Source organism: Gorilla gorilla, chromosome 5 (genome assembly GCF_029281585.2).
Source record: "Gorilla gorilla gorilla isolate KB3781 chromosome 5, NHGRI_mGorGor1-v2.1_pri, whole genome shotgun sequence".
NCBI classification, from domain to species: Eukaryota; Metazoa; Chordata; class Mammalia; order Primates; family Hominidae; genus Gorilla; species Gorilla gorilla.
This window is the reverse complement of record NC_073229.2, coordinates 193,627,591-193,699,679: the sequence shown is the minus strand read 5'-3', so window position 1 is coordinate 193,699,679 and position 72,089 is coordinate 193,627,591. Positions and strand designations below refer to the sequence as shown.

The 72,089-nt window shown below is 43.2% G+C and overlaps 1 long non-coding RNA gene across 1 annotated transcript; it reads left to right on the top strand.

The window, feature by feature from the left end:
• Positions 1 to 30,746: 30,746 nt before the first annotated feature.
• On the top strand, positions 30,747 to 55,578 carry LOC134758690 (uncharacterized). Its single transcript, XR_010134137.1, has 4 exons — positions 30,747 to 31,153; positions 49,501 to 49,791; positions 51,371 to 51,681; positions 52,073 to 55,578. It is a non-coding gene; the product is annotated as an uncharacterized lncRNA (long non-coding RNA).
• The last annotated feature ends 16,511 nt before the right edge of the window (positions 55,579 to 72,089 follow it).

Sequence of the window (72,089 nt, the reverse complement as noted above, 5' to 3'; positions counted from 1 at the left end):
GAGAATTGATTTTAGCTCAGACCTTGGCAATATCATCTTTAGAAAAGAAAAGGTTTCTCTAATGCCTGGTCACTTCTTTGTTCCTAGGGAGATATAAGTGACAGCCACCTGGTGGTCAGGAGGACAAACTGCCGCCATGTCTCCACACCCTGTGTGTCCTGAACACCTCTGGGAAGCCCTCAGCAGATGCTCCGCAGGCCACCGGGGCGATCGGGGCACTAAAGGCCAAGCAGGCTTCACACACTGCGAAAGTCCAGGTGACCAGAGAGTACGACCGGACACAAAGGTGGGACAAGCCGTTTCTCGTTGTTACTGAGAAGCAACTGTGAGTGAACAAAGCTTACAGAGAGATCCGAGATCAGATGGGTACCCATGGCAGGAGGGGAGGCGTTTATGGGAGTCCCTGGTGGGCACATAAAAAAAAGGCTAAGTAGAAAAATCACTGAGAACTCATAACTGGTCAATGAGTTCAGGTAGACAATGAGGGAGGGTTTGGAGGATGGCGAAAGATCAAAGGGGCCCTGATGGAGTGGGAGGTTCAGAGGGAGGAGACGCTGCCATGTTCAGCCTCCAGGAGCCACCACAGGTCGTGCATAGGTGCTGTGTTGACTTCTGCTGAGGAAATTCACAAAATATACTTCCCCCAGAGAAGGAGGGGTGTGGAGCAGGTGTTAAGAAGCAGCCTGCACTCACCTTCGGAGGCCCTCGGTGGGATGTCCTCTTCCCAGCCCCTTCCTTTCTCTCCCTCGGGTGCCTTTTCCTGCCTGGTTTCCTTGGTTATTGTGTTTGGAATGCAACTTTCACTAGTTGTTGAATGGTGAAGTGGCAAATGGTAGCTGGATTCTGGCTTGCCGCACCCATCCCACAGGTGGAGGTCTTGTGAGAACGACTCCAGCAGCCTCCAGACAAATGACTGTTGACTAAAGTAAAATGTTATGCACATGAAATGCAAGAGATGACTAGACACGCACTGGGTGGAATTCCACAGCAGGTGGGAGACTTGGGAAAGATCCTTGTTTTCCTAAGAAAACACAATGTCAGCTGGGTGCGGTGGCTCACGCCTGTAGTCCTGGCACTTTGGGAGGTCGAGGTGGGCAGATCACCTGAGGCCAGGAGTTTGAGACCAGCCTGGCTAACATGGTGAAACCCCGTCTCTACTAAAAAATATGAAAATTAGCTGGGCCTGGTGGCACCTGTGGTCCCACTTACTCGGGAGTCTGAGGCAGGAGAATCGCTTGAGCCCGGGAGGCAGAGGCTGCAGTGAGCCAAGGTTGTGCCTGTGCACTCCAGCCTGGGTGACAGCGTGAGATCCTGTCTCAAAAAAAAAAAAAAGAAGAGAAAGAAAAAGAAAACACTGTCTTCAAATCCCATAACCTGAGCACAAAAGACTCTTGGCTCACTGATTCGTCTCCCACCTCCTCCTCCCCGCACAGGGACAGACACTGACTGGGTGTGAGAGTAAGGCCCTGTGAGGATGAACCTTGGGGACCTCACTGGAATCCCTACTTGGAATTTTAAAGCAAAACCATGTTGCTGGAAGTGAAATCCTCTTCAGATTTATGAATTATGAGGCTCCATTGGAGGAAACAATCCCTGTGGGCCAATGACCTCGTTTCATCCCAAATTATCCTCTGGTTTTACAACTGGTTAGTTTCTTGTATTTCCAGGATTTATAAATTGCAAGTTTGCTTGTGAAGTGGTAGAATCCATTTTTGAATTTTTCTTAACTATTGATAGGGCTAGTAAAATTCAAATGATTGCATAAACCTTAGAAACTAAGGTCAGTTCAGTGAACGTTCTTGGTGCTATTTCAACAATCCTTGAAGGTTTAACACGTCTGTGATATTACTGTGTGATTTCGTGTTATCACTGTCTTATGTGCATTCTAAGCATGAAACTGTGTCCAGTAGCTGTTTTTGAGGACCCTACTAATTATACAGCTGATGGTAGCATCAGCCATTTGTTCAATGTTAAATTATTTTGTATTTTGTAAACAACTGACATTTTCTCCTAGCAAACTACTGATAGGAAATTGTATGTGCCATGTTTTCTTCCAACCGTCCTGAATATGCCACTGCATTCCTGCCTGGGTAAAAGAGTGAGACCCTCTCTCAAAAAAAAAATAAAATGAAAAGGCCCAGGCTGAAATAGAATGTTTCAAAACCCACAGCTACTCCCCATCCTTTTTCTATCCCAAGAGCTGTGCCTCAGGGATGTAATAAAATAAACATCCAAACTTTCTAAAGGCTGATTTTACAATTTTTAATTAAATAAATACTACTCAGAACCTTTTCATGGGGTATAACTCAAGTTGTTTTTCAGTGTGTGAAGAAGATCAGGTTCACATGTAAGTCAGCTAATTATTAATTATCAGCAAAGGCATAAAATACACCTGGTGGTTATTTACTTATTTTCTTAGCTTTACTTACGTCTTTCACTTCACAAAGCCTTTCTGTATAAATTGGGCTAGTTTGTCCTCTTGGATTTTATCTTATACACTATATTCGGAAAGTAAAAGTTAGGGACTTGGGACATCAGTACTGGGTTTGTCCCCACCACCATGGAAATTCCTGTGTGAAGCATCTTGGCTCATTTCGTTCATGATGGGATACTCTGAGGACTCGAGACTTTCTCAAGAAACCCTTCCACCCCACGCCATGTTCCCATGGTGTCTGGTGAGGCAGCTAAGCTGTAGTCAGGCCTCCCCACTTCTGTCTGCCTCTGAACCTCACGCTTGTGCAGGGCAGGCCCTGTGGCTTGGGTCTTTGCATGCTCTTAGCATTTATCGTAGCACAGAGAGGCGGCTATAGGTCTCAAGTTTAGGGGGAAAACTCAGATTAATATAGTCTTGGTTAAAACATTTAATTTTTACTTCCTTACCATAGCCACCAAATTATTCACTCATGCATTCGTTCTTTCATTCAAAATATTTATTCAGCAGAATGTGCATTGCTCTCCCTACCAAGACACAGAAATTGGGAAAACAAACACGATTCCTGCACCAACAGAGCCTTCATCCTAGAGGGAGAAGAGACGAAAGTCTCTGTTGCAAACAAAGATCACTGGAAATTGGACTAGAGGACATATGAGAGTGAATCGGAATGGTTCATGCCTTCAACAAATACCCACATGTTCCTTCCATGTGGCAGGCACTAGCAGATGTTGGGCACCCAACAGTGAAGGTGCCAGAGGCCCTGCTGCCCTGGGGCCCTGACCAGTGAGGAACACAGCAGAAGGCCATTTAGACACAGTGGCCAGGGAAGGTCTTTGTGGTGAGATACCACTTGAGCTGAGACCCAGAGAGCAGAGTTGGGCACGTGAGACAAGCTGAGAAGAACATTTCAGAAAAAAGGAAAAGTGGGAATCCAGGGTTTGTGGTGGAGCAGACCTCAGGCTGGGGTGTGGTGAGGGAAGAGGGAGTGCGGTGTGAGATGAGCTTGGAGAATGACTCATGGACCAGGTGACCTAGGGCCTCGTCAGCTGACACAAACAATCTGAATTTTACCGTAAATTTTTAAAACAGAAGCTGTTAAATAGTTTTAAATGGGGGAGTGAAATGATCTGATATTTGTTTCATTTTGCTTTTTTAATTAAATAGTAAGATATACTAATATTTAGTGCACATTCTGTGGCTTGATAAAGTTTTGCAAATATAGTTACCATAGATCCAGCAGTTCAAGGTACAAAACATTACCAATTCCCCAGAAGCCTGCTTCCTGCCCTGTCTTAGTAATAATCTACCTATTCCCTATGAAAGAAAGCATTATTCTGATTCTTATGGTAATAGATTTGTTTTGCCCTCTTTTACTTATTATAAATGTAACAATACCATAGTTAGTATCTTGTGACTTATTTTATTCACCATTATGTCTGTGAGAGTCTTCTATGTTGTTAGATGAAGCAGGTCTTTCTTGTTTTTTATTGTGCAATACATTCTATTTACACACCGAACTGATTTGTCTAAGTATGTTGGATATTTGAGTGGTTTCCAGTCATAGGCTGTCATGAATAGTTTCTATGAACATGCTTGCATGTGTGTTGATGAACATGTATTTATATTATTTGGGGCACATATCTAGAAGTGAACTTTCTAAGTCATGGGTTATGATCTGTATAGTTTTAGTGGATACTGCAAAACATTTTCCTAGGATCAACTTACATTCCCAGGAGTAGAGTATGCAAATTTCAGCTGTCTCACATCCTTCTGAACAACTGATATTGTTAGTTTTCAGGTATTTTAAAAGAAATTTTAGCCACCTGGAATTGGTTTACAGCAGCATCACATTATGGGGCCTAACTGGTTGTTGCTAGTATGTAGAAACATACACTTTTGTGCCCTAGAATATAGAAATACATGATTTGTATACTTTGGTGGTGTTAATTCATCTCTATTACCTGCACATATATCGATGATTTTGTTGCTTATATTTTATTTTAGTTTAATTTTTTATTGGTTTAATTTTGTCTTGGTTTAATTTCTTAAGATGTAAGCTTAGATCCTTGATTTTTTAGCTTTCCACTTTTTTAATGCATTCATTTAAGGTTAGAAATTTTCCTCTAAGTGCAGTTCTAACTGCACACCACCTGTGTTGAGATGTCCTGTTTTCCTTAGCTATTCTAATTTTGATCTGGGTTATAAGAATCTACTATTATTACTTTATTATAAAATATGTGATAATTTTTCAGTTTTCTTTCTGTTTTCAATTTTGAGTTTAATTCCACTGCGTTCGGAGAACATTCTGTACTCCATGTGCATGTGAAAGGAATGTGTGCTCTGAAGTGTTTAGGGATAGGTCTCTACACATGCCAATTAGGTCAAGTTTGTTATGCAAATTGTTCAAATGGTTACTGACAGAGATATCTTAAAATCTCCTGCTGTGGTTTAAGGATTGTTTTTTACTTTGTTTATTTCTGATAATACTTGCTTCAAGTACTTTGAGTTACTGGGTGCATAAAAATTTAGGATTGATATATCTTTGTACTGAATTGAACCTTTTTAATATTTATGAAACATCTTTATCTCTAATGATATGTTTGCCTTAAAGTTTATTTTATCAAATGTTAATATAGGTGCCTAAGCTTTTTTTTAGCTAGTATCTGCATGGAATATCTTTTATCCATCTCTTCATTTTCAAATATTCTTTGTTCTGATTGTAAGCTGCATCTTTTGTAAACAGCATATATTAAGTTTTTCTTTCTTATAAATCTGAAAATTTTCACCTTGTAATCAGATGACTAGTTCTAATTGCATATAAAACAATTTGTTTTAATTATTCCTCCTTTCTCTCTTCCTTTCAAATTAATCAAGTATCTTTAATTATTCAACTTACCCTGTATTAACTGGATGATTATATATATTTTTGTTATTCTTTAGGTAGTTACTCTTGACATTGCAATATGCATCCTTAAGTACTGTTAAAATGCCCAGGACTATGCAAAATCTTAGCAAATTAACTTCATTCACTACTCCCACCATCTTTTGTGCAATTGTTTACATATATTTTAATTCTACATACATTTCAAACTCTGAATAATAATATTATTTTTGTTTTGAATATTAATTTAGAATTACCAACATGTTTAACTCTTCTAGTGCTTTTTATTTCTCTAATTTTTTTTCTCCTTTTCAGATGATTTTCTTTCATGCTAGGAAATCCCTTTGTATATTTCTCTTAATGTAGATCTGTTGGTGATAAATTCTATCAGCTTTTATTTTTCCTAAAGCATTTTTTAAGGACATTTTTATGGGATGTGGAATTCTAGATTGGCAGTTGTTTTCATTTCGCTTTTTCAACATTCTTTCCATTTTCTTCTGTCTGCCATGGTTTCCCTCAGAAACATCAGCTGTCAGTCTTATTATAGTTGCTTTGAAGAGAATATATCTTTTTTTCTGGCTGCCTGCTTTTAAGTTTTCTTTTCATCTTTGGGTTTCAGTGGCTTTCCTATGATGTAACTTGGTGAGGCTTTCCTCCTACCTGCCCTGCTTGAGATCATTTGAGCCTTAATCTGTGGTTTCATGCCTTTTGTTGTTATTGTTTTAGGGAAAATCTCAGTCAGTGTCTCTTGTCTAATTCTGCTTCTAATGCATTCATATTCATATTTTCTCTCTCTCTTCCCACTCCCCTATTTCACCCTCCCTCCCTTCCTCCTCTGTTTCTGGAATCAATTTATACAAATGTTTAATTTTTCATACTGCTGCAAATGTCCTTTTGCCTTTTAAAAATTTTATATTTTTTTCTTGATGCTAGATAGAATATTTTCCAATGATTGATCTTCCAGTACTCCACTTTTTTAACTATGTCTGACTGCTATTAAACCCACCTACTGATGTTAAATTTTAGCTACGTAATTTTTAATTAGAATAATTATCGATTGCAGTTCTTTAATCAAATTCTCTATATTTTCTTGGATATACTAATTAAACTTTTATTAAAGTCCCCAGCTAAGGTCACTTGTAGGTCTATTTGTATTATCTGGCTTTTCTTCTTGGTTTTCAGTTGTTTCAGTCCTGCTTTTTGGCATGGCTGGTAGTTTTTAATTGAATGCTTGACATTAGTGTGACTAGTATAGACATCCTGGCATTTTTCATCTTTATCTAGGAAAGATTTAATTTTATTCTTGCAAATAGTTAGAATATTGGCAAATCATTTTGATCCAGTTTTATCTAGTTTTAGGTTTTACAAACACTGGGCTATTTCCAAATTGTCCTTATTTCTGGGGCATAGTTCTTTTGGAAACTCAACTGAAACCCCAAGGTGTTTGGCAAGTCCTCTCCTCTTTGTCAAGCCTTGAACTCTAACTTCTGTTTCCCTAGCACTGCACAGCAGCTTCTACTTTATCCTTCCAGTTCCTGTTCCATGCTGGTTTCTAGAAGTCTTTCATGCACAGCGTAGAACCCAAGAAATGCCCTAGGGAAAAGGTAGACCCAGAATTTTGAGCATAAACCTCTGCATTTCTCTTTTCCCACTCAAGTCCTGACCCCCTTTTTATCCTTAAACTTTAACTTGGATCCTCCGAAACCAGCCAGAGTACCAAAGCGTCTGGCCACTACTTTCTGTTTGGCCTCTTTTCTCTAGGTTTCAATTTATAAATGTCCTGAGGGAAAAAGCAAAAGCAAAAGTGATGCTCACCTGAGTCTACTTCTCTTCTTTTGTGGCTTTTGGTCCCTCAGTTCCTACCTAACTCAACTGCCCTTGGGTGCCCTCAAAAGCTTGCTTTATATTGTCATTGTTTCTGTGTATGCATCCTCTTTGGCTTTTAGAGTTGTTCATGGCAGAAGGGTTGGAGAATTAAGCTGATGTTTCGATAAAAGCTATTACTTTGTGGCCAAAAGTAGAAGTGTCCTAATTGACATTTGTTAACATGCTCTAATTATGCTGTAGAAAATACAGGGTCTTGCTCTGTTACCCAGGCTGGAATGCATTAGTGCAATCAGGGTTCACTGCAACCTCTACCTCCCAGGCTCAAGTGGCCTTCCCATCTCAGCCACCCTGAGTAGCTGGGACTACAGGTACACACCACCATGTTTGGCTAATTTAAAAAAATTCTTTTGTAGAAACAGGGTCTTACTATGTTGCCCAGGCTGGTCATGAACCCCTGGGCTCAAGCCATCCTCCCACCTTGGCCTCTGAAAATGTTGGAATTAAAGGCATGAGCCATGGCTTCTTTGGCACAGTGGTCTCCTATAGGACTCTGGAATACTTATTTCCTTTCTTTGCATGGTTGTTGTGAAGCTCTAAATAGATAATCATAGGAAAGTGCTTTGTAAACCGCAACATGCCATATGTTTAATACATAACCTGGGGCTGGAAATCACCTTGGATTATGAAAAGCCAAAGCCCATCTTAAAACGTAGAACTCAAGTGCATAATGTTGTGTGGTCTATTTTTGACTTCATGATTTAACCTTGTCCAGTACCATTTATGTTTAGTTAGCAGCCTGGCCCACATTTGGAGAATTCAAAATTCCTAAAAGGAAGATTCTTACAGTTGTTAGTGGGGTGGAGCTTTGCCGCTTTCTCCCTTGTCTGAAATGTGATTGCAGTGCTTCTCTCCATGGTCAGCCAGTGCACCTGCTCAGCTGCTCAGCATGAGAAATGCAAGCCCAGGAAATCATGTGAGCCAGCAGAGACGCTGTGAAAATTTGCCCCCAGGCTGCATTCCACACTGGGGTGATGGCTCACCCTGCTTGCATCACTCACCTTTGCATCTGGCTCTTTGCCCCATTTGACTCCATCTCACAGCTTCTGCTCCCCCAGACCCAGGACCATGCAGTCTGTGCTGTTTGCCTGGTCCCAGCTTTACTCTCCTTAGGAACATTGACGTTCAACATTTGCCAAAAGACTTTGTGCCTACCTTTCTGAGTAGGCTGGTGGGTGCTGCATGTGTCGGCTCTCACCTTTGAGAGGCTCTCCCTGGTCATCTGTGTAACAGGAGATGAGCCCCAGCAATGGCAGTGTGCTTTGCATTTTAGGTTAGGCCAATGTGTTCCTAGAGACATCTTTGTGGGAGTCTTATAAAATCTGTCCTAGGTTATGATCTGGTTGGAGGTGAGATCCACGTCTGACAGCGAGTGAGAAGGAATCTCATCATCAGGGGTTCTGCACCGTGGACACTCCTCTCCCAAAGCACGGCCTCCGTGCACCTGATGGAGAGTAACCCGGCAACCACAAAGGGACAAGACCAGGCTATTTCAGAGAAGCCCTCTTGCACCAGGTGGGGGAAAGAGTAGACCGAATGTATGGGGGACTGGGGCTCTGTGTGCCCCAGGACACCAGTCCCTTAAGAGGTGCCAATAGAAGGAGCATGTTCAGTGCAGAGTATCATGGTAAAACACTGAGAAATCTCAGAGCAAACAGACTCATACATTTTTATGGTGGTTACTGAACCAGCGTCTTCTGCACATGTTGGCCATAGGTCAGTTGTTTTCATGGAATGTCTTAATAACACTCAGAACCAGCCTACATGAAACATGATTGGACAGTCGCTACCCCTACCTAAGCCCTGGTTCTGATCCAAATGTTAAGCCTTTGACAACCTAGTCTGTGCCCATTTATCCTAAGGCTGGCTGTGGTTTCAGACCCTGTCATACAGAAAAAGTTCTATTTTCCCCACTTGTGTAGAAAGCCTGTCTTATATAATCATGTAAGGGTTCCCCTGTCCTTTTAGGTTCTGAGACTCCCCATCCGACTGCACAACAGTCCTCGTGGATGCTGCATGGCAACTGGCCGTGAGCTCACACTGGGGACTCCAGGGGGTTCCTCATCTCTGGGAAGAGCTCATACCAGGGACTCCAGGTGGTTCCTCATCTATGGGAAGAGCTCGCACCAGGGACTCCAGGGGTTCCTCATCTCTGGGAAGAACACATGTCAAGGACTCCAGGTGGTTCCTCTGTGGGAAGAGCTCACACTGGGGACTCCTGGGGGTTCCTCCTCTGTGGGAAGGGCACGTGCTAGAGACTTCAGGTGGTTCCTTCTCTATAGAAGAGCACACAGTGGGGACTTCAAGCAGTTCCTCATCTATGAGAAGAGCTCACGCCAGAACAACTTTCCAACGTGAGACTAACTTCCCTGTTGTATCTAACAATGTGGAGGCTCCTGGGAAGTGGGATCACCACATAAGGCAGGGACTGGGGCAGGGAGGATCAGCAAAGCTCTCCTTGGCTCTGCCATGGCTGTCAGGGCAGCACCGCTGGTATGGACAGGCCACATGAGGTGGGGTCCTCAAGCCCCGGGAGAATGCATTTCTGTGTTCCGTGAGGGTCACCTCCCCACTCTGATGAACCCGCCACAGCCTTCAGGGGCTTCCATGCATGGGAACATTGCTGGCACCAGCTTTCCTGCTCCTGAGCCCAACCAGCATTCGCAAAGCTGGGTCTTCACTGGGACCAGGAATCAGAGCCAGAGCCACAGGGCAGCTGAGTAGACATCTGCTTCCAGGTTCCCAGTAGTTCAGAAAGGCACTTTTCAGACTTCTCTTATCTGGGTCTGTTAGGTCCAAGGATCATAATAACAAGTCTCATTCTTGGAAATCCACATCCGAAGCTTGGTCATGTATCCAGCAACTTTGTCATTTATTATGTTTTCTGTAACTGGGCATTCATCCTTTGATTTATTTGACCATGGAGTATTTCTCCAGCACACTTTCTACTGCTTGCCCCTCTTAAGCCCAGGAATTCAGGCCTTTTCACAAACTGCTTTTAATTAGGGGTAATCATTTGTTTCTCTCAAGTCATTTGGGGCTTCTACGAGATAATCCTTTCATCAGCATCTCCAGACTTCTTTGAATGTCTCCCACAACCCTAACTGAAAAAAAGAAAACAACAACAGAACTTTCATGATCATCTTGCATTCTCTTGCACAAAATTTAGAATCAGCCCCTTTTCAAGGGGCCCTTTTTGATAATTTGAGAATAACTGGGGAGACTGAATCCTGGGCACTGGGGAGGCACAGCATGTAATGAAGATGAGCAGAGCAATTGAGACATTTACAGACACCTCCAGAAAAAGCAGAAAACCTCCCTTTTTTAAAGAGTCATACTTTTTTGGCCAACATTTGTGATTTTACTTAAGATACATTTACCCTGTTCTAAAGACAGGGTTTACTAATCCAGTCTTTCCTCTTCTTGATTTTGAGCTACCACATTCTATTTACTGACTTTGGTGTACCATGACTTACCAGGTCATTAAAACATTTGATTTAATTGTAAGTTTGCCCAATCTCTAGAATCCTGCATTTATTTTCTTTATTGGACTTCAGCTTAAACATCCGGAAACTAGTGACTAAGTCTGTGAGTCCAGATAATGTTCCTTGCTGGGGTGGTAAAAGCATCGTCAGTCTGAAAAGAAGCAGCGCCAGCCTCTATCCATGGGACATGCAGGCCCAGGAGGCCTCTCAGGTCAGACAGACCCTCATGTAGTTAATAGATAGCAGGCCAGTGCAGACACTAAATACCTTTCATAGTGCATTTGCTAGAGAGGGTGGACACGCAGAGAGGGAAGGGCAGGACCAGGGCCCCAGGGAATGTCTAGCCAGGCAACTGTCATAGCAATTGTCAGGCAGCTTCTTCAAGAATGATAGGTGGTCATGGCTGGTGCCAGGGAGTGAAATATTTCCCAACAAACAGGAAACATCTTGAGCTTGTGGGCAACAGCTTACCAATGAGAACTTAAAATATGTCCAGGCATGCGCAGAAAGGGGTGAAATGGCGAAGTCTGAGCAGTATATGACCTTCCTCTGGGGGAGCTAGACCAGGAAGGGAAAATTTCCCTAAGACAACATGCACATAACTTCAACCATCAAAGGACACATGTGGCCCCTCCCAAATGCTGGCAAGTCACTGCGCATGTGGGGATTAGCCAACAGCCCACCCAAGGGAAAAGACAAGGGGAAGAGACCAGAAAAAAACAGGAAATAGCAAATCTACCAGAGCCCCAAGCCAAAGGTCCTGTGGGACCCTCAATCTTTCGAGTGCCTGCTTGGTCCTGCCGAATGTACTTTCCTTTACTTCCATAAACCTTCACTTCCGCCTTAAATCTACTTCTGTCTCTTGGCTGAATTCTTTCTTCCAAGAAGACAAGAATCGAGGACCATGGACCCCACCTGGGCTCGCTGCTGATAACATAGTGACTTCTGCTCTTTATTTAATGATTGTCTCTTTTTTCCCAGTTTAATTTGTTGTTTCTTTTTTAGCTTCTTGATGTAGAAGGGTAGATAATCATTTTTCAACTTTTTCTACCTCCTGTGTGTGTGTGTGTATACATCTATAGGTATTGTAAAAAACATATAAATTTCTGTCTTGGCACTGTTTAGCTACAACCCACAAGTTTCGATTATTTTTTTCAACAACTTTATTTACATAAAAGTGATATACAGTGAACTGCAATCATTCTGATACAAACACTTAGCAAAGTAAGAATAGAAGACAACAACTATTAAAGTCTTCAGCCCATTATTTTACCAGGTTATTAGTTTGTATCAAAGGACAAATACTATGTAATTCCACTTTTATGAGGTCCCTAGAGTAGTTAAAATGATAGAGACAGAGAGTGTAATGGTGGGTGCCAGGGGCTGGGTCTGGGGGTTAGGGAGTTAACGTTTAATGGGGACAGGGTATCAGTTTTACAAGATGAAAAGAGTTCTGGATATAAATGGTGGTGATGGTTGCACAGCAGTATGAATGTACTTAATGCCACTGAACTGGACACTCAAAAATGGTTAAGATGGCAGATTTTACTTTATGTGTATTTTACCATAATCAATAATTGGAAAACAATAGAGAGGTGAAGTACTGATGCATGACACAACATGGAAGCACCTCAGAAGCGATGTGGGAAGTGAAAGAAGCCAGACACACAGAAACACATCTGATCTGACCACATTTCTATGAAATATCCCATACAGGCAAATCCATAGAGACAGGAAGCAGATTTGTGTCTGCCACGGGCGAGGAATGAGGAGTTAGTACTTAATGACCATGGAGTTTCCTTCAGGGTGACAAAAATGTTTGAGAACAAGTGAGTGTTGAGGTCGCACCACACTGTGAGTGTCCTAAACGCACTGAGTTGTATACTTTAAATGATTATCGTGGTGAATTTTAAGTTATGTATATTTAACCTCAATTTTCAAAATCTAAAAAAAAATTTAAAAGAATAGAAGAATAAAAACCAACTACATTGTTACGCTTAGAGGTGAATTATTAAAAGCCCATTTCTCCATGTGGGAGAAGAAAAGACAAGCCCTGCCCAGAGTCCTTGAATAAAATCCCAGCTCCTTGCGAAAGCCAGAGTCACTTGGAGCTTAAACAGTGTGGGGCGTGAGCGGCAGGAGGCTCTAGACTTGTTACTTCAGTCAGAACGCTCACGTTAGGGCCCGAGTTATCACCCGTGTTGTCTGCCTGCTTTTCTTAGCAAATTGCTCATGCACCTTGGATGTATAGACCTGGACCTAATGCACCTACCAGAGAGTATTTGGGGATATAAAAATAAATACTCCTAGAGCAAAATGTCATAAAATTGGTTGGATGGAAATATAAATTTTTAAGTTCTTTACTACTCATTATTTCAACCTAGTTCAAAAGTTCCTTAGAAAATATATTCTGGTTCTGAAGCTTGTCTCTTGCAAAATTATATTTAGCAGAATTTTCCTTCTCACCCACCTTAATCCATCCCAGCCCTACGTCAGTTTGCTGTCGTCTGGCAAAGCAATTGCAAAGAACCATTTATCAAATAAAACCTCTTGAAAAATTAATGTACTCCTCAAAGTAAAATAATATTAGTAAAAAAAAAGAAATCGAAACCTGAATTACTGTGCCTAGCCTTTATTCTCTTTCATTTCCAGCTTTACCATTGCAAACGTTCATGTTGGATGGGCTCAGCCAATATGGGAGTAGCCCCTGAAAAAACAAAATGATTCTTTTAATGGCCAAAGGGAAAATTAAAGAAAACAAAACCTAACATGCTGAAATAAAGACTTTTAGGACAGTTTTAGCCATTCTACCAAGTTTTATTTTGTTTGGAAAGCAATGAAAAATGATGAAAATCTCCTTTCAAGCCCGAATTTCAATAGGCCATTAGTCAGAATCATCTAATCCAACATCTTATTAATAATTTTTGGACGTGTTATGGAACTACTTGAGATAGCAATTAAAAGCATCAACGTTCAGACAGTCCTGGCTGTAAGAGGTTTTTTATTTTTTCGTGTGCTGTAAAGGAGTGTGCAGAAGTGAGCCCTGGCTGCAACTGAAAATCTGGAAGTGGCAGCTATTCCTTGTTTTAGTTCCTTAGCTATTTTCAGTTCTCCTTTCTCAGGAGGGAGAAAAATTAACTTAATTTTTTTCTACCTCTTATTTGAAACTAAAAACGTGTAACATTTTGGGAAAGATACTGAAATGCAGAGAAATGTGTATGATTATAATAAAGTTGAACAGACCCTTTACTCAAAATATTAATTAAAAAACACACACACATTTTTATTATGATATTGTTAAATGGAGAACCTGAAACTCTTTAAATTCACACTGATTTAAGAGATTACCATTTGCAGAAAAATAAATGTGCTGCACCCAAATGTAAGAGCAACATCTTTCACTCTCTATAGCTTGCACAGTCCAAGGAAGCAAAATATTTTCCACTTTATAAAAGCTTTAAAGCCGCCAGGGGAGATGTGCTGGCCTTCTCGATGCTGGAGCAGAGAAGCCTTCAGCCCACAACATGGCAAAAACTTGAGGAGAGTGGATTTTTCCGGCCGTAATTCAGCAGGAGCTCGGGCCTTGCTCCCAGCACCAGAAGTCTTAGGAGGTGACTGGGAACACTACACACAGCTGAGGTTTTGGACTTGGATAAAGGATGAGGGTAAAGAGAAATACTCTGCACACATAAAAGTCATTTGCAGTAGTGATGATGCCTTTTCTCAACTTTTACCCTTAAAATGGCACTACCATGATTTTGCGTGTGTGAAAAATAATACAAAGAAGGTTTTTTTTTCTGCAGGCAACATTTATGTGGGTAAGAATCTTCCAAAGAAAAGATAGTATCTCTAAGTTGATTTAGATTTTGTTTAAAACAATATCTGGTTTATCCACTCATTCAAACATTCGTGATCTGTTAATGAAGTCAGCAAATTCTGATCAGGCCCCTCTCCCCAGCTTTGGATGGAGGGGGCACGTCAGAGCGGATTAGGAGCGCGAGTCCGGGGTCACAGCGGATTAGGAGCGAGAGTCTGGGGTCAGAGCGGATTAAGAGCGAGCGGGAGGGTCAGGCTTCCGGGTTCAAATCTGAGCTCCAGCATTCCGTCTCTTCATCTGTGCGGAAAGAATGTTACTGGTGATCGTGTTGTGAATTTGTTGTTTCCTGCACTGTTAGGTAGGAAACACAGGGATAAACATTTCTGCCTGTCAGCAACCACACTTGTTGCTTCCTTTTGTGCCTTTGTCAGCAGTTACACCCTAACTACGTGCTAATGGGTCGGATCCAGTGGAGTCACCACTGCGTCAAACAATTTTCTTCTCTCTCTGTTTCATAATATTAGTGTAATTTTATGATATTCATAACAACTGTAGCATATATTCTGGCTAAATAAGACTCGAAACATATGTGCCTTATGTTTTTAATTTAGCAAAACATCTGGGGGTACTTAAGTTGCCACATTTGCCCTCATACCTAAGTCAAATATGACTTTATCCTGTTTGGGATTTGGGATCACATTTTGTGATTACATACAAACAAATAAAAGTCAAACTTACCTCTAAAATTATGTAGATACTTTTTAGCATTGCTTTGAGTCCTTCCTAGACCATACACATACCATGATTTACATATCTAATCCTAATTCTAATTATTCATTAGAAAGCACATTTAGTTCAAAAATGAACTAGAGAAAAAAATAAGAATGCAAGATGCTTAAAGTAATGTCTGGCTAGCAAGATCCATGCAATGCTTTACATCCAACATTACAACAAGTGTAATTAAAGACAGAAATTCTTGACATTAAAAATTCAGACCAACAGACGATCTAATACCAAAACTTTGCAGTTATAAATACTAGTGGTGATGAAGATAAATTAAGAAGAGCCAACCAAGGCTTTAGTCTTCTTCATGGAAGGCCCCAGTTTTAGTTCTTGGCAGTTGTACCTGAAAAAAGCACTGGGAAGTTGCTTCATAGCTTCATAGCTCTTCTCCGATACGTTCCTGGCCAGAGCACAGAAGCAACCAGAAAGAGGCGCAGATCACTGTCCAGGCTTGACAGCTTTGAAGACGGCCCTCTCCATCTCAGGGGTGCTCAACTCTAGGTAATATTCACCCCTGACCGATGGTTTCACCCACTACTTCTAATGAAGAGAGTATGGCCAAAGTAAGAAAAACAGGGACATAACTTTGCACATTAGATTTTAAAATGCATGTGACTACCATCTGAGGCCTTCCATTGCTACTGCTCTCTTTTGCGCTCTCAGATCTTATGCTGGGGAAGCACATATACCTGTTGTGAGCAGCACTGTGAAGACCTCCTTGCAGCGTGGGCAAGGACTGAAGGCCTCCTTCCAGTAGCCATGAAGGAGCTGAGGTTCATCCCATCAGCCATCTTCTTTGTGAACTCTACACAAGACCTTTTCCCTGCTCAATCCTCAAAAGAGAACAGGGCCCTTGCTGGCAGCAGCTGCAATCTGAGGAGGGGCCTGACCACAGTTCCAGCGGAGAAGACTGGTGGAGAAGCCTTACGGTTTCTTGGCCTACATGAACTATAAGATGACACCTGTTGGTTGCTCTAAGCCACAAAGTTTCTGATACTCCATCATGCAGCAATCCATAATAATGCACACTCGAAACTCCTTTGAAACTGTGCAAGGTAGAATTCTGAAGGACAGATGACTTTCCAACTTCTCTTTCTCCTGTAATTTTCTGAAGGTGACACAGTACTGCAAACATTAGAAAATGTGTTGACGCGAATTACAGGAAAACCAACTGTGACCCAGTATATTCTAAGTGGTGAAGTTATAGGAGTGAATTTTTGGAAGACATCTAAGTATTTAATCTGGATAATGTCATTTTCTATGTACAAGGTAAGCTGAAAATTATAATCAGCCATTAAATCTGCCTTCCTCACTTTCTCTCCAGTTATGTTTGAGAAAAGATTTTAACCATTTTACTAATGGACAGAGAATGAGACTAAGGAAAATGCACTTATTCTTGCTATAACCACATGAAATGTACACAAAATGACCTTGTTTATGAATAAATAAAAAGGGAAAACAGTATTATTTGAGCCTGTTACAAAGATATCTAAATAAAAATGTAGAAATGTAAAAATTTTTACAGCTAAAATATTTAGGTGCAAAGGGAAAGAATGTGTTAGATATTCTCTAAAATGCAGAAAATTATTTCCAGAAACCATTGGCCAGGCATGATGGCTAATGCATGTAATCCTAGCAATTTGGGAGGCCAAGGCGGATGGATCACCTGAGGTCAGGAATTCGAGACCAGCCTGGTCAACATAGCAAAACCCCGTTTCTACTAAAAATACAAAAATTAGCCAGGCTTGGTGGCTTATGCCTGTAATCCCAGCTACTTGGTAGGTTGAGGCAGGAGAATTGCTTGAACTCAGAAGGCTGAGGTTGCAGTGAGCCAAGATCACGCCATTGCACCCCAGCCTGGAAGACAGATCAAGACTCTGTCTCAGGAAAAAAAAATTGCTAATAAAATATAAGAAGACATGTCAGCTAAAAATAGAGAAACCTACTGAAGTGGAAACGGAGTGAAATGACAAAAGGAAGTTTTGGACAGAGCTACCATTCCACTCAACAATCTCATTATTTGGTATTATACCCATAGGAAAATAAATTGTTTTACCAAGAAGACATATGCACCCATATGTTCACTGCTGCACTATTCACAATAGCAAAAACATGGAATCAACCGAGATGCCTGTCAGCAATGAACTGGATAAAGAAAATGTGGTACATAGACACCATGGAACACTATGCAGCCATAAAGAAGAAGGAGATCATGTCCTTTGCAACAACATAGACACTGCTGGAGGCCATGATCCTGAGCAAATTAAGGCAGGAACAGAAAACCAAATACTGCATGTGCTCACCCTCAAGTGGGAGCTGAACACTGAGTACATGTGGATATGAGGATGGGAACAACAGACGCTGGGGACCACTGGCAGGAGGGAGGGAGACAAGGGTTCAAAGAACCTCTGCTGGGTACTATGCTCATTACTTGGGTGATGAGATCATTCACACCCTGAACCTCGGCATCTTTCAGTGTACCCGTGTAACAAACCTCCACATGCACCCCTTGAATTTAAAATAAAAGTGGAAATTATTAAAGAAAGGAAACTCTCTAATAAAACTGATACTGGCTATCTGAAAGATATTATCTATTGGAGGCAGTGTGAGCATGATTAACAATGCTGCAAGCCCAGCTCGTCAGTGACTGTGACAGACTAAAAGAAGGACACGGCAGTGAGGGTTGTGCCTGAGGAGATAGGAAACTCAGATGAAAATGTGTGGGGGCCAAGACTCACAGAGCCAGGCATGGCGAGATGTGTCATGTAGGAGATGTGTTCTGTGTGTGTGTGTACGCATGTGCACATTTCTGGACAGAGAAAGAACTTCATGGGCCAAATTAATAGAATAGTTACAGAAAAACATATTCCAGCAGAAGTTGTATTCAACATTCTGATAAAAAACAAAATAATTAAAAACAGATAATAACAGATTACCTAGCAGGCATCTCTGCAACAATAAATTCCAGGAGATAAGGAGAAAGATGATCAGATAATGAGAGAAAAATATTCTGTAGAACTGCCTACTAGCCAAGATGTTCAGGTGCAAAGATGAGAGGAAGTTCTCATAAGTCATGTTGACTCAGAAAACAAATTGATAAAATACTCTCCTTGAGTAAGAGTTCCTTGTAGAGATAATTTGACATTGTCAGTGATAGAACTGAAAGTGAAGGTATTTGAACCAGTAATAATTTTAGAAAATTATTTGACAGAATCTACGGAGGATGAACACATGCCTACCTTCTAACAGTTGCACTCCCAACATTCACTCAGTAGCAACCCATCCATTTGGTCGCCTAAAAATATGTATAAGAGATTTTTATTCATGGCCGTGATGGGGTAACTAGCAATTTTACCCTCCTGTTTTAAACAATGGTAAAACTAGATCAATGCGTGAGTTAACATTGAATATAAAAATCCTACATAGTTAAACCAAGAACCTTGAAGAATTTGAAAGAGTTGGCAAAAACAAAACAATAACAGCAAGAAAAAAACCCACAATTATCATGATAAAGTTCTCCACAAAACAACCTTAGTCTTTCAGGTGGCTTTGTGGTAGAGCCTATAATGCTTTTAGAAGCTGGTAAACATCCATTCTGTTTGAAAACACCTACAGCCTTAGGGATATCAAAAACAATAAATGCTTGAGGTGATGAATTACCTCGATTTGGTCATTATACATTGTATACATCTATCAAAATATCACTCTCTACCACATAAATATGTATAATTTTTATGTCAATTAAAAATAATAATAATTTAAAAATATAACAACTGATTACCCTGGCAATAGCAACTGCATTTAAGACTACAAAGACAATATATTTGCAATGGAATATTAATAAATCAGCTCATTTAAAAAATATGCATATATTATGACAAATCTGTTTTTATTCCAGGAACAAAAGGTGTCCAGTATTAGGAAGTATATTAATATAACTCACAACTTATGATCATCTTGACAGTTTCCAAGAAAGCATTTAGAAAGATTCAAAATCTTACTTCATGAATATTACGGAGTACTTTTCCATCTTAATAGGCAATATTTACCTGAATCTATCAGACAATATCATAGTCACCATTGAGACTCTAGAGGCACTGGCACTAAACTTAGAGCAAAGGCCAGAGCAGCTTGATGTGTTTTACAGAATTCGATAAGTAAGCAAAGAGAAACAAATCGCATGTACCACAAGAACTAAGAAAACAGGCTTTTGGCATTTGAAAATGGTACAGCAAGCTACGTGGAAAGCTGAAGAGAGCTAAATGAAGAATTATTAGCGCAAATAAGGGAGCTAAATAAAAATCTTTACATACTTGTAATAAGCATAAACTCTAATAAAACTATTCACGATAACAATTTAAAAGTATTAGGAATAACCATAACAAGAAAGTTAAAAATATTTTATCATGAACATATAAAAATTGAGTGAAAAATGTTAAAATAAATGTAGAAGACATATCATAAGGATTTTCATTCTCTTTAAGTTAACCTGTAAGCATTTTTATGATTCAAATAAATTTTTAGGAGATAATGACAAAAATAATCTGCAGTTCTTCTGGAAAAATAAAATAATATTCATACTATCAAACAATTTTTAAAGTGTCTAATTAATACATTAAAGAATGCCACAGAGGGCTGGGTGAGATGGCTCATGTCTATAGTGCCAGCTACTCAGGAGGATGAGGTGGGAGGATCACTTGAGCCCGGTAGTTCTTGGCTGCAGTAAGCTATGATGGCTCCACTGTACTCCAGCCTGGGTGACACAGAGAGATCTCATCTCTAACAGTAAAGTAAAATAAAAATTAAAAAATTTTAAAAAGCCACAGCAATAGAAATATTCCTATTTCTAGAAATATCTAGAAATATATTCAAGAATAAATGGAAACTGTGTGAAATTAAGATGGTATCTCACACCAATGTGAAAAGGAGAGCTTATTTTATAAACAGTATTGCATAAAATGACTATAGTTAATAATAATAATAATTAATAAAATGAAATTAGAATCTGCTACATACCTTATATCCAAACTAAATTCCATGGGGACTAAAAATGTAAATGTTAGAAAATAAAATATAAAAGTGGTAGAAGAAAATATGGATTAATCTTTATATAATCTTAAGTGGGAAAGGCTTTTTCTATGTCTGACTCAACTAATTACATGATAAAGGGAAAGATTTAGGCTTGAATATGTACAATTCTAAAGTTTTCACGTGAAAAAAAGTGAAAAATCAAGAGCAGCCTGGTAAAAGTATTTGTAAGAGAAACTAACAAGGAAGAAAGCAATGGACATCATGATAAAAACTTAAAATGTGACACAGAATGAGGTAATTTACTATAGAATAAATGCATATGAAATAACATATGAAAACAGGTTTAACTTTACCATTAAAAACAATGCATAGCCCAAATGTGGTACTGATTGTAATCCTGAAAGACAAATAAACACCCTAATCCCATATGTTGAAATCCTGAAAGATCAAAATTCCTAAAGTCTAAGTCCCAAAAATAAATCCTGAAAGATCAAAATCCCAAATGCTGAAATCCTGAAAGCTGAATTCTGGGGAAGGGGTTAGTGTGGTTTGGCTGTAGTCAGGACAGTTGTGTCCTGTTAGTTGCATGATGTTAGTTGCATCATGCTAGGCAGAGCTATTACCTTGTTATTGTCTTAATTTGCATTTGGTGGAAAATTCAGCTGAGTAGATTGGCCACGTGATACGGCAACGATGAAACTTCACTTTAAAAATGCGTCATTTGCCTGCATTGGTGTTCCTTCCAGCCAGCGACACTCCAAGAACTCTTCATGAATTAAAGCCACATTTACCTGCAGAAGCCAGTGAAGTTACCAACTGGCTCAAAAATAATCATGGTCAGGGTAGGATAAGAAGATGCTTACACAACGGTGCTGCTGTTCTGTCACCAGTATTGTTTCCACCAAATCTGCGGCCTGTAGATGAGAGTGCAGGCATCATGGATGTCCAGGTATCCAAAGCAACGTAAAAGCATATGGGACAGAAGATGGGAAAATTTAATAGGAAATGTATATGTCAGCACACGTCAAATCATAGGATTTCAAAAAGAGCAGTGCCACATAGAAAGTGAATGTGAACATATTCTCCAAGGAGAGCTATGTCCTAAAAGCAAAAAGCAGCCACTCATCACAATGCAAGACTTCAAAATACAGTTCATGACTGTGAAAGTCAGGCAGATCGAATGGGCTGTCTCCATGCAACTGCCCATTGCCCACTCCTGTAATATGCTTCTTCATATGTCAATTTACTTTTAGTTTTTCTGCTTTTTTTCTAGTTTTTTTTCCCCCACTATCTTAAGTTGTCAGCATTACTTATTAGAATTCACTATGTATTTCGTCTTCACATCATTTCCAGTCCTGGATGTATACGTTGTGTAAAGACTTCAAGAGAGTTCTAATTTGTTTTATGCATTTTTTTTTTTTTGCAGATTTCATTCCATGAAAGTATATTATCACAATGCTGACTTGGATTGTAAGCACTGTGCAGATACATAAAAACATTGAAACTTCCTCTGTAAATGAGGAGATGCCCTTTTTGTACATCTGCATTTGTGAGAGAGAAACTTTCTGGGGAAATAATAACAACCACTGCAAAAAAATCTTTAGAAATCTCCCATAGACTATTAACGTGACATCAAATAGCAACATTTATTTTAACACTAACATTTAAGAGAGCTCTAATCTGAGAACAAAGGTCATTTACAGTGAATCTCTTTTGACTTGTGGAAAGCCCACCCTGACTGTCTCAAGGCTGATATTTTGCAGTGACTGGTCTGGGCAGTGTCTTAGTCGAGGAAATAAAGAGTTGAGTTATTTCTAGATTGAAAGTTTCAAAGGGGGTGAAGCCAGAGAGAAGTTGTTGCAGGAATCAGAATAAGATGAGAGTCAAGAGCTCAAAAGACGGGAATGAAGACGTGAGGCCAGGAAGCAGTGAGGTTCTGGGAGAGGAAAGAGAGATTCCAAGAGAGCGTGGAGATGAGACCTGGCATGTGACGTGAGTGGGAACGTGGACTGTTATAACCAGAGAGAAGCTGAGGTTCTGAGTTCGGGATTTGAGAGTGGGGAACCCGGACTGTTATAACCAGAGAGAAGCTGAGGTTCTGAGTTCGGGATTTGGAAGCAAAGTGGCCTGGGTAGCGTGCCTGCCTTGAGTCGGAGCTGCAGCCATTGGCTGGTCCAGCTTCATGGGGTCCTGAGCCTGGCTGTCTCTGGATCAGGAAACAAATGACCCTGGCTTCTTACTGGAGTGTTTTCTTCAGGAGCCCAACTTTGATTGCCTGCAGGGTGTGGTCATTTTCTCCTTGACCTCATGATAAATCTGTTTCTCATCCAGTTTCCTTGCGGTTTGCTTAGACTCTGGGCCAAGGCAAGGCTTGCCTCTGTCCCTGGATACAGAAGCAGGCGTGTCATCTGACCCCACGTGCACCGTCAGTGTGGCCATCCTGGGCCTCCTCCTGCAGGGTCCCTGGGCTGTGAGTCTCCCCACATTCTGTCTTGCAGAACCATTCCTCCTGTCCAGATGGCATGCTTTAATCAGCGCCTTTCACTCCAAATCGAGTGATTCTCTTGTCTCTTTTCATTTACTGCCTGTTATTCACCATTTAATTACCAAAACAGAGACACACAACCCTCCCCAAGCAGGGGACGGGGTCTCCACATAAAACAGGATTCTTTCTCCTCTCGTTCTCACCTGGAAGTTATTAATCCTGTAGTGTTTAGCATGGAGAGAAAATTCACAAGACATCCAGCCAAGGTAAAATAAAATACACTGAAAAGTACCTTCAACGAGGCTCTACCACAGCCCTGGCTCACAAGGGTGTGTCCTTTACGAGATTGTTTCAAGGGGCTGTTTCATGGAATTCCCGGTAACAACCTTGTACAGGAAGAAGACTCAGGTTCCAGGGCACGCGTGTTGTGCTCAGGGTCACAGGCTGAGGGAGAATGCGTGCCCACCCAGCCCATGGCCGGTCTGCCTGAGTGCAGGCTCTGTTTTCTGCATTGCAGGTTCTGCTGATCACTGGCCTCAGGCACGACTCAGCAGATGTGGTCCAGCGGCCATGCAGTCAGTGAGCAATTGATGCTGTTTTCATCTGGCTGCCCGTTTATGTGCTCATCAGATACTAAAGGAAGGGAACCCACCTAATTTGCAATGGCGTTATTTAAATGCTGGCACTACATCTTTGCCTATATAAATTATCGTGATGGCATTTTCTTATATAAATTATCATGACGGTATTTTCTACGTCTAGGCATCAGGCAAAAGTTGAACTGGAATCTGTCAAGAGTTTCCATTAAATATTAGTCATCCTTATCAAAAGGAAAGATTGGGGCTTTCCCCATTCCTCCTCCCACCACCCCCACAAAAGAAAAAGATAATGTGACTTAAAAAAATCATTATCAAAGAGAAAAAACACCCTTGCCGACAAGATTTTGTCAGTTTTTTGGAATGGCATTGGAAAAAGGGACAGGAAAAAAGGAGAATATGGAGGCATGTCAGATTGTCTGAGGTAGTTTGGTGTCTGATCTCCAGGACTATGTGAGCAATGTAATTACAGAGACAAGGTAGGGCTTATAATTGTATGATATGATAATCTAAACAAAATTTATTTGCCACATAGAAAGGCAGCATGTAACACACTCACAATACCCAGCATCCAGACCGGGCGTCTGATGTAGACTTTCAGGAACTTCACTGGGTCGTAGAGAAATTAGGAAAGGTTTTTAGGATGAACATGTCTCTCCCATCAGAAGGCAGAACCCGACGGGGAGAAGAACAATGGACAGGGCATTGGCTGTTTCTGGTGTATCGCATGGGTTTCCTACAGTGCTGGGCGTGAGTCCCTCGGATTAGTACCCACCTGTTATACTCGGTCAAGCCAAAGACAGTTTAAAGCCTGAAAACCAAGCTACAAGTTAAATCCTTGGACCAGATTGAGGACTTGTCTTGCCGTTCAGCTTTCCCCTGATTGGTCCCCACCCTTCACCTATTTTCTACATACCCACCCTTTCCTAATTGGTTTCTCTACACTATTGTGCCCACCATTGAGTGGCGTCTTCACTTTAAACTTTTCTGCATACTCACAAACCAGTCAGCACACACTCCCCATTCTGAGTCCATAAAAGACCCCAGACCAGCCACACGGGGGGACTTTCTGTCTTCGGGTAGGGGACCAACCCCCTGTTCCCTCTCTGCTGAAGACAATTTTCAGTGCTCAATAAAATTATTCTCTGTTGTCATCATCCTTCAATGTTCAGCATATTCCCATTCTTCCTGGGTGCAATGCAAGAGTTTGGGAACTGCCAATGTGGGTATAAGCTGTAAGACAGGTGAGCTGGGACACACCAGTGTGGCTGAGCAAGGCCTGTGTGTGGAGTTGCTGCCTGGGGGTTCCTGGCTTGCAAAGTGACTGAGAACAAAAATCCTGCATCATTTTGGAGGCTCTCCCTGAAGGGTGAGTAAATGAAGACTTAAACTCTTCACCTTTTTCTGAGACCTCTTGTCATCAAACTTTTTTCTGAAGGCAGATGAGGCACCGAAGCTCTGGTGAGTCAATTAGGAAGGAATGGCACCTTAGAGAGGACAAGATGCGACCCTCCCGCCTCTCTCTCCCTTTTGGGTGAAAGGAGTGTTGGCTTTGTTTCCCTTCACAGAGTTCTAGCTGTCACATGGGATTGGAATAAGGTCCTGGGGCAACTGAAGGCATCTGGCCAAGGCCACTCCTGGTGTTGCCAGAAGGCCCCTAGAGTAGCTCTGTCCCTGACTGCCCATCAGTGTGTTGGCCAAGACCCCCAGACTTTTCTATGGTATTTTTCCTTCCTTCTTTCATGGTTTGAAATGGCTCCTGTCTCTTTGTTTAAAATGTTAAGAGTATTGCTGCAAACTGCAGAGTTATTACCAGGTATAATGAGCATTTGGCCCAGCCATCAGATACGCAATTCAGAACAATGTGATTTCTGTCTCTTCTTAGTGGCACGTTCTCCACCCCCGTCCTAATGGCCGCAGGCACACATGACGGATGGACAGGTACACAGTGGCTCCCTGCCTCCTTCCCCTCCCAGCTGCGGTGCGTGCCCATGTCCACCGCATGCACATGCTGTGTCCAATGGCCACAGGATGGGAGTGAGCCGCAGCTGCCACCCAGGCCCCAGGGTGATCTTAGGGGCTAGGAGCCCTGTGGGGCCAACTGGCCAGTGTTTCCCACCCTCTAACCCCTCCCAGCATGTGCCCACAGAGTCTTTTCCTTGCCTGGCTGAGCGGTCCAGCTTAGTCTGAACCAGAAGGAGCAAACAACAACTTAACGTTTTCTCATGTTGAAGGAGCCCATTTGCATAGAGCAAGGGTTTTTTTTTTTCCTCCAGGCACCTTCCTGCCCCTTTATTTAAGCTCTTTTTTCTTTTCTCCACCATGTCAGGAGTTAACACAACCCTGCGAATACAGGGAGATTTCCCATGTGAGAGGTGTTTTTGGAAAGGTGTCCTACTAGGCCAGGACCCCAATTCATGGGACCCCCTTTTCTCTCCCTTGTTTGAGGAGGACACCCAGCTCCACAGCTTCACCTTAGGCTTCGACGTGTGGTGAGGCAGCAGCAGAGGAGCGACCCCACCGGCTGCTGGCTGCAGCCTGGTGAGGGCCACCTGGGTCTTAGTGAGTCCACGAGCCCTCCCAAGACGCATTTTTGCCCCAGACTCAATTCCATGCTTCTGGTTGAAGTCCTAGTAAGGAAAACTGGATCTAAGGAATCCAGAGGCAGATCACAAAGGAAGTCAAGGGGCACAGCACAGGTAAGCATGACTAATTCCTGCCAATTAGGCACCCCCATTTCATGGATAGAGGTCATATTAGTATCCATGGCATATATGAGGTCTGGGGAACTCAAAGGTTACCTACAGCAGCAGGGACAGGCAGTGTGTGGGTGAGCATAGATAATTCCCACCCCATAGGCCCCCTGTTAACCTGGATGAAAGCTGCATTGGCACCCATGGGCAGCATCCTGCCAAGGTCGTTGGGACTCAGGGATATAAGGATGGAAGAAGGAAGGGGGATGCCTCTTTTTTCTGTCTCTCATGTGCCCTGGGCATTCACTGGGAAGTGAAAAGAACGAGGGACACCTTGTTCCCCTCTTTCTGGTTGGATCACTAATCATCTTCAGTCTTTACTTCTCTCAAATGCCTCCTGAATCACTGGGATTCCTTTGAAAAATTCCTTATTTTTCTTTTTTCCTCCTCTGTCCTCCCTTTGTGGGTGGGTGATTTTGTTCCTGTACCATAGGACACTCCCCATGGATGCATCCCCAAACCTTAAACTGCTTAGCTTAAAATAGAGGTTGGGGGAAGGGAACCCAGAAGCCTGACATGCCAGCAAAGGGTTAAAAGTTTTTTTTTTTGACTAGTCAGACTTCTGGACTCTCTCTCCCTGTGCAAACCAGTTAAATGAATGATAAAATCACTGTTTATATTCTCTGTAAATGGAAAAAAGGATTTGTGAGGCTAGTCTTAAGCTGTAGCCAATCTGGTGTGCTTTGTGTCTCTTTCTGTGTGGTTCTGTCATAAAGAAGGGTACTTCAGGATAGAATGGGGGCCTACAACCATATAATCCTGCTGTTCAGGCCAGCCCAGCAAACTGGTCAGTAACAAACTTTGCTGTAGTTCTCCATCTTGTTTTACATCCTTGGGAGCTTGACCTCATAACCACGTGGCAGTACTTTCTTTTGGTCTCTGCCGTTTTACAATGGTGGCCCAGGTTCAATCCTGGCTTATGGAATGAGTACTTTCTGGTTAATATATGTGTGGTTTTTACCATTTGCTGATTCTCTTCCCCTCTATGAACAACTTGTAGCTTCCTCTCTTAAATCTTCCTTCTCTGAGCTACCTTCAAAGATGCTAGATTTTGTGAAAACTGCTTACCACCTCTTTGAAAATACCTCATACACTTGTGGTTAACTCATAACTGTAGTTGAGGCTTGTTGGTTTCACCTGTGAGGTTACTTCTGGTAAAGTTCAAAAGCCAGAAATATTGGCCACTTGGCAAGATTAAAGTTGGGTAACAAGAGATTTTTTCTAAAGATGGTTTATAATCAGTTATAGGACTTTGACAGGTGCTCCCAAATGCAGGTTTCTGATAACGTTGGAGATTGTGACATTGGAATAGAAGAAAACACACATAACTCGTAAAGAGCTGAAATGTTCATGAATATCAAGCAGAACAAGAATTAATGGAATGGACTGAACTAATAGAAAACTGAAGTAATGTTTCTAACTTTTTGCTTAAAATGTTGGTGATTCTTGTTTTGTTTTTCAGAGTCAAGGAAACTTATTTTGAGCTATTTACAGCCTTTAATAATTGAGTAAGTTATACTCCTATGAACAAAATTTGGAGCATGTTTGTTTCTCTTCGCCTGGTTTCTCTAGAATTTGGAAACTATTTGTGAGTAATCTTAACTTATGGCAATATAGTTGTTTTGCATCAGTGCAATAACAATCCATTTTCTTTTGTAACAGGATGCAATTGTAGAAACTGGTTGGTTGTTTTACCAAGGCTTTGACTGGAAAGTTGTGCTTCCCTTTAAAGAATCAAGCTTGGTATGCAGACCCAATAAAAGCCCCTTGAGAAAACTGGCCTTCATACCTTGTCAACACAGTCCTGTATAGGGTTCTTAACCTGTGGTGAGTAAAGAATGTCACTTTCTAATAGGCCCAGGAGCCCCATGTTATCTTGAAACCTCCATAAGAGGAAGTTACCCAACTCATAGGTATTTGAGGGTAAAAACCCATGGCTGGGCTCGACTTTAAAAAGTCCTATCTGAGATTCTTTGTGGAACAGAGCTCCATCAAAGCCAATTTTAAAAGCTTATGTGAAAAATAATTATTCTTGCTGCACTTTATGCAAATAATCAGTCCAAGTGGAAGACTAAAGTTTATTTTGCAAACAACTCAGTCCTATCATGATTTGTTTTTGACAAAAATAAGACTAAAGAGAGAGAAATTATGTTTCAAAACTCACCATATAGTAGTCATTAAATTCCAATGTCATCAGTTGTTTTTAAGTTTTTGCTTACATTTTAGACTAACCCTGCTTATTCCTGTGAAGCAAACAGTGATCTCTGGCTGCAGTTCAGAAGAAAGAGAAGGGATGGGTAATGTAAAAATCTGGACCAATATTCTAGTTCTAATTATTGTGCAAATCCTGCCAGGTGATGGGAGTAAATAGGGTGCCTATAACCCACAGGTTTCCTTTTTTGGGAAGATAAGACCAAGGGAGCTAACCAAAGCTGAGTCCCATGCACTTATATCTTAGCAGGCTTAACTATAACCACTAGTTATCCATGCATGCCAGCAGCCTTGGTATTTTTGAGCTGTCCTTTACCCCTTGTTTCATTTTGATTCATGTCCTCTAATAACTCAGTTTGTCTCTTTTCACCTTCAAGCCATCAAACTCCAAATGCTCATATAACCGGAACCTCGGACAATGGTCCCTTCTTCCGGGGACCCTTAGATAGGCCTCGGAGGAAGCTCTGACTACTGTTTCCCAAAACAGTGCCCTCCTGTCAGCAGGAAGCAGTGAAGACTGGTCTTTGTCCTTATCCTCATCCTTATCTGAATGGCACTTAGATGTACTTCTTTAGAAATTGGGCATGACAGCAGCAGGAGGCAGCCAATGCCCAGGCAGATGGGGTGGGTCCCCAGTGAAACCCCACCTCCAAGAAAAAGACAGTTTAAAGCCTGAAAGCCAAGCTACAGGTTAAATCTTTGGATCAGATTGAGAACTTGTCTTCCTGTTTGGCACGCTTTCCTCTGATTGGTCCCCACCCTTCACCTATTTTACATTTACCTACCCTTTCCTAATTGGTTTTTCTACGCTGTCATGCCCACCTTTGAGTGGTGTCTTCCTTTAACCTTTTTTGGATTCTCACAAACCAATCAGCATTCACTCCCCATTCTGAGTCCATAAAAGGCCCTGGACCCAGCCATATGGAGGAACTTACCCACCTTGGGTAGGAAGACCAACCCCACATCCCGCCTCTGCTGAGAGTTACTTTCAGCACTCAATAATATTCTTTTCTGCCCTTCTCATCCTTCAATGTGCAGAGTATCCTCATTCTTCTTGGGCATGTTACAAGAACTCAGGAACCACAGAACATGGTACAAGCTATAACACAGGCCAGTTGGGGCATGCCAGCATGGCCGAGTGGGACCCAGGTGGAGCATTGCCAGCTGGGGCTCCCTGCTCTGCAACGTGACTGGGAATAAAAATCCTACATTGGTTTTACATAACAGAAGGTGAACATCTGATGAGAAAGGGTGACGAAAGGAAAAGTCAACCATGCAGATATCTCTGGGTATGTGGGGGAGTGACTGGTCTCACCTTGACTTTATTCTGCACCTGGGCAGGTGGGTTTGTAATTGACACGACCAGTGTGCAACTGAACAGACTTTAGTTTTAGGAGCTGGACTTAGACTGCAGTCCTAAAGTTTCAATCGGCCTGTCCTCATTCATGGGAGGCCAGCAGAGAATTCACGCAGGGATGATCTGTGTGGGCAGCTTTTCCAGATGCCTGAGGCCTTTCCCATTCTCTTTGGGTCTGGCTGATACATGATGTTAGTGACAGTTAATTCATTTGGAAGAGGGAGTGCAATGACTTTCCCTTTTGCATAAGAAGTTTTGGGGGTACTGAGATTTTTATTTTCCTTTACAAGACCTTCCCACAAATAAGTACAAGAAGACCCAGAGTGCGGGGTGTCTGGCTGTCTGAGCAGTTGGGCCACTGACGCTGAGGACAGTGTGAGAAAGCCTGTCCTGGTGGAAGGGAGAGCAAAGGTGGAGAGAAAGGAAGCTCCATGTTAGTTTTTGAAACACACCACAGCTGAAGGTCAGTCCCCAAAGCTGGTTACGGTTGAAAGGGAGGAAAAGCTGCTCCCACGTGGCTCTGGCTGAGGCTTCCGAGACTCTGCAGGTGGGGGCCGTCTGTCTTCCCCAGGTGGGAGCTACTTCTTTTTAGAAGCAGGCTCCATGGCGGTTTTCAGGTGCGGCCTTGCCCAGCATCCCGACGTGTTGCTTCCTGCCTGGCCTCGGCGCTCTGGGATGACCTCGTCTTGCCACACACTGTGGTCTCCGTAGGCTGCCCGCTGCTGATCCGAGGCTGGTGGCCCCCAGCACACGTGGGTTTCTGAGGAACACGCTGAGACTCTCGGGCCATGCCATGACACCGGGGAGGCAGCGTCTGCTCTTTTTCCATTTTTGTTCGTTTTCAGTGCTCTGACCCTCAGGAAGCCCACTTAAGCATCCCAGAATCCAGACGGCCGTGAACAAAGCTGCTGTGGTTTGGGGCTGCAAAACTGGCCCACAGCCCACCTGGATAACTGAATCGAACATGCCTCAGCCGCCCTCACCACAGGCACCATCCCCCTCACAGAAGTTTGATGTCCGATCATTCGGCACTGGCTGAGCCTCAAAGCTAAAATGGAAAATGCATTTTATGAGCAGATAACACATTTTTGGAATGGCTACTTTAAACATTTTGGATACAGATTCACAGAGAAGACTATTTTTAGATGAATTATTTCTTCTATTTACCATACTGATTTGTTGGAAGAAAGAAAAACAATATTTTAAAAAGGGAAAACATTCTTTAAAAGGAGTGACTCTAAATTTCCCCTGAAGAGCAAAATGCTGTCTGTGTCTCACTCAATGTGGTGGCTGCTACAGGAGGATCTTCCCAGGCCTTCTCAGGGAATTCCCATCAGGATCACAGGAATGGTCCCTGGCAGACACAACCCAGTCTGCACCTTCCATGGGCCACAGCTGATGGTACGAGGAGAGGTGTGACATCTGCCTGACCTCAGGTAAGTGGTCAGGTTATTCCCCCTGAGAACTTGGAGCTGAGACCAAGGACTGAGAAGCTGTCGTGGGAGTGGGGAACCGGCTACAGGGTGCCACAGGGACAAGAGGAGGGAACAGCAGCAGCAAAGCACGCAGCGTGGAGAGGCAAAGACAACATAGAGATGAAAGGGCCCAGGTGTGCTCCTCATTTGGGTGGCATCAGTTGCCCTCACATCCTTAGAATAAATGTCCCATTTTTTAATTCCAGTGTAAGTGGGTTGCTGACATCAAAAACTGAAATGAGTGACTGAGGCAGGTCTCATCACCGAGGTTTGTTATGCCAGCTTTAGGGCACTTCCAGGACAGGAGCCACACACACATCTGTGCGTTTTTTGAGGGGTTTTTGGGGGGTTAGTGCCGATCTATTTCCTAATGAGAGGAGCCCTGTAGGCAGAGAGGCAGGTAGGTGGTGAGGGGAAGGGTTGCATTCCTGTGAGACCTTAGTTCATGCCCAGCAAATCCATGTTTTACATAAGAGAAGGTGATGAGGAAGGAGGACTCCAGGAAGATGTGTCTGGGTAGGTGGGGGAGTGACTGATCTCACCTTGACTTTGTTCTGCACCTGGGTAGGTGGGCTTAAAATCGACATGGCTGGTGTGGAATTGAACAAACTTGAGTTTCAGGAACTGGACTGAGATTACAGTCCTGAAGTCACAATTGGCCTGTCTGTGTTCATGGGGGGCCAGCAGAGCATTTGCTCAGGGATGACCTGTGAGGGCAGTGATTTGGAGACAACTGAGGCCTTTCCCCCATTCGTGGGGTCTGGCTGCTGCATGAGCCTGGTGACAGCTGTTCCTTTGGAGGCCGGAGTTGTGTGCCTCGGCCGCCAGGCTTAACTTTCCGTTTCTCACAAGGAGTTCAGGGGTCCTGTGATTTTTTATTTTTCTTTACTCTATTTCTTACAACCAAATAAACTTCCTTATATGCCTACATCATAAATATTAGATGTTAGAAATTCACAGGTAATTTCCCTTGGACTGGAATTTGGGCTCATGGTTGGAAAACCCGGAGTCCTCTTTCCAGGTCCGTTCTCAGCCCCTGGCTCCTTCCTGTGCCTGTCTCTGTTCTGTGCTGGGGCTGAACGGGTTTCTAGCCTCGCAGGCTAACACAGGGGGCTTGAACTGCTTGATCCCGCATTCTGGGGTGTTGAGGTTCCTGTTGTCTCTCCTTGTCTAACTTTCTGTCTCTCAGAGATTAAAAAGCTGGGATCATCTCTCTCTGCACTTCAGAACGCCACAGGATTTGGGCGGAGAGGCCGCACAGGGAGTTTCTAGAAGGGAGCAGGGCTCAGCTCACTCAGCACCCTCTGCACCAGTTCTCACTGTGACTCTTAACCCGGATGAGCCACGTGTCTTTGCTATGGGGGCTTAGAGCTGGGAGAGGTCCTAGAATTCGATGGCTTCTGCATGTTTGGTGAGCAAACCAAAGCTTTGAGAGGATACGTTAATTCCCAAAGTTACAGAACTAATTAAGAGCAGATTCTGGGACTAAAACTCAGTTTGCCTGAGTCCTAGCCCCAGGGCCCTTCGCGGTCTTCACTATCTTCAGCCGCGTTTGGAATGTACGTCCTGTCCTGGGCTTCACGGATGCTGCTTCTCACTCATCCTGAGCCTTTGCCTGGAGTCTGTCCCGAGCTGCTCGGCATCGTTAGGACAGCAGGGGATCCATGCCTTTTCTGGCGATGGAAGTCAGTCAGCAGTTTCTGCAAGTTTTTCTCTAACTCAGCCACAGGCCATTTCTTTCTTCTGGACTGTAGAAAATAATTACAGTTGCTCTATTTTTTGTGTCCTTTCTTTCTCCTCTCTGATTTAAAGAAAAACACACAAGATGTTACATCTAACCATGACTCAAAGGCAGGACATGGCTGTGTTAGCAACCTGAGTCCCCAAATTTGTTCAATCAGAAGAAACTGCTGAATCTGTATTATTGATTTATTATTCATTTGCTTATTTTTGTTTGGCAAAGCTTGTGCTTGTTATGACAATTGAGAAAGTACTAAATTTGGGCTTGAGGTGTTTGTTCAAATAAGCCATGCTGTTTCAAATGCTTCCGACCTCCAAAAGACTGAGAGAATTTCCACAAATAATGGAGCCAAATGAGTAGCCAAATGAGCCAAATGTGAGAACAACCGCTTGGTGGTCTACTCAGACTTTGCTTCCTAAAAACGCAGCAACTTACCAACCTGAAAGAAGAAACCTGCTCTCAGGGGCTTGGAGGAGCCTCCAGAGGATGGACTGGCAGCCATGCACACGCCGGTGCTGCTTTTGAGAGTCTTCTGTCATCCACTCAGAGACAGCTATGCCAGGAAGATGAAACCAGGAGATGTGTATGAGAGTGTGTGCGTGCACACACTGTGTGTGTGAGTGCAAGTGTGCATGTGAGAGTGTGTGCATGGGCAGACGATGTGTGTGCATGTGTGAATGTTAGAGTGCGTAGATCTGCTGTGTGTAAGCGCAGATGTACATGCTGTGTGTAAGCGCATGTGCACATGTGCATGTTTTGTGTGAGTGTGTGTATGTGTGTGCATGTCATGTGTGTGAGTGCATGTGTTGCCGTGTGTGTGTGCATGTTGTGCATGTGAGAGTGTATACATGTGCATATCATGTGTGTGAGTGCATATGTGCATGTATATGCCTTGTGTGTGCATGTTGTGTGAGAGCATGTGCATGTGCATACCGTGTGTGAGTGCATTTGTGCATATGTATGCCATTTGTATGTGTATGTGAGAGTGTGTGTGCATGCAGTGTGTGGGTGCATGTGTGCATGTGCATGATGTGTGTGCGTGAGTGTTATATGTTGAGTTATATGTAAATGTATGTGAGAGCATGTGTATGTGCATGCCATGTGTGAGAGCATGTGTGCATGTGTATGCTGTGTGTGTGTGAGTGTGTGCATGCCACGTGTGCAAGTGCATGTGTGCATGTGTATGGCATGTGTGTGTCCATGTTGTATATGTGAGAGTATGTGCCTGCCATGTGTGTGAGAGTGCATGTGTGTGAGAAAGTGTGTGACAGTGAGAGCATGAGTGAGGGTGAGGTGCACTGGGCAGTACTGGGATGGAAACTGACTTACAGATCAATGGGAGGACACAGATGATCTTAAAACAGGTGAACAGATTTAAGGACTTAATTTGTAATAACAGCAGCATCGTATTCTAGTGTAGCAAAGGATTAATTATTCAAAAAATAGTGTTTAAAAAAGTTTTGTTTGAATAAATTTAGACTATTATCTCTACCATACGCCAAGGTAATTTCAAATATATTGAATTATATGTAAAACTGAATTGGAAAGACAACTATAAATCAAAGATGATAGGCTGAAAACAGACATCTCGCATATCTTTCTATTTTGAAAACGCACCTAATCTAACATAAAGGCATTTTGTTTGAAAAAAGCCACAGGGATGGTATGCCCTGGAGGGTATGTGTGGCAATGAAATTCTGGGAGAGGGTGAGCAGTTGGACTAGTGGTAACTGATTTAGTGGATGCAGCAGAGTCCTGAGGCAGCAGCAGGAAAAGCTGAGTCCAGCAGAAACGGTGCCACAAAGTCTTCAAAAACCTCAGGCATTGCCAGCATCCGTCTCTAGAACTGGGGATGAAGGGTGGAACTAAAAGAGAAATTTGGGGAAGGCTGTTTGAAAAGACATTCAAAAAGATCTCTAGGTCCGTTTCTACAGCCCAGGCCTCTGGCACACACCTGCCCTCTTCTTGGCAGAAGCCTGGGGCATTTGAGCAACACCTGGTTTTATTGAGGGTGCAGCAGCTACTCCCACACTGTCCCTTGTGTGCTCATGTGCACATTGCATCTTTCGCCACAGATTCTTCCTCCCTCCCAAGGTGCTGCCCGGGGTCAGCAGGAGGGATCAGGCCTTCTGCTGAAGAGACCCTAGAGAGGTGAAGACACAGGCACCCGTGTCCCAGCATGTGCCCTGACCAGACCGCTGTGGCCACGTTCACATAGTACAAGCACTGTTCATCTCCTTGGAGTCGCCAACTAGCTTTTTGGTCCCTGGGTGTTAATCGTGACCAGACAGCCAGGACAGAATGAGCACCCAGGAGAATCGAGACGAAAACTGAAAACACAAGTAGAGAAAAACAGCTTGAAAGGAGCAGAAGCTGCGCTGGTGGAACAGAAGGAGAACTGCCATGATGTCCCTGGAGAGATGAGAAGATGCCACACTCATGAGCTGAGAACAGGGCACCACAGCAAAGGAGCATTTGGAAGAAATAATCGATCAGAGAAAATAATGTGTATATACACAGTAGATATTTTTTATTGCTATCATTATATAAAAACTCACTGGAAGTTGTGAAAGATTAAAAAAATCACAAAAAGATTGAATGTGGGAAATAAAATATTAAAATATTGCAAGATCAGTCCAGAAGTTTTAATAACCAAAATAAAAGGATTTGTAGAAGAAGAAAATCAAGAAAATTGAAAAATTAACAACAAATGTATTAGTCTGTTCTCACACTGCTATAAAGATTGTCCGAGACTGGGAAATTTATAAAGGAATGAGGTTTAATTCACTCACAGTTATGCATGCCTGGAAAGGCCTCGGGAAACTTACAATCATGGCAGAAGGGGAAGCAAACACGTCCTTCTTCACGTGGCAGCAGGAGAGAGAAGTGAGAGTGCAGGAAAAACTGTCATTTACAAAACCATCAGATCTTTTGAGAACTCACTCACTATGACGAGAACAGCATGGGGAAAACACCCCCAAGATCCAATCACTTCCCTCCCTTGACATGTAGGGATTACAATTGGACATAAGATTTGGGTGGAGACACAGAGCAAAACCATATCAACAAAGTACAGTCATTCAAGAATATTCCCCAGGCTGGTGAGACATGAGTTGCCAGATCAAAAGATCTCACACATGAATGGAAACACTAGCGTGAAGGCGTGCACCATGGCATTCAGAACTCTTGGGAGCAACAGGAAGAGGCCTGAAGCTGTCAAAGCAAAAGACCGGCACACAGGAAGACTTTGTGCTTCTCAAAGAAACACTTGGACATAGGACGAGGTGGATAAATGCCTTTGTGGTTCTGAAGGAAATTAATTTCTGACATGAAATTCTACACCTGGGAAAATTGTCAATCAAGTGTCAGGAGAGAATAAAGATGTCTGTTGATATACAAGCTCTTACAGGCTTTACTGCCCAGGCACCATTTCTCAGGAAGCCAGTGGACAATGCACCCCAACAGGACAGCAGTGCATCCGGAAAGGACTCTGCCTTGACCTCTGGCTAGAGGAAGGACCTTGACCTTGAGTGGGGGGAAGCTCAGCCCATTTTTTCTGCCCACTCCCTGAGATCAGCCTCCACATGCTGCACAGCTGTGAGGCCTTGGACACCCTCTTCCTCCAGAAGGCCCCTGTCTGTCTCAGGAAGCCAAGGCTATCACAGCCCAGAGACCCTTGTCTTTCCCGGAGCCTTCCTGGGGAGGCGTTCTGTGGTCCCAGCAGCATACAGCTACTGCGTGCCTGAGTACATGTATGTAATTTAGGTGTGCATGTAAACTTTAGGATATGTATGTATATTTTAGGTTACATACACACCTGTTTCATATTGCATACTAATATATAGATGTATACATACATACGTACACACTGGTCAATTCATAAAGAAGAGTAATGATTAAGACAGGTGAGTAGATAGCAATGATCTCTGGGAATGAGGTAGAAAGTTTTATTTCAGGAAGACCTTTTTCCTATCAATTTGAGTAATTTTAAATTTATGACTAATTATAAAATAATATTTGAAAATCCTGCTTAAAAATTAGAACCCTGCAAATAAATCCCAATGACAGATTCCTACTCTACCCCCCCTCACTCCCACCACATCTGGTCTGTTTTCTTCAAGTCCATTTCTAAAGCACATTGACACGGAGTGAACGTTTGCGTCCCTCCCTCCCCTCATTCTGATGCCGAGGCCCTGAACCCCACGGTGTTGATGTTGGGAGGTGGGGCCTTGGGAGCTTACGATGGGATCAGTGGCTGCATAAAAAGACACGCCGGAGCTTCCTCTTTCCACCAAGTGAGGACACAGGGAGGAGGCGCTGTCTACAGACCAGAAAGAACGGCCATTGCCAAGATCCAAAATGGCTGGCACCTTAACTAACCTTGGACTTCCAGCCTCCAGAACTGTGAGAAGTAACTGCCTGCTGTTAAAGTCAGTGAGTCTGGGGTATTTTGTTACAATAGTCTGAGCTGAATAAGATGTACACACACACACACACACACACACACACACACACACACCACACATATGCACACACAGATATACACACACACACATGCACACACATACACATACACACACATACACACACATACTACACACACACGAACACACACATACACACATACTACACACATACACACATACAAGCACACAATGCACACACACATACACATACACACATGCACACATACACATACACGCTCACACACACATGCACACACGCATATTTGGGCATTATTTTGATCAAAAATAAAATGACTGTGGAGTAAGGCTGATTTCTTTGTTATAAGCTGACTGTCCTCAAAATTTAAAATACAAGTTTATTTCCCAGAAAGGAGTAGCCCGTGAGGTGAATGCACTGGCAGCCAACCCTCACTGAGATCTTGCATAGGGGTTAAAATTCTGCATTACGGTTAATTAATGCTGGTGGTATTAATAGTTATATCTACCATATAACTATTCATCATCATTCTGACCATAAGTATATAATTAACTGGATGGAAAAATTAGAAAGCTAGTTTTGACTTTTTTTTTTTTTAAATTACTTTAAGTTCTGGGATACCTGCGCAGACCGTGCGGATTTGCTCCATATACATGTGCCATGGTGGCTTGCTGCACATATCAACCCGTCATCTAGGTTTTAAGCCCCGCATGCGTTAGGTATTTATCCTAATGCTCTTCCTCCCCTCGCCCCCTACACCCTGACAGGTGTTGTCTCTGGAGTTAATTGCAAAAGAAAATGTGACGGAAAAGGAAAAAGATCCACAAAGGCACATGTGAAATTCTTAAACTCCGTAGAATTCTGGTCACTAACCAGCACTCAGGTTTGCATGTGGCTAATTTCCATTTCTCTTTAGTGGAGACGGGTGAGCAGCAATGTTTTTGGATTCAGTAAACTTTTCTAATTAAACACAAATCATTTGAAAAAAATAATTTTAGTAGTATTGCCAGGCATTTTTCTGCTTAGTTTTCAAAGCATGGAAATTTTAAGGAAAATTTCATCCATGTGCGTGGTTAATTTAAATTGGAGGCACTGATGATGATTTTAAACATGATTTAATGAGTAAGTGGCTTTAGTGCCTAAAAACAAGCAGTCACACTGCTGCCGTCTGCACACTTGCCGTGTGAATCTGCGTACCTGAAATTCTCGTCTCTGTTGTTGTACAAGACTACGGCGGTGGCCTGGCCGGAGACCCCATTTCCAGCCTGGAGCTCCCCTCACTGTGTGCAATTTCTCCACGTGGGCAGGAGGCTTTGGGTGGGCCATGTGACTGTGGTCCTGGGACGTCCCCACCAGCTGGGGTCCATCATGACCCGGCCGTGGTGTTTCCGTGCTGCCCAGCCTCTGCTCCTGGACCTCCCTTCTCAGCCCCTCTGTGTCATTTCAAGAAGGTCCCAAGTGTCGTGGCCACTTTTGGTTGTTAAAACAGTGCAGACGAAGGCTCCAGGTTTCTCTCGCTCTTCTCAGGCCAGGCTGGCCTGGGGCCCCACTGTTGGGCTAAGGCCTGACTCTTCTCTTCCTTCAGAGAGTGTCTCTGGCAGAAAGTTTTCCCTGTGAATGTCTGCTCAGTTACAACGTGATTTAGGGACATCCCTTCCCTTGCTGATGAAATGTTTATAATGAAGCGTTCCTGGCTTTTTGCAGTGAGGATGCTGCACAGACCCCAGCCTTTTAGGCCAGGCAGGTTCACAGTCATAAACCACACTGCTTCAGGGTCCTCATTAGATCTGACCTAGGGGCTATGTGTCACCATTAGGTGTACAAGGTTCTGGAATCACATGCTGGGAAAAAAATCTATATGTACACACACACACATACACACACATGCATACCCATACACACATACATACACATGCACACATACACCTACCTACATATGCATACACACATACACCCCCCCACACACACACCCAATGAAATGCACCAAGTCATGATGGGGACATGAGTCAGGATGTGTGTGTTGCCTCACACTTCCACAGGCGGTAGGTGCAGCTTTGTGGCCGGTGCCAACTGGACACAGCTCCGCACGCGTGGGAACGTTTCTGAGCCGTGTGGATGAATGTTCCCGCACCTGCTGTGCAAACGCAGCCTCCTCTTTCCGAGGTAACTGCAGCTTGAAACCGCACAGTGCCAGGGCTTTGAGGGCTGGGCAGCCCCACTCTTCTGACCTCCAAGTTCTTTTCCTGGTCATTTGCAATCGTAAGAAGTGCAGAAAGACCCGGGAATTTCCTCCAGAGAGGGCACCGCTGAGTGAACAGCGCTTCCTCAAGTTCAAGTCAGTGAGACCTGCGTGAAGCCCGATGGCTTTGGCCGTGTGTGAGATCCCAGAACCTACGGTGATGGAGAGAGGCAGCTGGGCTCAGGAGCACATGGGCTGTTGCCTGTGGGATGAGGCCATGTGGGCTCCCCGGGGTCCTGTCCCCGGGATGCTGCTGGATTTCCTGGCAGCCCCATGGCCAGTCCCCTGGCGTGGCTCCTTTCCGCAGCGTTGAAGACGCTGCTCGCTGCTTTGCACTGAAAGGGAGCTTCTCCCTGAAAACATCATTGTATCATCCTGAGTCTTTTTTCCATGACAGCCCAGAGACTGATCTGTTCAGCAGAGGTCTTGCCAATGCTTCCTCCTAACTTAGAGGAAAATCCAGGCAGCTCTGGTGCTCGGGGAAGATTTGGGAGGGAATATATTTACTCATTAGCATGTGGATGGGGGTTGGACTCATAGAACCAAATAAGGTCACCTGCAGGGATGCAGAGAGACACGGGTGGAGGCTCATGGTCCGGCTCCAGGGAATGCGGACAGTTGAAGGTCTTGGAAAAGCCAAAGAAGAAGAAGGAGAAGAGAAGCCATGATGGCGCAGCAAAGCCAAAGGGACGGCGAGTTCTGGACACCAGCAGAGGCCGCGCGTGGAAGCCCGCGGGGACCTGGGCCTGCTGGGAGAATCCCGCACATCAGGAGAGGCCGCGCGTGGAAACCCGCGGGGACCTGGGCCTGCTGGGCCTCCTGTGCGTGTGAAAATATGGAAGACGGTTGGTATTAACCAAAGTTTTTTCATCAGGTTGTTACGGAGAGAAGGCAGACAGGGGACTGGTGAGTGTGTAAGAGGCAGAGAGAGGGAAAGCGGTGCAAGTCACGTTTTTGACAGTGTCTGTGTGCAGAAGAGAGAACCAGGCTGGCCATCAGAAAGCAATTCAGGGTTTGGAGGGATGTCGTTGGCAGGAGAGGCTGGAACATGTACACACGTCAATAGGACAGATTCCGGGTCAGGACATGTGCTGGTACAGATGGATTCTGAGATGGAACATTTGCTCATACAGTTCCTGGGAGGCCAGAAGGGATGGGGACCCGGCACAGACACAAGAGAGGAGCGTGATGCCCCCGCCTCCCTCCTACACCAGCAGGAGAGGAGAGGAGGATGCTATAGTTTCTTGGCACATCTGGGAGGACTGTATGGGGCCCTGGGGGAGTGATATCTTGTCAGGAAGATTCCGGAGCTCACTGGAGTTAGTGGTCACCATCTGTAGCGGACCTGTTCTCAGTGTGGGGATTTTTCTCTAGAAGTGGTGAGTTGCTGTGGGCAGGCAGAGACAGGCTGAGTAGTTCACTTTGTTTAGAGTTCATGTGGAGTTGAGTTTTTTCCAAATGGATGAGGTGAAAATTTAGCAAAAACCTAACGAGGGCATTGGAAAATTAAATTAAAATTTTAATTTTAAGCTGGATGATGGTTGGTTAGACCATAACCAGGGCTGAGTGATGGAACCAAGAGTGGCTTTTCTAAGTGCACACGGCTGGGCCATGGCCCCCTTCGTTTGCTCAAACACCAGCTGGATAATGCTGTGAAGATATTTTGTAGATGTGATTAACATCTAAACTAGCAGACTTTGAATAAAGTCAGTTACTGTTTATAATTTGGGTGAACCTCATTCAATCAGTTAAAGAGATTAAGAGAAAAAAACAGAGGTCCCTTCAGGAAGAAGGAATTCTGGCTTCAGACTGCAGCATAGAAATTCTGCCTGAGTCTCCAGACTCAAGGCTAAACCATCCGCTCTCCCCTGGGTCTCCGGTGTGCCAGCCTGCCCTGCGGATGCCACGCTTGCCAGCCCCACAATTGCATGAGCCAATTCCTTACGATGAATCTGTGTATGTGTGTCCGGTTGGTGCTGCTTCCCTGGAGACTGCTGGCTGATGCCCTGATAGTGATTATGTCGGGGATTTGATGGTGGAGGAGCTGTTGGACAGGTTGGCAGGAAGGAGAGGAGGCTGTGGCCAGGTGCCGGGTTCCTTAGCTCACTGCTGCGCTCATGTGTTCCCGTAGATCAGGGTGTTCCCAGGAGAGGGGAAGGCCGTGGGCGGCTGGGGGTGGCTGGGGGTCAGTAGAGCAGCATGAGCCTTCAGGTCAGGCTTGGGGTGCAGTCCATGTGGACACTGAGGTTACCTAGGAGGTCAGGGTCAGGGTGCTGTCCATGTGGACACTGAAGTCACATAGGAGGTCAGGGTCAGGGTGCTGTCCATGTGGACACTGAGTTACCTCGGAGGTCAGGGTCGGGGTGCAGTCCATGTGGACACTGAGGTTACCTAGGAGGTCAGGGTCGGGGTGCAGTCCATGTGGACACTGAGGTTACCTAGGAGGTCAGGGTCGGGGTGCAGTCCATGTGGACACTGAAGTTACCTAGGAGGTCAGGGTTGGGGTGCTGTCTGTGTGGACACTGAGGTTACCTCGGAGGTCAGGGTCGGGGTGCTGTCTGTGTGGACACTGAGGTTACCTCGGAGGTCAGGGTCGGGGTGCTGTCTGTGTGGACACTGAGGTTACCTCGGAGGTCAGGGTTGGGGTGCTGTCTGTGTGGACACTGAAGTCACATAGGAGGGTGGCAGGGGCCACAGTGGAGAGGAAGATGGAGCTAGAAACCAGGGAATCAGATGCAACGTGAGTAAAACCAGGAGGTTGACAGAAGGCGGCGGTGAGGAGGCAGCAGCCACGGGGCTTCATTTCTACCGCCATGCAGTGAGGGCATCGGTGGGGAAAAGAGGACACTATTTTGGAAGAGGAGTAACACAAGGGCTCACGACAAGGCCAGTGACTTGGTGCACGAGTGTCATAGTCAAGGGCGTTGAATCTTGTGCAGACCCAGACAGCAAATATTCGGGATGTGCTGCGCCATGGGTCTCCAGTCCATGCTACAAGAACAAATGCTTTTGAAAAAAGACAGGCAATATTGACAGAACTGTTAAAATTAAAACCATTTTCATTCAATGGAAGAAAAGGAGAAGAAAATTAGAATCCTCAGAAATGGTGACATCAGTAAGAAGTGGTAGAAGGCGAGAGATGGATTTAACACATATTTTGTTGTAATTTTAACAGGCTATGAAAAAATCTACATGAAATAAAAAGACGGGAATAAATTGATCGTTTATGTTTTGAATATTTTAAAAGATGTTTTAATGTCATTGTGAGAATTCATTTTAATGTCAATGTGAGAAGTCATTGTGAAAAATAAGAAAAATGATAGGACACGAATTTGATTTAAAGTGCCTTCATAATTCCCAAAAACTTGATATTGGAATGCTCTAAGATCTCATCACATATTTATCTCTGGTTTTTGTGTGTAGAAGGATCTGACAGCTGGGACAATTTGACTTCAGATTTTACAAAAAAGACAATCCCTTTGCTCTATTTGCTCTGGAATGTGGGCTGTGATCAGAACCAAAACTTTTTAGTAAAATTAACTGTCTGTTCAAATTTTCCTCACCAGAAATCCAAATCATTCCTTTTGCAACAAAACAATAACAGTGGAGTGCGTTCCCTGAGTTTTTGGAGAGAAAAGAAAAATAAAGTTCAGAGGCAAAACTTGGTAGAAATTCTGAAGCCTGGATGACAGCGATGACTCCGCGCAGCAGGAACGTCGCGGGCCTTGCCTGGCCACGTCCTCTTGGCTGGAGGCATGAGTGTTTATGCCAGGCTGAAGAAGTCACTTGAACTCATGTCCTTTGACTGAACATTTTTTATGAGACCTGCATAAATCATTTCTTTAAAAATGGCATCCTGGGCATGGAGACAGTCTGCTTTTGGCAAGAATTCTTATGGGCAAAGTCTCTTCAGATGAGAATGATTGTGCTTTAATTCCCTCTGCCTTCTGCCCTTGGGTAAGCTCACTGTGTCTCCTTAAACACTCTGGCTTTAACCAGTTTCTGCGTATCTTTCAGACCAACATTCCTCTCAGTTATCAGTCAATTGAGAGACTGAGAAATGAAGTCAATAGAATGAAAAGAAAATAGTCATATACAGTAAGCTCGATTTTCTTCCTACCGCTTCCTCATATCTTTGCCAAGTCAAACCAAACTACCTCCTTCTAGAAATTTGTCTTATAAATTATCTTCATGACCTTCAGGAAGCTAATATATTTTAAGATGTAAAAAGCACTAAAAATACTGATTAAAAGATCAATTGGACTTCAGCAGAATTTAGAACTTCTGTTCATCAGACGACAACCTTAAGAAAGTGAAAAGATAAGTGCTTTCATTAGTCCCCACAACACAGGAGGAAGCCCTAGAAAATCAATCAGAAAAACACAATCCAATTTAAAAGCTGAGCAATAGCCTGCATGGGCACTTCATGAAACGGGATATCCCAATGGCCAGGGAGCTATGAGGAGGTGATCAAGATCATTTGTTTTCAAGAAAATGAAAATTAAATCCACAGTGAGGGAGAATTACACACTCACCAGGATGCGTAAGGCTGAAGAGACTGAAAATGCCAACTTCTGCGGAGGACTTGGTGATGAGAACTCATCCATTGCTCTAGGAATATAAAGTGGTTCCACCATTCTGGAAAAATTCTTCAGCAATATTTACTAAAGTTAAAGATATGCCTATCCTATGACCCAAAATCCTGCTCCTAGCTCTAACTATGGGAAATGAGTGGCACGGTCCACAAAAGGACATGTGCGAGAACATCCGTAGCGGCTTTATGCACAGTAAACCCAAACTGGACACAACCCAAATGCTCAGAACAAGAGAAGAAATAAATACATTTTTATAGCCTTGCAATGGAAAACTATAGTGTGATAAAACATAATAAACCACGAGTGTACCAAGAATATTGATGCTTGTTTCACAACAAACATGTACGTGAAAGAAGCCAGACACAGAAGTGTTCCCACTGTCTGGTTCCATTTCCACAAAGTCCAAAACAGACACAACTAACTGATAATGACAAAAATCAGAAGACTGGTGATCTCTAGACGGAGGTATAGACTTAAAAGGGGCCAAGGGAAAATAAGGGGAATATGAACCCCACTCAAAGGTTTCACACACAAGGAGGCAGAGTAGATACAGAGTGAATAAATACATTATTTTCATGTGCATACAATAGGTCAAGTAATAAAATTCTGAGAGCCGTACATATGTTATTTAGTTCATACAAAAACCCTGGGTTTGTTCTGAACCCACCTATGAGATCACATGGAGAGACTGGCTCTACCTGTGAGATCACATGGAGAGACTGGATCCTGAAACACAAGGGTGTGCTACATTTCTGGATACAATCGCAGACTTTTGCAAGCAGTTCCGTGAAACAAGAAAGGAGCATTAGGATCAATGGCATGTGATTTAATTAAATTTGCATGGTTTTTCTATGTTGACTTTCACTTTGCAACCAAAGAACACCATTCTCCCTGGCATTGCGGTAATTTAAAAGTGCCGGGGAGGTGTGGCTCACTAAGCTAAACTCAACCTCATCAGATAAAATAATTAGTTTTGAACCAGATTGTGTATTTATTTATTTATTTTTTACCTTGCATGCATACTTTATTATTTTTATTTTACTAGTTCTGAGGGAACAGGTGGTATTTGGTTGCATGGAAAAGTTCTTTAGTGGTGATCTCTGAGGTTTTGGTGCACGCATCACTCCAGCAGTGTTCACTGTACCCAATATGTAGTCTTTTATCCCTTGCCCCGCTCCCACGCTCCCCCTGAGTCCCCAGAGTCCATTGTATCATTCTTATGCCTTTGCATCCTCCTAGCTTAGCTCTCACTTAACAGTGAGAACATAGGAGGTTTGGTTTTCCATTCGTGAGTTACTTCACTTAGAATAATGGCCTCCAGCTCATTCCATCCTGGTTGCTGCTAATCCATTATTAGGTTGAACCAGATTGTTTAGCTTTGGGGTTGTGAGTCCTGAATCCTGTTTTCGCAAAGACTCCCTGTATGATCTTGGGCAATTCCCAAAAGCAGGGCTTCCTGCTTTGAGATGCTCAGTTCTCAGAGCTGTGTGGACTGTGTGGCACTCTTCAGTCACAGATGCCCGGCAGGTGTCTGGCTGCAAGAACCGGGACCAGTCACCTTTGAGGTGTGCACCAAATACATCCTCAAGCGAAAGAAGCCTTTGAACACAAAAGCACAGAGTGAGACGGGACCTGGGGCACCCACGCTCATTTAGAGCTCCTTGAATTCAGTTGAATTAAGATCTTAATCCTGGGGAGTGGCGTATGTAGTAGAAGAGTCTGGATTTGAGTAGTGCATGGTAACGCCAGTGTGTGTGTGTGCTGTGTGTGGTATGTGGTGTGTGTGTTGTGTGGCGTGTGTGGTGTGTATGGTGTGTGGTGTGTGATGTGTGTGGTGTGTGTGAGATAAGTGGTGTGTGTGTGGTGTGTGTGTGTGTGGCGTGTGGTGTGTGTGTGGTATGTGGTGTGTGTGGTGTGTGTGGTATCTGTGGTGTGTGTTTGGTGTGTGTGTTGTGGGTGTTTTGTGTGTGTATGGTGTGTATGTGGTGTGTTCGTGGTGTGTGGTGTGTGTGTGCTGTGTTTGGTGTGTGTGGTGTGTTTTGTGTGGTGTGTGGCATGTGTGGTGTTTGTGTGGTGTGTGTGTGTGGTGTGGTGTGTGGTGTGTTGTGTTTGCAGTGTGTGGTGTGTAGTGTATGTGGTATGTGGTGTGTGGTGTGTGTAGTGTGTATGGTGTGTGGTGTGTGTGTGGTATGTGATGTGTGTGGCGTGTGTGGTGTGTGTGGTGTGTGTTTTGTGTGGTGTGTGGGGTGTGTGTTTTGTGTGTGTGTGGTGTGGTGTGTATGGTGTGTAGTGTGTTGTGGTGTGTGGTGTGGTGTGTGTGGTATGTGTAGAGTGTGTGGTGTGTGTGGTGGGTGGTGTGTGTAGTGTGTATGTGGTGTGTGTGGTATGGTGTGTGGTGTGTGGTGTGTGGTATGTTGTGGTATGTGTGTGGTGTGTGTGGTGTGTGTGGTATGTGGTGTGTGTAGTGTGTGGTATTTGTGGTGTATGGTGTGGGTGTTGTGTGTGTGTTGTTTGGTGTGTGTGGTGTGTTTTGTGTGTTGTGTGTGTGTGGTGAGTGTGGTGTGTAGTGTGTTGTGTTTGTAGTATGTGGTGTGTGTGGTGTGTGTGGTGTGTGTATTGTGTGTGTTGTGTGTGTGGTGTTTGGTGTGTGTGTTGTGTTTTGTGTGGTGTGTGGTGTGTGTTGTGTTTGTGGTGTGTTGTGTTTGTGGTGTGTGGTTTGTGTGTGGTGTATGGTGTGTATGTTGTGTGTGTGGTGTGCTGTGGTGTGTGTGGTGTGTGGTGTGTTGCGTTTGTGGTGTGTGTGGTGTGTATATGTGTGTGGTGTGTATATGTGTGTGGTGTGTTGTGTTTGTGGTGTGTGGTGTGTGTGTGGTGTGTGTGGTGGGTGTGGTGTGTGTGTGGTGTTCGGTGTGTGTATGGTGTGTGTTTTGTGTGGTGTGTGTAGTGCGTGGTATGTGTGGGGTGTGTGTGGTGTGAGTATTGTGTGGTGTGTGTGATGTGTTGTGTTTGTGGTGTGTGTGGTGTGTTGTATTTGTGGTGTGTGTGGTGTGTTGTGTTTGTGGTGTGTGGTGTGTGTGGTGTGTGTGGTGTATGGTGTGTGTGTTGTGTGTGTGGTGTGTGTGGTGTGTGGTGTGTTGTTTGTGGTGTGTGTGTGGTGTGTGGAGTGTGTGTGGTGTGTGATGTGTCTGGTGTGTGTGGTGTGTGGTGTGTTGTGTTTGTGGTGTGTGGTTTGTGGTGTGTGTCGTGTGTGGTGTGTGTGGTGTGTGTGGTGTGTGGTGTGTGTTGTGTGGTGTGTTGTGTTTGTGGTGTGGTGTGTGTGGTTGGTGTGTGTGGTGTGTGATGTGTGTGGTGTGTGTGTGGTGCGTGGTGTGTGTGGTGCGTGGTGTGTTGTGTTTGTGGTGTGTGGTTTGTGGTGTGTGTCGTGTGTGGTGTGTGTGGTGTGTGTGTGTGGTGTGTATGGTGTGTATGTTGTGTGTGTGTGGTGTGTGTGGTGTGTGTGTGTGGTGTGTATGGTGTGTATGTTGTGTGTGTGTGGTGTGTGGTATGAGAGTGGTGTGTGTGGTGTGTGTGTCATGTGTGGTGTTTGTGTGGTGTTTGGTGTGTGTGTGGTGTGTGGTATGAGAGTGGTGTGTGTGGTGTGGTGTGTGTCGTGTGGTGTTTGTGTGGTGTTTGGTGTGTGTGTGGTGTGGCGTGTGTAGTGTGTGTGGTGTGAGTGTTGTGTGGTGTGTGTGCTGTGAGTGTTGTGTGGTGTGTGTGCTGTGAGTGTTGTGTGTGTGGTGTTTGGTGTGTGTGTGATGTGTTTTGTGTGGTGTGTGTTTTGTGTGGTGTGTGTAGCGTGTGGTGTGTGTGCTGTGTGGTGTGTGTGGTGTGAGTGTCGTGTGTGTGGTGTGTGGTGTCTTGTGTTTGTGGTGTGTGGTGTGTTGTGTGTGGTGTGTGATGTGTGTGTCTGAGAGAGAGGGAGAGCCTTGCCCAGCTCTTCAGCCTGAGCATCGGAAGCTGCAGTTGTTTGTCTGCTTCCCCAGCTCTTTCTCTCCTTCGCTGACAGAGCCCCCTCAGGGCCCTTCCTGGTGCTGCTCGCTCCGCTCCTTTTCCGTTACTAGGCTGTCACTGGAATGCGCTGCTGGAGCACCTGGTGCATCCCCGGGATCCAGATGTGTGACACAGATTCCAGCAAGGGACTCTCTATTTGGGTGGAGAACATCATTGTCCATAAAAATATCAACAGGTGGCCTAGACTCAGTGTCCTGAAGAAGGACGGCGAGGGTCAGCCCAGCAGGGCACCTGCCCAGAGTGACCACAGGGTTCCAGGAGAGTCCTTGGGGCAGGACATGGGGTGAACTGAGTGGTTACATCAGACCCTGGGACCTTCACCTGCCGGCCACTCGTCCTGCCACCACCCATGGCAAGACGTTGATCAAATCCTACCAGCCTCTTTCTCCCAGGACTTCAAGTCTTCGTGAGTGACAGGAGCTTTTTCACTCACCTTGTGGGGCGGGTACCCAAGGCAGTACCTTGGAGGGCCGGAGGGATGGTCACTGGTTCCCAGGGCCTCCCCCACGTCTGCCTTCTGGAGGTCTGATTGTTTTCCTTTTTTTTTTAATTTCTGTATTGAATTTTTTCTTTTTTTCCTTTATAGGTGTTAAAAATTGTATATTATTATATATTTATGGGGTTCAGTAGGATGTTTTGATACATGTATACATTGTGGAATGGTTGAGTCAAGCTAATGAGTCTGTCCATCCCCTCACACACTTATCTTTTTTTGTGGTGAAAACATTTAAAACGACTCTTTCAAGAAATCTGAAATACACAATGTGTGATGTCTAGGGGAGGCTGTGGAGGGGCAGGAGGGGAGGTTGGTGAAAAGGTATGACGTTTAGCTGGACAGGAGGGATAAACTGCCGTGTCCATTGCAGGGAGCCGTGGCTTTCGTTTCAATTCTGTGAACCATCATCTCATGGCTTTCCAAAACATCCTCTGTTTGTGTTTGCTGAAGTTTCTGGGTCACTTTCTTTGCCATCAAAAACAGCAGTAAAGAATCGTGAATTAAGGCGGTGGGTGGGGGTGGGATGCGGGGTGGGAAGCAGAGGCTGGGGCTGCCCACCGTCGGGGCCCATGAGGAAGAGTGAGCTCCAGTGGATGGGCCTGAAACACCACCCCGTGTGCCCTCCGTGAGCCACTGTGCTTTCCTGTGAGCTCACGACTGCCATCAGGATGGTTCTGCACTGAAAAAAATACACAGTATATCCATCAGTGTGAATAAACACCCGGCTTCTCTTCCTCCTCACAGCTCTGGGGGTTCCTGTGGGTGGACAGAAGGAGCCCTGGAGGCCCGGCCAGGATGCGTCATCTGTGGCTACCACGTGGATTCTCTGGTGTGCTGAGTCAAGGCAGCGATCTTCCAAGTGTGGTCGCTGTACCTCCATCAGCACCTCCTGGGACTTGTCAGGACACTGACCCGGGCCCCAGCCAAGCTCTGCTGCTGCCTCAGCGGGACAGAGGCAGGGCCTCACTGTCTGATGATCCAGCCCTGCAGGGGGCCCGCTGTACCTGCAGGTGTGAGAGCCGCTGCTGAATTAAGGTGACTGGAAGGTTTCAGGGCATGGGAGGGAGGTAGATCATTTGGGGCTGAGAAGCACTTTTGCATCTCTTTCCTGCCCAGAAGCGACCAGAGAGGCCAGGCATTGTCACCTGGAGACTTTGGAAATGAAGCCCTGAGCTGATCTAATAATTTCTGGCAAATTCTATGTGGTTGCTTCATGAATTAGGAAAAGCCATAGAAACTCAAGTGTAAATCGTGTGTTATATCCCAGGGCCGCGCGCTTAATATGGACTGTGGAGCTTGTACGCAGCCTGTCACACCCTGCCAGCCTCAATACGGCTCTCCTTACCCCGGGCCTCTGCACGCACATATTAAAGGCAACCTCACCTCTGTGGCTTGCATGGTTCAGCGATTCATACTGTGTTAGTATTCCTAATCTGTTTCTAAGTAACTTAATTTTTCTCGAAAATAGTAGTAATTTAAAATGTTGTCCATATAGATGAATAACAATCAGAAAACTTTCCTTAGGGATGCTAAAACATCATTAATTAGCAATAAAACAAATTTATTAAAGTTTTATGAGCTGTCATGGCGTTTATCATTCTGTAAGATTGCAAACATAGTTTTCCAGAGATGTCATAATTCATTAAGAGAAGTGGTAAAATTTGGATATGTGTTTGAAAGAACAAGGAACTAGATTAAACATCCTCTGCTGCATAGCAGGCGCTGACGAGGGAAGACATAGGTGGTGTCTGAAACGTTCTGTGGCTACAGAGTCATCTTTCATATCCTTCCTTTAGGGAGAGACTCAGAAGAGAGGTATTTTCCGGCAATAGCAGAGCATAGGAACCTCCTGATAGACCACTGAGATGAGTCAGCATCGGCAGCCTGCACAGGGTGGTGGGGTGGGCTGGGGCCTTAGTGAGTGGGGTGCAGACAGGGGCTTCTCTCCACCTGCCAAGATTCCACTCAAATGCTGCATCTCCCCGAAGCCCCTCCCATCTTCACAGACCTTCATTTAACACTTACTGAAGGGTAGATGGTTGTATAGCTCACTGAGGTGTCTGACTCCCTGACCAGGCTGTGGGACTCTTCAGAATGAAACAGACTTTTCCTCCTTTATTTTCCCCGTTTCTAACTTAGTCATGCACAGAATAAACGCTTGGTAAGACTCTACTGAATGATGATACTTCTCCAGGACGAAGGTGCCTGTGAAGAATGGGAAGGCCTGGTGCCGTAGTGTCTTAGATTCTGATATGCCACATGTCCTGCTTATCACCCTGAAGTCTCAAAAGATAATCAACTTGTTAAACACTGTGCTTTGTACCTACTTCATTTTTAAAGAGCTTTTATTTTGATTGTTGGACATCATGGTTATTCTTCCTGAACTCAGCCCTGATTGTGCAGTGCCCCGATGCAAGTCCCTGGCACATTGGCCTGGAGTTTAAGGCTCTGCATACCCCACCCAGGCATCCTGCTTCCCCTGCACAATCGCTTTGCTGGATCAGTGCTAGCCGGGTCTGTCTCTCCAGCGCTTTAGAAGCTGCCCTCCTGCTGTGTCTTCGCTCATTCTGTTCCCTTCTCCCGGTCCCCCACTGTTTGCTTTTTATTTCTCAAGGCTCAGTTCAAAAGCCACCATTTCCACCAAGACGTGGTGACCTCAACTGAATGGGAGACAACGCCTCTCCCCAGCTCCTCTGGAATGTGGTTCTGTCCTCTGAGCCTGGTATCGGCATCGATGCTGTCTACATGCGCTGCCGGCTGGTCGCCTACTGGATGTGTCTGCCCGCTGGGGGAAGGAACCAGGCCCTGGAATGGGATCCTGAGTAGGAGCACAGTCTGGATATTCCTGCAGGAGTGAAGAGACATTCTCAGGGCGGATGTTGCCAGGACAAAGAAACACAAGCAACAACAAGAACAAAACTGGAGGTGAGAGCTGTGATGGTGTTGAGAGTGGCTCCTCGTGCTTTCGAGCACCTTTAGCTTTCTGGAATGTTCCACATGGGGTGTGAGCCATGATGGTGTTGAGAGTGGCTCCTCGTGCTTCCATGCACCTTTAGCTTTCCGGAATGTTCCGTGGGGGGTGTGAGTCATGATAGTGTTGAGAGTGGCTCCTCATGCTTCCATGAAACTTTAGCTTTCTGGAGTGTTCCACGGGGTGCAGAGTGTGTCTTCAAACGTAGACACAGGTGTGCAGGGGTCTCCTTTTGATGCATAAGGAATAAGGAGACATGGGGTGCTGAGGTGTCCTCTCAGGCCCAGAAGTTAGGCTTCCTAACACCGTGGACCAGGTTTAACCACACATGTGTTTTCCTCACAGTGCTGGAGGCTGGAGGTCCAAGGTCAAGGCTTGGGCAGGTTGGCTTCTCTGGGGCCTCTCTCCTTGGCTTGCAGACAGTACCTCCTCGTGGTGTCCATGTGGGTGCCCCTCTGTGCACGTGAACACAGGGTGTCTCTGTGCGTCCTAATATCCTCTTCTTCTAAGGACGCCCCTGACATGGATTCGGCACCATCATGACCTAGTTTTAACTTAATCAACTCTGCAAAGACCCTGTCTCCAATTTTTCAAAGAGCTAAAAGTGGAAATACCATTTCACTCAGGAATCCCATGACTCAAAGGAAAATAAATACTTCTATCAAAAAGACACATACACTCACGTGTTTATCATGGCACTATTCACAACAGCAAAGACATGGAATCAACCTAGGTGCCCATCAACAGTGGACTGGATAAAGAAAATGTGGTACATAGACACCATGGAATACCACGCAGCCATAAAAAAGAATCAGTTCGTGTTCTTTGCAGTCGCGTGGATGCAGCTGGAGGCCATTATTCTAAGAGAGTTAAGGCAGTAACAGAAAACCAAATATAGCATGTCCTCGTGCATCAGTGGGAGCTAATAGCTGGGTACGCAGAGGCACAAAGGTGGGAGCAGCAGACACTGGGGACCACTTTAGAGGAGAGGGTGGGAGGGGGCAGTGGCTGAAAAACTTCTGCTGGATGCTGTGCTCAGTGCCTGGGTGAGGGGATCCATGGCAGCCGAAACCTCAGGGTGATGCGGTATACCCAAGTCACAAACCTGCACCTGCACACCCTGCATCTAAAATTAAAACGAGAGAAAAAATAAAGACCCCGTCTCCAAACCCAGTCCACTGAGGGATGGGGCTTCAGGACTTGAGCATGAAAATTACAGGGACACAGTTCAGCCCTTCACAGCTCCTGACGCCTGGGCTGGGGCTGCTGCTCTTCCCTGCACTGTGAAGTCCACAGCTGTGTCTTCCCTCAGGGCCTTTCCCAGCTCACCAGGAAGACTTTACTGAGCACCTACTGCCTGCCAGGAACTGGCCTCCACACTGAAAACACCAGGGTTTCTCCGCCCATGGGAGTTGACAGAAGAGCAGATCCCAACAGTCAGAGGCTGCCACATTCTCCCTGCTGTGCTGTTTGTAGGCTGATGTGTTTATCCTCCTGAAAGACAGTGGGAGACAGCAAAGGGACTGGGCTTCACCCCAGGGCCTGGGCCATCTTGTGCTTGGCACATGCTTGTTGAAGGAAGGAAGGAGCCTCTTTATCTGTCTCTGTCTCTCTCTCTCTCTCTCACATGCACACCCCAACACACACTTTCCAAGCTCTGCGTGGTCTCGCTCCGTTGTAATTTGTTTAAGTGGCTCCAACCAGCGACATGTAAGAGATCCAGGACTGCACAGGGCAGTGCAGACGTCACCAGCAATGGCTGAGGCTCCTGAGCGTGCCTCCTGTGCCTGGCGTCCTGGGGATATTCCCACATGTGCCTCCTGTGCCTGGCCTCCTGGTGATGTTCCCGTTGGTGTTGGTCCCGCTGAGCCCCCACAGCCTCCCTGTGCCACAGCCATCCACGTTACCTCCATTGCATTTCAGGAAACGGAGGCTCATGCAGGTTTGGTAACATGTCTAGGTTTCCAAACTGGAAGGTGCCTGCTGGAGTGGGGACCTGGGAAACCTCCTGTCCCCGTCACTGTATGACCACCCGCTGGTCAGCAGGCAGCTTCCCTGCACAGGAGGCTGGGTGTGCCTGACCCCACGGGGGCGCGATGCCCACACCTGTGGGACTGATCGAGACCCACACCTGTGATGACTGTGGGCATGTGTGTTACTTCCTAAAAGATTTCCCCATTTGTTATATTTCCTCAAAGGCAAAATAACACACTATTTTACTGAGGAAAATCCATCTTGCTAATGACTGAAACCTGCTAGAAGTGGAGTAGGGTGGTGGTGTTTTTCTGTTGTGAAGGGCTTGGCAGGGCGTGGCTGTTTATGCACCTGTGTTTCCAGACAGTGTTCATTTCCACCCGCTGGGATGTTGGGCCTCCAGGCTGTGTTCGCAGCTACGCGTTGACATCCTCGCAGCTGCCTGATGGATAGAGACTATTCAGCATGAACTTGAAAAGACATTTGTTCTGGGGAAAATTCTTGTTGACTTGGCCACAGCACTTCCACTCCCCCACCCCCCACAGAAATTCCTTCCCTGCCCCTCTTCTTCCTGATTATTGGATTCATTTTCCTAGGAGGTAAAATCGTGAAATGAACTCAACATTTTCAAATCCCAGTAAAGAAATCAACCAAGAGGCGAGAGGACAAGATGCTTGGGCTAAATAAAACGTGACCTTTCTGGCGCCTCTGAGTTTGACTTCCAGGTCAGAGCTCTGCAAATGCACCATTGAAAGTTTAATGATTTGGAATCCACCAAAGACAATTTTCCTACAGCAAATGTAGTTTTCTTTTGAAAGGATCCATTTACACTCATGCTGGTGTTCGCTGGTGTTTTTGGTCTTGCTCCACTGAGCTTCTGAAACCTGTGGTGCCGTTGGCCAAGCCGCTGGAAATGCATGCACGTCCAGAGATGTCCTGAAGGAAAATGCTCACAGGTGATCTTCAATGTAGGTGTGGCTGTGCGGTGCTGAGTCCGACTTCCACAACTGCTCCATTGATTCCGTCCTTTGTATTGTCAAACTTCTTAGTATTTGCCAATCACATGTACCCTTGAGTGTGTTTATGGTTGTGAAACACTGTATTGCTAGCATCATCCATCATCCAACCAGGCCTTTTTTAGCCAATCCTGGAGAAATTGCCTCCAAGTTTCTTGTCCCTATGCTACTCAGCCCTTTTATTTCATTCCAGTTGGTGCATAAAGTTACCTATTTGTCCAAAATTTTATTTTTTACAGACCATAATGACTTGAGAATTAAAATTTGCTCACCCAAATACAGCCATTGTTATTTCATCACTGGGGATGTAATATTTCAGCCCCCAGTTTTCTCCTCAGAGAACTGAATAATCGCATCCATGGTTTACTTTTAATAAACCCAGTCTCAGAGCTTATTACACCCTTGGCTTGAGGGACGGACGCTTATGAGCATAACACATGGCAGGCATGTCATTAGCCAAGCTGTATTTTTACTTTTCGCTGTGGAAGTAATAACCAACAAGGAAAAAGTTATCTTATTATAACCTTATAACCAATTTTTGAGATTTCATCTTGTGTTTTATAATGTATCATGCCATGTAATCGTGGTGTTTTAAATTTTCAAGTTTTATGCCTCTGGTTCACAATACTTTTTAAACAATTATCCCTGATATCATTCTAATAACTCCTCAGAATTGTCTTTGTTTGCTATGATGTTCCCTAGTTGTATTTGATTGAAAACAAATACTTTGAAATCCAAGTACTTTACCAGAGAAAGGTCCTGATCTATTTATTTCTTCTCCTGATTCTAGCTACAGTCAAATTGTAGATAGGTAGGGAAATTGTTTTTAAGTAACATGAAATAAACGATCATTTAACACCAGTACCAGCAACAGTAATAGTTTATTCTTCAGGGGTCTCAAAGATGCTATGTCTTCATAATGCCTTATATTGAATAGGTGATCTATTACATTAGTGTAACAGAACATTAGCACAGGGATTCCTTCTGGAAGTCTCTGGAGATATGAGAGACAAAAACAGGTTTGAAGGTGGGTCAGGGTCAGAGCTCCAGCTTTTCCAGGGTTTCGCCTGACCATGACCAAGGATACAGGCCTCCAACTCCTCCCAGGTAGTGAAATTTCCTGTCCTTGCTGTGAATTAAGTATTCCAAACCCCATGCCAATAACCAAATTATCAAATTCTGACACAATATTTGTGAAATAGGTTTATTCTCTGCAAATGCGAAGAGAGACAGAAGAGATACAAAGAGTCTGTTCACGAATACTAAAGCCATTACTGAGCACTCTGCACAAGACAGTGACACATGTGGGCTCCTCTGGGCCCTGGTTCCACCCACAAATGGTACTTGGACGCCTGCCCCGGGCCAAGCCCCACGTGAGACAGAGCTCTAGAGGTGACTGGGTCATGGTCGCCCTCACTTAAAGGGTTTTGTAGTTGAGTGTATAAGTTAACTTAGGGACAGTGACTTTTGGAGATGTTACACAGAAACAGTGATTGAGAGAGTGACACCCAATGGCAAAATTCGACATCTTTTGCTTTCCTCTTATGAATTGGGCAGGCTTCAAGCTCGTTAACCTTTCTTAGCCTCACTCTCCTCATCTGTAAAATAAATGTAATAGGAATATACTCCTAAGGCAGTTGTGAAGCCCACAGGTACACTCACACATGAGCTCAGCATGGTACAATCAGCACATGGCACTGCTGTTGTTTTTGCATCAAGAATAAATTAGCAGGAATCATTATCATAACAGTCAATCAGATTGAGAATACTACATAAAAAGACTCAGGAAATTTATGATAGAAATAAGAAAGTAAGACGCATGCTAAAGATGTAGAATTATAAAATATATTTGATAAAACCAAGTACTATTTTCTTTTTATATATTCCATCCATTATATATTACACACACACACACACACACACACAAAATTGCAGTATGGGGGATACATCTGTGTTAGCTGTTCCCTTAAAATTTTATAACTGGTTTCCTCCAATTCATGTTGTGTAATATAGATATAATTGTCCTTAGAATTTATCTGAGTGTTTATTAAAAATCTCCAAAGTTACAAGGTTGCATAATGAAGCAAATAAAGTAATAACTCAAAAACATTCAATAATAAACTCATCACTCGGAAAATCAAGGCCTCTCCTAAATGTTCTTTTTCATTGAACATTACCTTTGCCCCACTTACTGATCCAATTCGAATAAGACATAAATAACAGGGAAGGGAAATCCCAAGTCTTCATGAGATGGAGAGATTCGTAAAGTCTAGGGAAGTTACACTGGGGGACTGTTAAAATCAAAGGCAAATGCTGACAAGTAAGAAAAAGTTAGTTTGATAGTTACCTGAAAAAGGAGCAAAATAAGAGCTAAGTAACTAAGGGTGACAACACCCTAAGACCTTCAAACCACAGTTAGCCTTTTGAGTCATGGATTATTTATAAATTATTGTGAAATGTACAAGGGCATTTCTGGATAATTTACTATTTATGATTACTAGATAAATTCCATCGTGGTCAGAGATCATACTGGGTAGTACAAAATTTATTGAGACATATTTTTAAGTTTATTGAGACATATTTTATGGCCCAGCATATGGGATATCTTGGCCAATATTTCATGTATACTTTTTTTTGTTTTTTTTATTTTTTATTTTTTTTTATTATACTTCAAGTTTTAGGGTATGTGTGCATAACATGCAGGTTTGTTACATATGTATACATGTGCCATGTTGGTGTGCTGCACCCATTAACTCGTCATTTAACATTAGGTATATCTCCTAATGCTATCCCTCCCCCCTCCCCCCACCCCACAACAGGCTCCTGTGTGTGATGTTCCCCTTCCTGTGTCCATGTGTTCTGATTGTTCAGTTCCCACCTATGAGTGAGAACATGCGGTGTTTGGTTTTTTGTCCTTGCGATAGTTTGCTGAGAATGATGGTTTCCAGCTTCATCCATGTCCCTACAAAGGACGTGAACTCATCCTTTTTTATGGCTGCATAGTATTCCATGGTGTATATATGCCACATTTTCTTAATCCAGTCTATCATTGTTGGACATTTGGGTTGGTTCCAAGTCTTTGCTATTGTGAATAGTGCCGCAATAAACGTACATGTGCATGTGTCTTTAGAGCAGCATGATTTAGAATCCTTTGGGTATATACCCAGTAACGGGATGGCTGGGTCAAATGGTATTTCTAGTTCTAGATCCCTGAGGAATCGCCACACCGACTTCCACAATGGTTGAACTAGTTTACAGTCCCACCAACAGTGTAAAAGTGTTCCTATTTCTCCAGATCCTCTCCAGCACCTGTTGTTTCCTGACTTTTTAATGATCGCCATTCTAACTGGCGTGAGGTGGTATCTCATTGTGGTTTCAATTTGCATTTCTCTGATGGCCAGTGATGATGAGCATTTTTCATGTGTCTTTTGGCTGCATAAATATCTTCTTTTGAGAAGTGTCTGTTCATATCCTTTGCCCACTTTTTGATAGGGTTGTTTGTTTTTTCTTGTAAATTTGTTTGAGTTCATTGTAGATTCTGGATATTAGCCCTTTGTCAGATGAGTAGATTGCAAAAATTTTCTCCCATTCTGTAGGTTGCCTGTTCACTCTGATGGTAGTTTCTTTTGCTGTGCAGAAGCTCTTTAGTTTAATTAGATCCCATTTGTCAATATTGGCTTTTGTTGCTGTTGCTTTTGGTGCTTTAGATATGAAGTCCTTGCCCATGCCTATGTCCTGAATGATATTGCCTAGGTTTTCTTCTTGGGTTTTTATGGTTTTAGGTCTAACATGTAAGTCTTTAATCCATCTTGAATTAATTTTTGTATAAGGTGTAAGGAAGGGATCCAGTTTCAGCTTTCTACATATGGCTAGCCAGTTTTCCCAGCACCATTTATTAACTAGGGAATCGTTTTCCCATTTCTTGTTTTTGTCAGGTTTGTCAAAGATCACATGGTTGTAGATATGTGGCATTATTTCTGAGGGCTCTGTTCTGTTCCATTGATCTATACCTCTGTTCTGGTACTAGTACCATGCTATTTTGGTTACTGTAGCCTTGTAGTATAGTTTGAAGTCAGGTAGCATGATGCCTCCAGCTTTGTTCTTTTGGCTTAGGATTGACTTGGCAATGTGGGCTCCTTTTTGGTTCCATATGAACTTTAAAGTAGTTTTTTCCAATTCTGTGAAGAAAGTCATTGGTATCTTGATGGGGATGGCATTGAATCTATAAATTACGTTGGGCAGTATGGCCATTTTCATGATATTGATTCTTCCTACCCATGAGCATGGAATGTTCTTCCATTTGTTTGTATCCTCTTTTATTTCATTGAGCAGTGGTTTGTAATTCTCCTTGAAGAGGTCCTTCACGTTCCTTGTAAGTTGGATTCCTAGGTATTTTATTCTCTTTGAAGCAATTGTGAATGGGAGTTCACTCATGATTTGGCTCTCTGTTTCTCTGTTATTGGTGTATAAGAATGCTTGTGATTTTTGCACATTGATTTTGTATCCTGAGACTTTGCTGAAGTTGCCTATCAGCTTAAGGAGATTTTGGGCTGAGACGATGGGGTTTTCTAGATATACAGTCATGTCATCTGCAAACAGGGACAATTTGACTTCCTCTTTTCCTACTTGAATACCCTTTATTTCCTTCTCCTGCCTGATTGCCCTGGCCAGAACTTCCAACACTATGTTGAATAGGAGTGGTGAAAGAGGGCATCCCTGTCTTGTGCCAGTTTTCAAAGGGAATCCTTCCAGTTTTTGCCCATTCAGTATGATATATTGGCTGTGGGTTTGTCATAGATAGCTCTTATTATTTTGAGATACATCCCATCAATACCTAATTTATTGAGAGTTTTTAGCATGAAGCATTGTTGAATCTTGTCAAAGGCCTTTTCTGCATCTATTGAGATAATCATGTGGTTTTTGTCGTTGGTTCTGTTTATATGCTGGATTACATTTATTGATTTGTGTATGTTGAACCAGCCTTACATCCCAGGGATGAAGCCCACTTGATCATGGTGGATAAGCTTTTTGATGTGCTGCTGGATTCAGTTTGCCAGTATTTTATTGAGGATTTTTGAATCGATGTTCATCAGGGATATTGGTCTAAAATTCTCTTTTTTTGTTGTGTCTCTGCCAGGCTTTGGGATCAGGATGATGGTGGCCTCATAAAATGAGTTAGGGAGGATTCCCTCTTTTTCTATTGACTGGAGTAGTTTCAGAAGGAATGGTACCAGCTCCTCCTTGTAACTCTGGTAGAATTTGGCTGTGAATCCATCTGGTCCTGGACTTTTTTTGGTTGGTAAGCTATTAATTATTGCCTCAGTTTCAGAGCCTGTTATTGGTCTATTCAGAGATTCAACTTCTTCCTGGTTTAGTCTTGGGAGGGTGTATGTGTCTAGGAATTTATCCATTTCTTCTAGTTTTTCTAGTTTATTTGCGTAGAGGTGTTTATAGTATTCTCTGATGGTAGTTTGTATTTCTGTGGGATCAGTGGTGATCTCCTCTTTATCATTTTTTATTGCATCTATTTGATTCTTCTCTCTTTTCTTCTTTATTAGTCTTGCTAGCGGTCTATCAATTTTGTTGATCTTTTCAAAAAACCAGCTCCTGGATTCATTGATTTTTTTGAAGGGTTTTTTTGGTGTCTCTGTTTTCTTCAGTTCTGCTCTGATCTTAGTTATTTCTTGCCTTCTGGTAGCTTTTGAATGTGTTTGCTCTTGCTTCTCTAGTTCTTTTAATTGTGATGTTAGGGTGTCAATTTTAGATCTTTCCTGCTTTCTCTTGTGGGCATTTAGTGCTATAAATTTCCCTCTACACACTGCTTTGAATGTGTCCCAGAGATTCTGGTATGTTGTGTCTTTGGTCTCTTTGGTTTCAAAGAACAACTTTATTTCTGCCTTCATTTCGTTATGTAGTCAGTAGTCATTCAGGAGCAGTTGTTCAGTTTCCATGTAGTTGAGCGGTTTTGAGTGAGTTTCTTAATCCTGAGTTCTAGTTTGATTGCACTGTGGTGTGAGAGGCAGTTTGTTATAATTTCTGTTCTTTTACATTTGCTGAGGACTGCTTTACATCCAACTATGTGGTCAATTTTGGAATAAGTGTGGTGTGGTTCTGAGAAGAATGTATATTCTGTTGATTTGGGGTGGAGAGTTCTGTAGATGTCTATTAGGTCTGCTTGGTGCAGAGCTGAGTTCAATTCCTGGATATCCTTGTTAACTTTCTGTCTCGTTGATCTATCTAATGTTTACAGTGGGGTGTTAAAGTCTCCCATTATTATTGTGTGGGAGTCTAAGTCTCTTTGTAGGTCTCTAAGGACTTGCTTTATGAATCTGGGTGCTCATGTACTGGGTGCATATATATTTAGGATAGTTAGCTTTTCTTGTTGAATTGATCCCTTTACCATTATGTAATGGCCTTCTTTGTCTCTTTTGATCTTTGTTGGTTTAAAGTCTGTTTTATCAGAGACTAGGATTGCAACCCCTGCCTTTTTTTGTTTTCCATTTGCTTGGTAGATCTTCCTCCATCCCTTTATTTTGAGCTTATGTGTGTCTCTGCACATGAGATGGGTTTCCTGAATACAGCACACTGATGGGTCTTGACTCTTTATCCAATTTGCCAGTCTGTGTCTTTTAATTGGAGCATTCAGCCCATTTACATTTAAGGTTAATATTGTTATGTGTGAATTTGATCCTGTCATTATGACGTTAGCTGGTTATTTTGCTCATTAGTTGATTTGATGCAGTTTCTTCCTAGCCTCGATGGTCTTTACAATTTGGCATGTTTTTGCAGTGGCTGGTATCGGTTGTTTGTTTCCATGTTTAGTGCTTCCTTCAGGAGCTCTTTTAGGGCAGGCCTGGTGGTGACAAAATCTCTCAGCATTTGCTTGTCTGTAAAGGATTTTATTTCTCCTTCACTTATGAAGCTTAGTTTGGCTGGATATGAAATTCTGGGTTGAAAATTCTTTTCTTTAAGAATGTTGAATATTGGCCCCCACTCTCTTCTGGCTTGTAGAGTTTCTGCCGAGAGATCAGCTGTTAGTCTGATGGGCTTCCCTTTGTGGGTAACCTGACCTTTCTCTCTGGCTGCCCTTAACATTTTTTCCTTCATTTCAACCTTGGTGAATCTGACAATTATGTGTCTTGGAGTTGCTCTTCTCGAGGAGTATCTTTGTGGCGTTCTCTATATTTCCTGAATTTGAATGTTGGCCTGCCTTGCTAGATGGGGGAAGTTCTCCTGGATGATATCCTGAAGAGTGTTTTCCAACTTGGTTCCATTCTCCCCGTCACTTTCAGGTACACCAATCAGACGTAGATTTGGTCTTTTCATGTAGTCCCATATTTCTTGGAGGCTTTGTTCATTTCTTTTTATTCTTTTTTCTCTAAACTTCTCTTTTCACTGCATTTCATTCATTTGATCTTCCATCACTGATCCCCTTTCTTCCAGTTGATCGAATCGGCTACTGAGGCTTGTGCATTCATCACGTAGTTCTCGTGCCTTGGTTTTCAGCTCCATCAGGTCCTTTAAGGACTTCTCTGCATGGTTATTCTAGTTAGCCATTTGTCTAATTTTTTTTCAAGGTTTTTTTCACAAATACTTGAAAAGAATGTGTGTTTCATATTTGTTGAGTGATGTCTTCTATAATGTTAGTTAGGTAAAATTTATTTATACTGCTGTTCAAATTGTTCATATTCTCACTATTTTGTTCTATTTGCTTTATTATTAAGAGCTTAAACTATTCTTGTGAAATTGTCTAATTCTCCCTTTAATTCAATCATTATTTTGCTTCATGCATTTTGAAGCTCTGTATCTTCCTAATAAATTGATCATTTTGTTATTTTGGAGTTCTGCTTCTTATTCCTGATAATCTTTATTGTCTTGGAGCAGCACCGCTTAATATCCTGCTTGTCTGATATTACCGGGTATGCCACATCTTTTCCTACCATTTATCTTTTGTTGGCTTGTGATTTTAAAAAGTCTGAAAATCTCTGTCTTTTATTGGAGTGTTTATTATATTTATATTTAACTGCTGATGTGGTTGAATTTGAGTCTACCATCATATTATTTATGTTTTATGTGTCCCAGCTATTTTTAATATGATCATTTTTTCTGCTGTCTTTTAGTTAATTGTATATTCTAGGTATACAATTTGGTTTCCCCATGAGATTTTTGGATCTACCTGATTGCATTTAATTATTTTAGCAATCACCCTACAGATTGCAAAGTAGATCTTTAGTTGATCACATTCTAATTAAAGTTAGTATTGTAATACTTTTTGTAATGTGTAATAACCTTAAAATATTTTAATTCCGTTTACTCACTGTTCTGCATATGACTATTTTTATATTTTACTTCTGTATAAGTAGTAGAGACATGGCAAATCAGGATTAAAATCTAATAGTCAGCATTAGTCAGGATTGAAATCCGAGGTGCTTCACTCCAAACCACATGCTCTCTAACACTCTCCTATAGTGCCTCCAAATTATTTCATGGGTTGCCATGTAGATATCTTAGTTGTCTTTCATATCGCTTGAGGTAAATTTTAAAGAAGGCTTTGTGAGTTGAATTAATCTCATCTGCATAATAAGGAATGTCTTTCTATTACTTAGATTTGAATAATCATCTCTTGTCTGCCTCACCCCACAACATCTTAAGCTCTATCAGGGAAATAATTCCATCTATTTTATTCACAGTTGTCTCTCTCACAACTCAAGTGGAGCCTGAGGAATAACAAGAGCTCATTAAATATCTGTTGCATGAATGAGTGAATAAATGAAGGGAGGACTTTTATGAAAACACTTCTTTACATCTGGAAATGTTACCCCCATGTTTTCTGGCATCTGATGTTGCTGCAAATGTGAAGCCAAGGAGACCCTCCAGGATGCCCAAGCCGGGGAGAAATCCTGATGACTGGGGGTTGGAAAAGAAGCATGACACATAAGAAATGTTAGTTCTTTATTCTTATCATTGATTATCAGAGTAGATTAACCATAAAACTAACAATGCTGAAACTTGAGGACCTTCCCCAGAACTGCTAGGCCTCTAGCAGCATGACGCATATGTTTTTGTGAAATTTTCAAAAGATTTTTAACTGCAATCAGCAAAAACGATTGTCTCTCTCAGTCCAACTTCCCAGCAGTCAAATTTCCCACAGTGGCAAATGATGTCAGAATTGCTACAGCATCTTTTGAGTCTGTCTAAGGGGAAGTAGAGCCATGGGTGCATTTGGTTCAGAGTTAGTGGAGTACATGTATATGGTCATAGTCACTTCTGTGTTCTGATAGTGAAATGGTTTTGAAAACTACTCCAATAACCCACTCTGCTGAGTTACCCAGCATCATGGTGTTGCAGGAAGTCAGGGACCCTGAATGGAGGGACTGGCTGGAGCCGCGGCAGACAAACATGAATTGTGAAGATTTCATTTTAATATGGACATTTATCAGTTCCCAAATAATACTTTTATAATTTCTTATGCCTGTCTTTACTTCAGTCTCTTAATCCTGTTATCTTTGTAAGCTGAGGATGTAGGTCACCTCAGGACCACTGTGATAATTGTGTTACCTGTACAAATTGATTATAAAACATGTGTGTTTGAACAATATGAAATCAGTGCACCTTGAAAAAGAACAGAATGACAGCGATTTTTAGGGAACAAAGGAAGACAACCATAAGGTCTGACTGCCTGCGGGGTTGGGCAAAAAGAGCCATATTTTTCTCCTTGCAGAGAGCCCATAAATGGATGTGCAAGCAGGAGAGATATTGCTAAATTCTTTTCCTAGCAAGGAATAGTAATATTAATACCCTGGGAAAGGAATGCATTCCTGTGGGGAGGTCTATAAACGGCCGCTCTGGGAAATATCTGTCTTGTGCAGTTGAGATAAGGACTGAGATATGCCCTGGTCTCCTGCAGAACCCTCAGGCTTACTAGGGTGGGGAAAAACTCAGCCCTAGTAAATTTGTGGTCAGACTGGTTCTCTGCTCTCGAACCCTGTTTTCTGTTGTTTAAGATGTTTATCAAGACAATATGTGCACCGCTGAACATAGACCCTTATCAGTGGTTCTGCTTTTGCCCTTTGCCTTGTGATCTTTGTTGGACCCTTATCAGTAGTTCTGCTTTTGCCCTTTGCTTTACGATCTTTGTTGGATCCTTATCAGTAATTCTGCTTTTGCCCTTTGTCCTGTTCCCTCAGAAGCATGTGATCTTCATTAGAACCTTATTAGTAGTTCTGCTTTTTGCCCTTTGAAGCATGTGATCTTTGTACCTACTCCCTGTTCTTACACCCCTCCCCTTTTGAAACCCTTCATAAAAACTTGCTGGTTTGAGGCTCAGGTGGGCATCATGGTCCTACCCATATGTGATGTCACCCCCGGTAGCCCAGCTGTAAAATTCCTCTCTTTGTACTGTCTGTCTTTATTTCTCAGCCCACTAACACTTATGGAAAATAGAAAGAACCTATGTTGAAATATTGGGGGGTGGGTTCCCCCAATATCATGGTACAAAGTTGCATGATCTTATGGTCATTTATGAAGAAATAAGAAAACAAAATGTAGCCAAAAACTGAAGTTAAAGTATTATAAAGGTGTGCTGTGCACTTTAACAATTTTTAAAAATGCTGTTTTCTTGAATTTTGTGATGCCTGTGGTAACTATCATATTTAAAATATTTAATTTTTCATAAATTATTTTCTTACTCTAAATAAACATTCTCAACTCTTTATAATTTTATGCATGCAATTTTCATAGAGAGCTCTCCAAGTTGTACAACATTTAAGCCCACAAAACCTGGGATCTCACTTCTATTAAAAATTATAAAAATTGAGGTGGCTGGCAAGATGGCTGTATAGGAAGAGCTCCAGTCTGCAGCTCCCAGTAACATCAATGCAGAAGGCAGGCAATTTCTGCATTTCCAACTGAGGTACCTGGCTTATCTCACTGGGGCTAGTTAGACAGTGGGTACAGCCCACGGAGGGTGAGCTGAAGCAGGGTGGGGTGTCGCTTCACCCGGGAAATGCAAGGAGTCGGGGAACTCCCTCCCTTAGCCAAGGGAAGTGGTAAGGGACTGTGCCGTGAGGAAGGTGCATTCCAGCCCAGATACTATGCTTTTCCCACGGTCTTCACAGTCTGCAGACTAGGAGACTTCCTCATGTGTCTACACCACCAACGTCCTGGGTTTCAAGCACAAAACTGAGTGGCTGTTTGGGGAGACACTGAGCTAGCTGCAAGAATTTTTTTTCATACCCCAGTGGCTCCTGGAAAGCCAGCAAGACAGAACCATTTGCTCCCCTGGAATGGGCACTGAAGCCAGGGAGCCAAGTGGTCTAGCTCAGCAGATCCCACCCCCACAGAGCCCAGCAAGCTAAGATCTACTGGCTTGAAATTCTCCCTGCCAACACAGCTGTCTGAAGTTGACCTGGGACTCTTGAGCTTCTTGGGGGGAGTGGCATCTGCCATTACTGAGGCTTGAGGAGGCAGTTTTTCCCTCACGGTGTAAACAACGCTGCTAAGAAGTTTGAAGTGGGCAGAGCCCACTGCAGCTCAGGAAAGCCGCTGTAGCCAGACTGCCTCTCTAGATTCCTCCTCTCTGGGCAGGGCATCTCTGAAAGAAAGGCAGCAGCCCCAGTCAGGGGCTTATCTGGGACAGAGCACCTGGGGGAAGGGGCAGCTCTGGGCACAGCTTCAGCAGACTTAACCATTCCTGTCTGCCAGCTCTGAAGACAGCAGCGGATCTCTGAGCACAGCGCTCGAGCTCTGCTAAGGGACAGGATGCCCCTTAGGTGAGTCCCTGACCCCTGTGCCTCCTGACTGGGAGACACCTCCCAGCAGGGCTCAACAGACACCTCATACAGGAGAGCTCCAGCTGGCATTTGGTGGGTGTCCTGCTGGGACAAAGCTTCCAGAGGAAGGAACAGGCAGCAATCTTTGCTCTTCTGCAACCTCCGCTGGTGATACCCAGGCAAAAAACAGGGTCTGGAATGGACCTCCATCAAACTCCAGCAGACCTGCAGTAGAGGGGCCTGACTGTGAGAAGGAAAACTAATAAACAGAAAAGAATTGCATCGACATCAACAAAAAGGGCGTCCACACAAAAACCCCATCTGAAGGTAACCAACATCAAAGACCAAAGGTAGATAAATACACAAAGATGAGGAAAAGCCAGTGCAAAAAGGCTGAAAATTCCAAAAACCAGGACACCTCTTCTCCTCCAAAGGATCACACCTCCTTGTCGGCAAAGGAACAAAACTGGACAGAGAATGAGTTTGACAAACTGACAGAAGTAGGCTTCAGAAGGTGGGTAATAACAAACTCCTCTGAGCTAAAGGAGCATGTTCTATCCCAATGAAAGGAAGCCAAAAACCTTGAAAAAAGAGGAATTGCTAACTAGAATAACCAGTTTAGAGAAGAACATAAATGACCTGATGGAGCTGAAAAACACAGCCCAAGAACTTCATGAAGCATACGCAAGTATCAATAGCTGAATCAATCTAGCAAAAGAAAGGATATCAGAGATTGAAGATCAACTTAATGAAATAAGGCATGAAGACAAGATTAGAGAAAAAAGAATAAAAAGGAATGAACAAAGCCTCTAAGAAATATGGGACTATGTGAAAAGACCAAACCTACGTTTGATTGGTATACCAGAAAGTGATGGGGAGAATGGAACCAAGTTGGAAAACACTCTTCAGGATATTATCTAGGAGAATTTCCCCAGCCTAGCAAGACAGGCCCACATTCAAGTTCAGGAAATACAGAGAACACCACAAAGATACTCCTTGAGAAGAGCAACCCCAAGACACATAATCGTCTGATTCACCAAGGTTGAAATGAAGGAAAAAAATGTTAAAGGCAGCCAGAGAGAAAGATCAGGTTACCCACAAAGGGAAGCCCATCAGACTAACAGCAGATCTCTCTGCAGAAACCCTACAATCCAGAAGAGAGTACGGGCCAATATTCAACATTCTTAAAGAAAAGAATTTTCAACCCAGAATTTCATATCCAGCCAAACTAAGCTTCATAAGTGAAGGAGAAATGAAATCCTTTATATACAAGCAATTCCTGAGAGATTTTGTCACCACCAGGCCTGCCTTACAAGAGCTCCTGAAGGAAGCACTAAATATGGAAAGGAAAAAACAGTACCAGGCACTGCAAAAATACACCAAATTGTAAAGACCATCAACACTATGAAGAAACTGCATCAACTAATGGGCAAAATAACCAGCTAGCATCATAATGACAGGATCAAATTCACACATAACAATATTAACCTTAAATGTAAATGGGCTGAATGCCCCAATTAAAAGACACAGACTGGCAAATTGGATAAAGAGTCAAGACCTATCAGTGTGCTGTATTCAGGAGACCCATCTCATGTGCAAAGACACACATAGGCTCAAAATGAAGGTGTGGAGGAATATGTACCAAGCAAATGGAAAGCAAAAAAAGCAGGGGTTGTAATCCTAGTCTCTGATAAAACAGACTTTAAACCAACAAAGATCAAAAAAGACAAAGAAGGGCATTATATATTGGTAAAGGGATCAATGCAACATGAAGAGCTAACTATAATAAATATATATGCATCCAATACATGAGCACCCAGATTCATAAAGCAAGTTCTTAGAGACCTACAAAGAGACTTAGATTCCCACACAATAATACTGGGATACTTTAACACCCTACTGTCAATATTAGACAGATCAACAAGACAGAAAATTAACAAAGATATTTAGGAAGTGAACTCAGCTCTGGACCAAGTGGACCTAATAGACATCTACATAACTCTCCACCCCAAATCAACAGATATGCATTCTTCTCAGCACCACATTTCACTTATTCTAAAATTGACCACATAATTGGAAGTAAAACACTCCTCAGCAAATGCAAAATAATGGAAATCATAACAAACATTGCCTCAGACCACAGTGCAATCAAATTAGAACTCAGGATTAAGAAACTCACTCAAAACCACACAACTACATGGAAACTAAACAACCTGCTCATGAATGACTACTGGGTAAATAACGAAATAAGGGCAGAAATAAAGAAGATCTTTGAAACAAAGACACAATGTACCAGAATCTGTGGGACACAGTTAAAGCAGTGTTTAGAGGGAAATTTACAGCACTAAATGCCCACAAGGGAAAGTGAGAAAGATATAAAATGGACACTCTAACATCACAATTAAAACAACTATAGAAGTTAGAGCAAACAAATTCAAAAGCTAGCAGAAGACAAGAAATAACTAAGATCAGAGCAGAACTGAAGGAGATAGAGACATGAAAAACCCTTCAAAAAAATCAATGAATCGAGGAGCTGGTTTTTTGAAAAGATTAACAAAATAGATAGAACGCTAGCCAGACTAATAAGGAAGAAGGGAGAGAAGACTCAAATTGACACAATAAAAAATGATAAAGGGGAGATCACCACTGATCCCACAGAAATACAAACTACCATCAGAGAATACTATAAACACCTCTATGCAAATAAACTGGAAAATCTAGAAGAAATGGATAAATTCCTGGATACATACACCCTCCCAAGACTAAACCAGGAAGAAGTCGAATCCCTGAATAGATGAAGAACAAGTTCTGAAATTGAGGCAGTAATTAATAGCCTACCAACCAAAAAAAGCCCAGGACCAGATGGATTCACGGCTGAATTCTACCAGAGGTACAAAGAGGAACTGGTACCATTCCTTCCAAAACTATTCCAAAAAATAGAAAAAGAGGGACCCATAGCTAACTCATTTTATGAGGCCAGCATCATCCTGATACCAAAAACCTGGCAAAGACACAACAAAAAAAGAAAATTTCAGGCCAATATCCCTGATGAACATTGATGTAAAAATCCCTGATAAAATACTGGCAAACCAAATCCAGCAGCACATCAAAAAGCTTATCCACCATGATCAAGTGGGCTTCATCCCTGGGATGCAAGGCTGGTTCAACATATGCAAATCAATAAACATAATCCATCATATAAACAGAACCAATGACAAAAACCATATGATTATCTCAATAGATGTAGAAAAGGGCTTCAATAAAATTCAACATCCCTTCACGCTAAAAACTCTTAATAAACTAGGTATTGATGGAACATATCTCAAAATAATAAGAGCTATTTATGACAAACCCACAGCCAGTATCATACTGAATGCACAAAAGCTGGAAACTTTCCCTTTGAAAACCGGCACAAGACAAGGATGCCCTCTCTCACCACTCTTATTCAACATAGTATTGGAAGTTCTGGCCAGGCCAATTAGGCAAGAGACAGAAATAAAGCACACTCAAATAGGAAGAGAGGAAGTCAAATTGTCTCTGTTTGCAGATGACATGATTGTCTATAGAAAACACCATCGTCTCAGCCCCAAATCTCCTTAAGCTGATAAGCAACTTCAGTAAAGTCTCAGGATACAAAATCAACATGCAAAATCACAAGCATTCCTATACACCAATAATAGACGGAGAGCCAGATCATGAGTGAACTCCTATTCTCGATTGCTACAAAGAGAATAAAATATCTAGGAATACAACTTACAAGGGATGCGAAGGACCTCTTCAAGGAGAACTACAAACCACTGCTCAAGGAAATAAGAGAGGACACAAACAAATGGAAAAACATTCCATGCTCATGGACAGGAAGAATCAATATCGTGAAAATGGCCATACTTCCCAAAGTAATTTATGGATTTAATGCTATCCCTGTCAAGCTACCATTTACTTTCTTCACAGAATTAGAAAAAACTACATTAAATTTCATATGGAACCAAAAAAGAGCCTGTACAGCCAAGACAATCCTATGCAAAAAGAACAAAGCTGAAGGCATCACGCTACCTGACTTCAAACTATACTACAAGTCTACAGTAACCAAAACAGCATGGTACTGGTACCAAAACAGATATATAGACCAACGGAACAGAACAGAGGCCTCAGAAATAGCGCCACTTGTCTACAACCATCTGATCTTTGATAAACCTGATAAAAACAAGCAATGGGGAAACGACTCCCTATGTAATAAATGGTGTTGGGAAAACTGGCTAGCCATATGCAGAAAACTGAAACTGGACCCCTTTCTTATGCCTTATACAAAAATTAACTCAAGATGGATTAAAGACTTAAATGTAAGACCTAAAAGAAAAACCTAGAAGAAAACTGAGGCAATATCATTCAGGACATAGGCATGGGCAAAGACTTCATGACTAAAACACAAAAAGCAATGGCAACAAAAGCTGAAATTGACAAATGGGATCTAATCAAACTAAAGAGCTTCTGCACAGCAAAATAAACTATCATCAGAGTGAACAGACAACCTACAGGATGGGAGAAAATTTTTGCAATCTATCCATCTGACAAATGGCTAATATCCAGAATCTAAGAAAAAAACAACCCCATCAAAGAGTGGGCAAAGGATATGAACAGACACATCTCAAAAGAAGACATTTATGTGGCCAAGAAACATATGAACAAAAGCTCATCATCACTGGTCATTAGAGAAATGCAAATCAAAACCATAATGAGATACCATCTTATGCCAGTTAGAATGGAGATCATTAAAAAGTCAGGGAACAACAGATGCTGGAGAGGATGTGGAGAAATAGGAACGCTTTTCCCTGTCGGTGGGAGTGTAAATTAGTTCAATCATTGTGGAATACAGTGTGGCAATTTCTCAGGGATCTAAAACCAGAAATACCGTTTGACCCAGCAATCCCATTACTGGGTATATACCCAAAGGATTATAAATCATTCTACTATAAAGATACATGCACACTTACGTTTATTGCAGCACTATTCACAATAGCAAAGACAGGGAATCAACCCAAGTGCCCATAAATGATAGACTGGACTAAGAAAATGTGGCATATACACACCATGGGATACTATGCAGCCCATAAAAAAGGATGAGTTCTTGTCCTTTGCAGGAACATGGATGAAGGTGAAAACTATCATTCTCAGCAAACTAACACAGGAACAGAAAACCAAACACTGCATGTTCTCACTCATAAGTGGGAGTTGGACAATGAGAACACATGGACACAGGGAGGGGAACATCACACACCAGAGCCTGTCATGGGGGTGAGGTGCTAGGGGAGGGATAGCATTAGGATAAATACCTAATGTAGATGACAGGTTGATGGGTGCAGCAAACCACCATGGCATATGTATACCTATGTAACAAATCTGCACGTTCTGCACATGTAGCCCAGAACTTAAAGTATAATTTTAAAAAACTATAAAAATTGAGTCTTTTTAACATCTCTAAGTATATATACATATATATATACACACATACATATATGTATTAATACATAGATCAAAAAAGATAGATATAGAATCAAAAACAAACATGGGGGAAAAACAGAAGCAAATGATAAAATGGTAGAG